The sequence below is a fragment of the Chrysoperla carnea genome, chromosome 4 (genome assembly GCF_905475395.1).
Source record: "Chrysoperla carnea chromosome 4, inChrCarn1.1, whole genome shotgun sequence".
NCBI lineage: Eukaryota > Metazoa > Arthropoda > Insecta > Neuroptera > Chrysopidae > Chrysoperla > Chrysoperla carnea.
In genome coordinates, this window is record NC_058340.1 from 70,059,171 (window position 1) to 70,120,668 (window position 61,498).

The following is a 61,498-nucleotide window of genomic DNA, read 5'->3' on the forward strand; positions in this document are numbered from 1 at the left end:
CGGCGAAACTTTTTGGAAAATATTGCAAAGTTTTTATTTAACTATCGGATACGAATTCTAGAAGGTCGTCCAATGGAGTCATGCGTATTAATTAAATAATCAACATGTTAAGGTCATGTCTTGATGAAACAGAAATGATTTTGATACTTCGAATATTTCGTTATTAATCAAACAGTTTAGCCCAGAAAAAATTGATACTATCACTCAAATAAGCGACAATTTTTTAATAATAGAAACTTCGATTTCGTGTTCTTTTAAACTAAATTAAGAGTGATTTTTTAAACATTCAATTAACTTAAGAGACAGTAAAAAAAATACTTTTTAAGATAATTCACAAGAAACAATAATGCAAATTAAGTTGACAGCCAACTTTAAGTTTGGTTCTACGAAAGATAAAGTAATAAAGAAGACAATTTTTATCCTTACTTACGAATAAAACAATAACAAGAGAGACATAATTAAATTCTTACTTCACCAAAATAATGATTGAAACAGATTCTCAATTTAAACAACGTCAAAACCATTTCTATCCCATATTTTGTAAATTAAACTGGATTACAGGGAACAAATTTAATAAAAAGCTTTTGAAGATTTTAAACTGATTAACATCAATAAGTATCTACCCGTAATTAACTTAAAATTCTGACAATCTTACAAAAGAATTTACTATATCTTGTACATACATGGTGTTGTAACGTTAAAAATATTATCTGGAAAAATTCATTGTATTTATCATGGAGACTAGAGAAGGCTGTCGCAAATAAGGTATCAGTAGTGTTCCTTTTATCATCGGGATAATGAAGGGAGTGCAATGCACTTAGACCATTAAGTCCATGGACTGAGCGTCAAACGATTTAAAGTGTACCAACATCTAAGGTAATTGCTAGGGGTCAAATTCATCATGGCGCCGGTGTGGAAATGACAAAACAAAGTGTTGTTGTCATACTTGCCATTGCCGTAGATTCGTAAGAAAAAAAGTGATACGTGATAAGTATTTGTTTAGTCAAAAATCGAAAAAGTTCAGTGAGATCACGATTTAAGATACGGCATACTAAAAGAGTACCAATTTTGTTACTTTTATCATTCTATAATGTTTTCTTTTCGAGACACATCAAACCAATCTGCACGAAAAATTGTGACCGCATGAGCAAATTATTGTTGATTTGCGAAATCTTAAGAAACACTGTATTCTAGAAATGCCTTGTTTTCGAGACTAGTAAAATCAGAGTGCTTTAAACGTGAATGGGTAAAATAAATATGAACAAGATATAGCGTAAATAAAAATTAAGTTAAATTTTCATTTTTAATGTTATTGTAATTTTTATGACGATCAGTGTACATTTTTAAGCTTAGTATTTGGCTTTCAACACAACATTTTAAAAATATAACAAGCTTTTTTCTTTTGAGGGGGGCGGAAGTGTCTAGCTTAAAAAAAAGGGAGGATCTAATTAACAACTGGAACATTATCAACTTTGACATCTTGCGTATGTTTCTTTAATCCTAAAATTCGCATTAACGCTTTTGGTGATGGATCTCTACCACGAAACCGACGAAATACTTGACTTGGATGACTCGCACCACCTAACGCTAAAAATGTATCACGAAAACGTTTACCAACCAATACAGTTTGTTTCTCATCGGTGTGCACTTCATGAAATGCACTATAAACATCAGCGGCCACTAATTGTGACCATATTTTACTATAATATGCGGCACCCCATTCCTCACTAAATATGGCAGAAAATTGACATACATGTGAATCTTTTTTATCCACTGGTAAAACATGATATGTTGGCCATAATTGTTTTACAACATCTAACCAAAAATCTTTGCTCGTATGTAATTTTAAATCTAAATCCGCTAAATATAATTCGTTACACAGTTCCATTCCAGATAAATGTGAACGCATTTGAATTAAATTCGTAATAATTTCCTGTGGAATTTGTTGTTTATTTTGATAATGACTCGTCAAGGATTTCATTGTATTTACGTCATACAACCAGTGAGATAAAACGTGACCGCAAACATCGACAGCATCCCATTCAACATTCGATAAACCAGCTACTTCTGAATAATTTGCTCTGGTTAAAAGATGTTGAAGGGCGTGTCCAAATTTGAAAAACAATGTTTTCACTTCGTTAAAAGTTAACAACGATGGACGATCTTCACATGGTGATTGAAAGTTAAAAATAAGTGCAGCTAAAGGTTTAATATCGGATAAATTCGATCGATTACGTATCCCAACCATGTAACCTATATCGTCATGTAATCGTAATTTTAACTGTTCCCGAGAATATGGATCAAAATAAAATCCAGCAATTGGATTTGCAGTGTTTTCGTTATCAAATATATCGAAATATTTGACATCTGAATGCCATGTTGGAATCTTGGTACGTTCTTTGATTGTGATATCAAATAATTTTGTACATAATTCGAATAAACCGTTTAAGACCGTCGGTAGAGGGAAATATTCTTTAATTTTATCCTCGTTAAAATTGAATAGAACTTTTTCTTGCTGTTGTTTCCAATATGGAATATCCCAATGTTGTAATTGACTGTTGAAACCACCATTTGCACTGGCGAATTCTTTTAAATCGGCAAATTCTTGTTGTTGAGTTGGTTTTGCACGATCCAATAATGTTTGTAATGTTTTATGGACTTCATCGACGGATTCTAACATTTTCGTTTCCATTGACATTTGTACATAATTTTCATAACCTATTTTGAAGAGTAAAATAAAAATGATTTTAATATTCGTAGCCCAGTAATATGATAAATCGAAGTTTACGTTAAATCGTACCAGATTTTCAAGAGCAACCAATGAAATTGTAGAGTTTATCAAAATAAATCAATAAATAAAATATAAAAAGATTGCTAGCACCTGTGAATCAAGGAGTCGTCTATTCCTTCCTTGATAACAACCTATCACCCGAACGTGAGACGTCTTCGGATAATAGGTGGTACTTAAAGCAAATGAAGCTATATGATTCTGTCGAGATCAGACTCAACGCAGAAAGCTCACAGTTACGTTAGTAAAAAATAAATCATTAAATTTGAAAAAGGTGAAATTTATGTAAAAATATACTTAAATATTCTGATTTCGAGTCATAAAAGCACATTTTTCTTTTAAAATATTAAAATTAAAAATCGTAATTTTTAAACTGTATATCACGTGATCTAAAACGCGGGTAAGCCCTGCTGTGATGTCATAGTGGTATGAGTCATAGACCATCAGTTAGTTCAGTGTAGACAGTTTTGTGGCTTTTTATTAACAAAATCAACATTTTGAAGTACTTTTCAAAAATAGTGGAATATCCTATTTCTCCTAGAATTGATGGATCCAATATTTTGAACCCAAACATTCTAAACCTGACTGCCTGCAGGTTTCTGCAAGTGAAAACAACATGCATGGACGTTTAATCGTCCTTCATCTAGACCTTACAAGTGTGACCACAAGAGATCCCTAAGTAATGGATGTGATAGTTCAATCGCCAGTGCCCTGGAGAACAACCTGTCACCCGGAGGCGAGACCTCACCGGATAAGAGATGCTTTTTTAAGCAGAAGAAGCTATAGAATTCTGTCGAGACCATAATTGTGTTAATTTTTTTATCTTTTCTCATTTATTAAAAATACTGCCATTCAACACTTTCCGAACAACGTATTTTACCAATTAACTCAGTCAATTGTTTGTTTTCGCTTGTTTTTTTTTTTTTTTTAATATGAGAATACTAACCTAACAATGATGCAATATGATTACGTAAAAATCGAATCTCCTCAACGTTTGTCGAATTTTGTAAACTTTTATCAGCAAAACCAGAACAACGTCGAGTATACGCTTGCCATACATTCCAACGTAATTCCCGATCTGGGCAATGTTCCATAAATCCATTGAAAATATGCGGTTGTAAAGTAACTTTCCACGGTCCCTCCTCGATACGACAACTATCCACAGCCATTAATTTCAATAACTCCGTTGGGAAATCTTTAACTATTTCATAATCTCGTATTACATAAGAAAATTGTTTTGTTGCCATATCTAATTTTCCTTTAAATATGCCACGCTCTTTATTTAATTTTTGTATGGTTTCCATATATTTGGAACGTTTCGTTCCACTTAAATTCAATCCATTTAATTTTCCCTCAACAGTGAATTTTTTCAATATACGTGATTGTTCTTCGGATAAATTTTTATTCTCGGTTCCAATATACGTTTTACACGCTTCAAAAATTGGTTTACTATTGAATTTCGTACTACGAGCTTTTCTTGCACGATCATGAATTGTTAAGTACGATTTTGTTGGCATTAATGATTGATTCCCTAAATATAAAGTTTTAGCTAAACCCCATGTTGTGTCTAAAGTGGTTCCAGCTACTTCAATTGGATCAATTACATTCTTAAATACTTCTGTGTCTGGTTTCGCTTCAACGGCCTTTTCAATTTCCCTAATTTTACTTTCAAAATCATTTGTTTGTTTAGCGATAGCTGCTACACACATTTCGATAGTTAAATTACTAAATTCTGGTAATCCATTGGAATGTAACAATGGATTTTTATCTGGTAAATCTTCACCGATTTCAGGGACTCTGTAATTTAAATTGTAATAAGTTTTTTTTAACTATACTGAATATTATCAGGGTGGCGATCGAATTGTTTTTGATTTTAATTTTTTGGTGGGCAAACTTTTTATCTCCGATTTCGATAGAACTCAGTATTTAAGGTAATTTTGACCCAATAAGTACAAAAATCGGGTGCATTTGACGACTGGTCGAGTAGTTTTTGAGATACTCTCTAAAATCGATCCAAATATTGCGATATCTCTGAAACTCTGCAGCCAATCGAGAAATTAACCGGATTTTTGTACTTTTTGGGTTAAAATTACCCCTTCCACCGAGTTTCATCAAATTCCCAAACAAAAATTTTTTTTGCGATTTTCTCGATTTTTTCAAAGGGGTACAAAAAAAAATTACAAAAAAATCGAAAAATTTTTTGAATCTCTAATTTCGATAAAACTCAGTATATAAGGTAATTTTCACCCAAAAAGTACAAAAATCGGGTGCATTTGATGACTGGTCGAATAGTATTTGAGATACGAGCTAAAATCGATCCAAATATTGCGATATCTCAGAAACTCTGCATCCAATCATTAAATTAACCGGATTTTTATACTTTTTGGATCAAAATTACCCCTTCCACCGAGTTGCATCAAAGTTTTTTTTAACTATACTGAATATTATCATGGTGACGATCGAATTGTTCTTGAATTTTCTAAAATTATAGCAATAATTTAGTTTTTTTTCATGTATTAGGTCAGTACTATCGAAAAAATAAGTTCTCAACCTTGCTCAAATTGTGAAAAAATGTCACCAGCTCCCCTATCAGAATTAGGAATCATATATTCTGAAATTCTTCTATTCGAAAAGTACAGAATTGCCGATTAAACGATGCAAAATAAATACATTTCAAGATATAGTTAAAGATTAGACTTTCTGAATTAGAATTCTATAGAATCAAAGTTTTTTTTAAATCAAATTCCCCGACTAATCCAAGTTTTTCAGATCGATCGCCACTCTATATTTTTAAAATAAAAACTTACAGCACAACGTAACTAGTTCGCACTTGGCTATTTAAAAACGGCTTCTTAAATAATATTCTTCTGCCATAATATGATAAAGCCATTTTGTCATGAACTGATTAACAGCTTCACAATTTCATTAAAATATGTATAAAATGTTTATTTTAAATAGATATCATTTATTTTTAAAATGAATTGATTAATTTTATTTGAACATAACCTATAAATTACTTTTATACAATCTCTGTCAAATAACTCTAAACTCGCGTTGATTCGATTTGTTGCTAACATCAGTGTACTTAAGCTAGAGGATTGCGCTCATGAAATATGGTACAAGGTGAACCAATAAAAAATATGTCCATATACAATCTGCATAACAATTTTTAGCTTTATAAATTCATTTAAATACCAAGGCAATCATAACTGAATCTTATTTATTTATTGTATATACATAGATACATTATGTATATACATACTATACATACATAAGGGCTGACTGACCGGCCCTGTTATAATATTTATCTGACTGACTGTCATAACTTTTATTTATATGCAATATGTGTAAGAATTTTCAGCTTTAATAAATTCATTAAATATCACGGAAATCATAACCATTTCGATAGCATATATCTGACCCCTGTTCTATCGTGCGCTTGACTGACCACCGTATGTATGTGTACACAACTACTATTACCATTCCCACAGATTATAATTTATTACATAAATAGATAGGCAACTCTACTGTACATGAAATGAGATAAACCTTTTGAATGTGATTTTTGTGATAAAAAATTTACTCAAAAACATAATTTAGTTCAACATGAACGTACGCATTCAGGAGAAAAACCATTTTCGTGTGATGTTTATGATAAAATATTTACCCACAAACAAAGTTAGACTAATCACAAAAGAATACATTCTAAAACACAATAAAATTTTTATTTAAGGTTTTCTTGTTTTTTATTTCATTAAAATAATAAAAGTAAAAATTTTTGAGCAGCTGAGTTCCCTTACTGGAGCCTCAATAGATAATTTTTAATAAAATAATATTTTTGAAACCAGAAAATCCCTATCAGTCTAGTTGGGCTACCTGAAAATATAGCTAATTTATGAGAAAACTCCTTACAAGATAATTTCAACGGCAAAGTGTAGAGAAAGTGATTACAAACACAGGGTAAAAGTTCAGGAGCTGAATGTTTACAGTAGCAGAAATGTTGGGGTTAAAAGGGGGTGAGCAATCAGTTTTTTGAGTTTTTCTCAGAAATTTCGAGGTTGTGTCAAAAAATGTTACATACAAAAGTTATAGATTTTTTAACTATCGAGAACTTTTCTATTTAACTTTTTCGATACAATAAATATTTACGCCTTAAATCTTAAAAAACCGATTGTTCACCCCTTTTAACCTTCACCTTTCTGCAACTGCAAACATTCAGCTACTGAATTTTTCACCCTGAATTTTTAAACACTTTCTCTACCCTTTCCCGTTGAAATTACCGTAAAATATACGCACACACTCAACATATTTCGCTTGAAGCATTTTTATCGATAAGTTATTTTTCGAGTTTCAAGCATATGTGAGCTTAAAAAGCATATATGACCCTGTATATGAATTTGTGGGTAAAAAAATTAATGCAACTTCTCTATTGAATGGAGTTGGGATAAAAACAATAATAAAATAAAATTTTCTAATATTTTTATTACGTCTCATCAAATACAATTTTTTTACCCTGAAATTGAACAACTGATGGTTTCTGTACAAGTTTCGCTTGCCATGATGGATGTAAATTTTGTACTTCATCTATTATTGAATGTTTTTGTACATTTACTGGTTTATTACTACTCTCTTTAGAAAATTTATTATTCGTCGTATCAATATTCATAAAACTAGATCGATTTGTTGAAATCTTATCGTAAAATTGTCTCTTCGTAACTTTTCCACCATTCTTTTGTAATTGTCTTCGTTGCTTACGATTTAAATTATCCGTGTACGTACGATTCTGTTGTTTGACAGTACTATCGTCTGGTGTCGTTTGAACGATACTTAAATATTCATCTTGACCGTTTGACATTAAAAAGAATGGATCAACAGTTTTTTCCATAATTTGTTTATTTTCTTTAGGTTTTTTATTAATTTTAATTTCATCTTTAAAAACATCCTCTTTGTCCCTTTGTTTTTTCTCCTTTTCTTTCTTTTTCTTTGATTTATTCGAAATTGTTTTATCATCTCTCTCATGTTGTCCATTAAATGATGTATTAAAACTTTCTTCTATTTCTGATTCTCCATTTTCTTTTACTTCATCACTAGAGACATTTTCTCTCTCATTTTGGATTTCCGTATTTTCTTTCTTCTTCTTTAATTGTTTTGAATTTATTTTTTCATCTCTTTCTTTTTTCTTTGATTTAACGATTTCTATTTTTCCTTTCTTTACCAATTTCTCTTTCTTCGATTTATTCGAAACCATTTCTTTATCTTCGTTTGACATTAAAAAGAATGAATCTAAAGTTTCCGAGTTATTTTCTTTTATTTCACCATTAGAGGCATTTTCTCTCTCATTTTGGGTTTCCGTATTTTCTTTCTTTTTCTTTGAATTTATTTTTTCATCTCCTTCTTTTTTCTTTGATTTAACTATTTCTTTTTTACCTTGTTTTGTCAATTTCTTTTTCTTTGATTTATTCGAAATCATTTCTTCGTCTATCTCTTTCTCTTCGTCTTTGTTTGACATTAAAAAGAATGGATCTAAAGTTTCCGAGTTATCATTTTCTTTTATTTCATCGCCAGAGGCATTTTCATCACTTTCTATATTCGTTTTTTCTTTTCTATTTAATTTGTTTGAAATATTTTTTTCTTTTTTCTTTGATTTAACACCTTCCTGAGCTTCCTCACTTTTTAATTTCTTTTTCTTCGATTTATTCGAAACCACTTCTTCATCTTTCTCTGTTAGTGTTTCTTTTTCTTCATCTATTTCTATCTTCCTTTTCTTTGAATTATTCAAAACTCCTTCATCTTCCTTCTTTTTCGAACTTTTCTCATTACTTTTATTGATTTTTTTATTTTTTTTATTACGATTTTTATTACTTTTCACAAATTCAATAATCAATGATTCAGGATATTTTTCACGAATTTCCTTAATTTTTTCAGACACTTTACTAAATGTCATAACTTTAGCTAAAACACGATCTTTGATTGTAGAATTAATATCGCTGAGAATAATATTCGCTGTACGCTTTTCTAATAAAATATCTTTAGAAATGAGATCATTGTCGAATTTCTTCAAAGCTAACAATTCTTCAACTAATCTTTCTGCTTTCTTTTCGAATTTTTGCTTTAAACTTTCATTACCTTTCTTATTTCGTAAATTTTTTACATTTTTTGTAAGTTTATGAAAAATGTGTACTTTAACTTGTCGTATAAGGTGTCTCATTAAAACAATCTGAAATAAAATTAATGCAACTGTTGAATGAAAATTGTAAGGAAAAACTTTTATTTTCTAATCTTACATCATTGTTCAGTGCTAGTTTCTGCGAAACCATCTTGTTCACTTTATTCCGACCCAATTCGGTCGGGTTTCTAGGTTTTTCTTTCACACTATCACAGTATCACATGCAAATCACACGTTTTTTTTTAACTTCAAATTTTTGACAGAAAAACATAACCACACTTAAATCATTTTAATCAAGTGTGTACCTAGGATTCAATAAAACACCTCATAAGGTTCAGAAGATTTGATCATGAAAATCAAATGAAGATTAAATGAAACAAATTTTGTTGTAGGTTCGTGTTATTTTATATGAAAAACTTGCAGATACCCGCCCGCTTTGCTGGGCAATTTCTTCTTTGAAAACAAAGATTATCACGTTATATAGCCCTTAATTATCCTCCCTTTTGTTCACAATTTTATGGATTTTAATTGCAAAAAATCTTATTTCTCTCCAATTGCGATAAAACTCAGTATATAAGGTAATTTTGACCCAAAAAGTACAAAAATCGGGTGCATTTAATGACATGGTCGAATAGTTTTTGAGATACGGACTAAAATCGATCAAAATATTGCGATATCTCTGAAACTCTGTATCCAATCGTTAAATTAACCGGATTTTTGTACTTTTTGGGTCAAAATTACCCCATCCACCGAGTTTCATCAAATTCCCAAACAAAAATTTTTTTTCTAATTTTCTCGATTTTTTCAAAGGGGTACCCCTTAAAAAAATTGCAAAAAATCGAAAAATTTTTGAATCTCCAATTTTGATAAGGTAATTTTGACCCAATATATCAGCAATCCAACGGAAAAACTGAAACATTGACTGCAAAATATGACTCTTCCTGACATCTAACGGCGGTGAAATAAAGTACATTATTGACTTGGCCAGACGCAAAAAATTTGGCAAACAAAAAATAGCTATTTTCGGAGATAATTGTTGATACTTGTGACATTATGGTGCTGAAATCTGAATTGGAAAACCCAATATAATGTTTATATTGGGTTCAGATGATGAATAACATGACCTAAATTATTTGAAATGACAGCTGTCAACATTTTGGATTTACTTGAGTTAGTTTGAATGCAACCATAAACTTGAAAAAGCTAAAAACAAAATTTTCTTTCTTTACCATTTTTCCTCATTTCAAATTAGAAAATCCAGCCCCTAGCCCGCCAAATCATATTTTGTAAATTTCTGTGCCACGAATACTTTTCATCCCTTTATAGATTAAACAGGATTTTAGATAGGATTCAAATAAATAACCTAGTGATTATTTTTTCGTATATTTTTAAGTCGATGAGTTATGAGAGGTTGTTGAATTGTTAGAAAGTTGTTATCTCTTAGTTTTTTTTTTTTTAATCAATTTAAAGATAAATTTTCAGAATAAAGATCATTTCTACACGTGATAAATAGAAGAAAATTATCGATTTCTTAAAATGGTTTATGGTAAAAATCTTTGCGTTGAAGCTGAACTTATTAAAGAAATATTTAATAACATGTCGTACGGAAATAAAATTAGTATAGAAAATGCAAAGGTACTAACAGAATAATTTTGTTTTTACAAATCAATTTTCTAAATTAACGGTTCTTATCCGATTTACAGAAATATTTATCTGATCAAACGCATAAATTTCATAATTTTGGTACTAAAAATGTGGAATATGAAAAAATTAATACAATTTTATATGAGGAAAGTATGTTTGTACAGAAATTCAACGAAGCAGATGCTGAAAATGTTTTAGCTAGATTAAAAGAACGGAAAAATATTGATATTGATCAAATTCAAAGATCTAGATTATTGAAAAAGTAATTTTAAGAAAGTTAATTTTAGTAAAAGATCGAACGATTTTAACAGATATCAGAACCAATTCCACACCCTGGCCACCGGTATAGGGTAGTCAGGGTGCGGAATTCCGCAAGCGTAGAGCTATTTTTTTGTTTATTTTAGTATTATTTTGAGTATTTAAAATCGAAGTGTCTATTTACACCATCTACGGACCAATCCTATCCTTCTAGTAATTGCTTGCCCGGGCCTGTTAGTCACTGATACACGGACTTACATCCACTGTCATTTAATTTTTCTACTAGTGTAGTCAGGGTGCGAGATTCCGCACCCTGTGTCTATTGACACCATCTACGGATCAATCCTATCCTTCTAGTAATTACTTGTCCGGGCCTGTTAGCCATGGATACCCGGATCTTTACATCCACGAACTTTCATTCACTGATCCACGGATTGGCCCTACTTTTAATGAGGTCGAGTTAACCCTGTGATTGCGTTCAGTTACTGATCCACCATGATCTGCGGGTAAATATTGAGTTGTTCGGGTCTCTAATTACATTGGTTCGTGGATGGTGTGTAAAAAGGCATATTGCATTCTGTCTTTTCATTTTTCTACTAAAATCGCCCGATCTATAAATGGATTTATATGAATTTTAGATATATTTGAATCCTTTTTTTAGATTATCCGCGGAAATAAAAAATAATTCCAATATAATTGCTGAATTAGCTTTAATAACTCAAGGTGTTTCAACTAATGTAACTAAAACAGTTGACATACCCATTGTTTGCGATTATTTGGAATATTATGGTTCGATTAGTTATTTAACAACTTATAATCATTTTCAATGGTCTCCATATGGTAATTGAAAGTTTAGCCAAAAAGAGAGCTCTTGAAGAAATTAATAAAAATTAATTATTTAATTTCAGATAATGTACTAATAATTGTACCAGACCATAATACGATTTCTTCATTAGCTATGACATTTGCACCAGCTTTTGCTGCAGGATGTCGAATTGTTATACTGGTTGAATCCCAATTAACACCGATTGGGTATTTATTCGGAGATATTTGTAAAAAATCTGGGTATATATAACTTTAATTTAAATTTTTTAATTTCCACCGACTAGTTTTAGAGAATTCTATGAAAACATATCATCCATCTACCGTTTTCCCATTAGACCAAAATTTTCAGAATTGGACTTAGTGCTACTTCATATAAAAAAATCAAGCTTTTTGTTTAAAATTGTTTTGGTGCTCGTACAGTTTCAAAGAACTTCCCCTATGAAAATTTTATTATTGAATAGCAGCTAGATTATTGATTATGAAAAGAATTTGATTTTCAGAATTCCAGATGAATATCTAGAAATTCTATGTTGCTCTGATCGATATGGAACTGGTCAAATTCATTTACAGAAAGATCAATTTTTTCAGAAAGTTATGTATGTTGGAGATGCTGAGGGTGGGAAAACATTGAAATATTCTTTAGGTGGATTTCCACAAAATTTAAGTTTATGTAAGTCTTCCAATATTTTTTTAATGAATTTCGGGAATAAAGGCGAGATGTTTCCGGTCAAGATATGTTATTTTAAACAGATGAAGCTATAAGATCCTGTCAAGGCTAGACGCAACATTCTAAACCTAACACTCTAGAGGTTTCTGCTGGTGAGAATAATATGTATGGAAGTTTCATCCTCCTTCACACAGGTCTTATAAGTGAGATCATCAGAGATTTCCATATTATGAAGGTGGTAGTTCAATCGATAGTGTTCTGTCAAGAGTCCCACCACCAGTAATCAAGATGGGCTTGTCGTAGCCATTCCTTAATTTGGTAAATTACGCATCATCTTGCTATGGGGATAACTCAAGTTAAAAGAGCATTTGAAACAATCCATTTCGTGAGTGGCCCCGTGCAATTTGTCTTAGTCTTGTCTAGAATATGTTATAGAAAGTATGAAATAAAATAAATAAAAATTATCATATTTCAGTGATAAAAAGTAAATCTTCGATGATAATTCATAACGATTCAGACATTTATTCCGCATGTGACGCTCTAATTGAAGGAGCTTGGAGTCATTATGGCTTGGTAAGAATAGTTTATTTAGATAAGGGCGTCGATACGTTAGCGATATGTAAATATGTATACCTCTTATTCTTTGCCTGACTGAGCAGATGTTTATACCCTCTACACTCACTACGTTAATGTCTTTTATCGACGTCCTTAAATTGTCCACTATTCTCGAAGACAATTCCCATATTAATTGATTAAAATTTTAGCTACCATGGAATTTACATAACGTTTACGTTCAAGAAAGTATCTACGAAAATTTTCTAAAAGTATTAAAAGCAAAAATGAATTCGATAAATATCGATATATTTTCGAATAACATTGGTTTGTGTAATAAATATTGTTCAGTAGAAAATTTGCAGCAATTAATAAAAAAATCGAAACAATTTGGTATCGATTATTATCAATCGGCAGCTACAGATGGTGAAAATTCAAAATTTTTACCAACTTTATTTTATGGTGCACAAATAATCGATGAAGATGATTTTACACCAGTTGTTACAATTTTACCCTATCGAAATATAACGGAGGCGGTTGCTTTGGCGAATAATACCAAATATGGTTTGGCTGCATCAATTTGGAGTGAAACTGAATCGATAATTAAGGAAATTTATCATCAATTACAGGTTAAAATTTCAATTTTTTCTCGGATTCTCGGCGGCTGTTTAACTTCTATTTCTAATTTTAGGCCAGTTTAATATGGGTTAACAGCTATGGAACTATAAACCCACAAGCAAGTTTATGTCCTTACAAAGAAAGTGGTCTTGGATATTTTGGTGGTGTAGAAGGTAGAAAAAAAACCGTTTTTAAGTGTTTTTGTAGTTCGAAGTAAATATTTTTATCATTTTTATTAAATTGTAGGACTCTTAAATTATATGCACTTAGACGGCAATACACTTAAACCGTATAACGTGTATGAAAGTCCCGGACATGTGGATAACGCCAAAAATGAGGCAGTTTGTGCAAAAGTAGCCGTATCTAAAAAATCTTTTCTAGTTTGGTCAAAATATTCAGCTTTGGAACGATGTAAGCTTTTACAAAAACTTGCTGATGAAATTGAAAAGAATGGAAAATTACCACAGTAAGTATTAATCAAGATTCGTAAACATGGGACAGTGTTGATGAATACACACGGAGAATTTAGCCTCATTGCCCTAAAATTTAACTGGAACTTGATTATTCGCAAAAAGGGGACATGTTGACTGTACACTGCTCACAGAGCTAAATAAAATTAATTGGTGGAAGTCTAAAGCCAGGAGCAGTAATTGGCAGTAATTTAAGGATAGTTGAAAAGAGATATTTTTTCCTCGAGGTCGGACACAATGAAATAGAAGTCTCAGGCCATACAAACCGTAGAGGAAACGGCTATGAAATATGACCTTAACTATAATAATAATACATAAGATGGGTACCGAAAATGGGTCCCTGATACGTACACTAAGAGGTTCTTTATGCCCTGGTGATCGTACATTCTTAATATATGATTTTATTTCGTGTATCGTGGTATTTATTTTAATAACTATATCTCAACTCGAAGTCAACAAAAGTTCAGCCATCTCTCTAATTCCGATTTTTAATTTTCTTTCAGAGAAGTAAAAAATTGGTGGATTCATATTCTTTACGAATATTCAACAAAAGGTTTACTAGACGAGACAATTACTTTCATAAATAAGACATCTTTGACCACAATTAAAGAATCACTTGGTGTAATTGTGATCGATGCCAATCGTGATATGGATTTAATTGCACAATTAGTTATATTTGCAATAGCAAATGGTAACGCTGTTATATTAATCGTAAAAACGGTTGATTATTTAACCGAGATAACAAAACTATTTAGCGCGTGCGGCTTTCCTTCAAATCTGTTAACAATTATTACAACTGAGAATTATCTGAAACCGTTAATTGAACATGAAGATGTTCAATCGTATTGGTATGAAACTAGTACAGATGATAAACAACGATTTAATCGAGCCCGTCATGTCGATTGGCGAACAACATATAATTTAAAAAATTCATTTATTTACGAGACCGATCATAAGTTTGATGATATTGCGTTAAATATGATTTCATCGAAGAAAAAAACTATTTTAAGTAATGTTGGTAATTCGATTCATTTGTAGATGTATGAATTAAATTTTTTATAAAGATTTTTTTATTCGCTAATAAACAGAATGTTAATAAAATATAATAAACTAGCTGTGAACTACCCGCTTTGCTGGGCAACATCCCCACTTGCACCCCTCCCTCCACATTTCCTTGCGTGGGATAACAGTTTTGTAATGTACACGTCATGCTCTTTTATTTGATACCCCACTTAGGTATATTTGTAAATATTCGATAATTCCTTCCCACTTTCTCGCTACACCTTTCTACCCTCCGAAGGTTAAAAGTAGATAAAAACAATAGATCTTTGAAGCTGGTTGTATATCGTGTCAATATTTGAGCTTAATCGATGCACAACTTTTTTAGTTTTTGAAGCATATCCCTTTCAACCCCTATTTCAACCCCTTACTCTACTATAATATGGATGTATTATACATAAAAACCTTCCTCTTGAATCACTCTATCTATTAAAAAAAACCGCATCAAAATCCGTTGCGTAGTTTCAAAGATTTAAGCGTACAAAGGGACATAGGGACAGAAAAAGCGACTTTGTTTTATACTATGTAGTGATGGGTCAAATGTTTTCAAATGTACCTCACTGTCAGAAAAAGTGCCACAGTTAAAACATTCTAAGCGTACGCATCATATGTTTTGTTATAATAGTAACACTTAGAATGTTTTAAAACGAGCATTTTTTGTGACATTGAGTATACCTATATTCCTTTGAAAAAAGTAAGAAAATCATAAACAATTGTTTGTTTAGGAAAAAAATAGGTATTTTATTAACCGGGTAGGTATTTTATTCACCGGATTTTTGTACTTTTTGGGTCAAAATTGCAAAAAGGGGTACCTCTTAAAAAAATTACAAAAAATCGAAAATTTTTTGCATCTCCAATTTTGATAAAGCTCAAGGTAATTTTGACCCAAAAATTGCAAAAATCGGGTGCATTTGATGAATAGTCGAATAGTTTTTGAGATACGGGCTAAAATCGATCCAAATATTGCGATATCTCTGAAACTCTGCATCCAATCGTTAAATTAACCGGATTTTTGTACTTTTTGGGTCAAAAATACTCCAATTACCGAGTTTCATCAAATTCCAAAACAAAGTCAAAAAGTTTATTAATATCGAAAGTCGATATCTTGAGAAATATGAGAAATGCATAGTAAAAGCTTAGATCATAAATTTTAAAGTAAAAGTAATTTCATAACCTCATTTTCAATAAAACCATAATGGCTGATGAATATGATTATCAATTATGGATAGTTCCATTGTTTTTAATTAAAATTGTATGCTAAAATTTGCATATCTATTCGCTAATTGAATATAAATTTATTTAGTCATTATTGTTAAAATCAATCTTGAGAATAAAAAGCTAAACGATGCTTAGGTTCTTACCACGTGACCTAATTTGACGCTCAAACTCAGCGTCAGGCTGTCAGGCATCACAATGAAATACACCATAAACGCCATCTAGAGAGAGAGAGAGCACAGTTAGTCTGGCAACATCGACTTGTTTTAATACATAAATCTGACAACAGCTGACTTGAATGTTCAACACACATAACGTCAAATAAAAAATAATTTTGTTTGTAATTTTTATCACTTTTTAACTAATGTAAGAAAAAATTTATATAAAACTTCGATTAAACTATTTAAAATGGTTCTAAATACGGACCATATCATTCAAGCTGATATTGTATTCCTAATTGAAAGTACAGGTATTAATGGGGCATATTTTCAAGATATTAAGTCAAATTACTTAATACCAGCTTTGGAGTAAGTTATAAATAAATGCATGTTAATCATTATAATTTGTTTATTAATTTCAAAATTTAATTAGATTTTTTAGTCAAGGAGCGATTGATGACCGTGATTATGGATCAGAAACAACTAATTCTGCGTACGGGATTGTATTATATAAAGCAGCCGATTGTTTACCGAGCCCATGTTGTGATACTTATGGCCCATATACAAATGCCTCACGTGTTTTGAACACAGTGGATAAAATTGAGTAAGATTCTTCAAATAATTCAACCTGAAAATTTCATATTAATATCATATGAACTTCAAAATTAAAAACGATAATTAACGAAAATAATATTTATTTAATTTTCTAGATTAGTTGGTGGTAAAGGGGAATCTCATGCAAATATTGCGGAAGGATTAGCCACAGCTTTATTATGTTTGGAAGAGTTAGGGCAAAAACGAGAACCAAATTCTCCATCACAAAGGTATTGCATTTTAGTTTGTAATTCGCCACCGTACTCAATGCCTGTGATGGAAACTCATCCCTTTAATGGAAAAACTGCTGATCAATTGTGTTCAATATTACAAGAGGTGAGGACTAAATGAAATTAGATAGAATTTACTACAATCATGTCGAGGAAATAAAATAGTCGATTCCTTGCTAGCTGATTTTTATTGATAGGCGATGGAAAATATCTGTCTGAGTGTACTCAACAAACTCATATTCACGTGAACTTGAGCTTTTTCGATTTACGCCCATGGTTAGGTTAGAGTGGCTGTCCTGGGGTGGGACACACTTAGACCATAGGGTCCGTTGTGATACCGTAAATGGGTTGACCCATCCCCGGCCACTACTCCATGAACCATTTGGAGCTGTTTAAGAACAGCAGGAGAGCTTTGACGTCGACTGACTTTAGGTCGGAGAGGTCGTCAAAGAGAGGCTGGCTCAAGTAAGTCCATCTCCTCATGACAAGAGCTGGGCAGTGACAGAGAAAATGAGACATTGTCTCCTCCTCGTCATCACTGTAACAGCTCTTGCAGTAGTCGTGATACACTGCCAGGCTTAAGCGTTCAACATGCTTGCCGCCCAGTCAGTGTCCTGTGATAGCCGCAACAACTTTGCGAATAAAGGCCCTTGGAAGTGATATGAGAACTTCGGAACGCCTGCGATTGTATTCAGACCATATCTGTCTTGTAGTACCACAATTATTATTCTCTTTATTTAACATTTTTAAAAAATTTGTCATTTTTTATTTAGGACGATCCTAAGCATTCAGAGCATCGATTTCTGGGTCAAATACCTTATTTCACTAACAATAAGAAGATCATAAAGCTACCTTTAATTTTAATTTCGAAATGATGATTTATTGAACGGATATTTGATCTGGTTTGAGGTACTATGAAAATAGTGTAACCTTGCTGGAAATGTTACAAAAATTAACTGATCGAAATTTATAATTACTAATTTCTGAAGAAGAATTTCTAATTTTTCTAAATTTGCTCAAGTCTAAATATATAAATTATTTTAATTTTCTAGAGAGGCATTCATCTGTCGATAATATCACCTAGAAAAATTCCTATATTGTTTAAATTGTACGAGAAAGCTGGAGGAGATTTAACTTCATATCAAACAAAAAATTATGCGAAAGATCCACGACATTTGGTACTTTTAAAAGGTTTCAGGTAAAAAACTAAAATAGTTCTTACTTTCAGGATTATTATAATCTTTAATAATTGTTTTAAATAAAAATAGTTTGAAAGAACATGAAATTAGTCCACCAACTGGGTCAATGGCAAATAACCAGAACAACCATATTACCTCAAACATTCCACCATCTTCAATGGCAAGTCCAATGTCAACTAGTGATACACCGTTAACAAATGTAGGACAACCACAAACAGTACAATCAAATCCTATGGGACAGAATGTAAATCCAAATGGTATTTTTCGACCAAATCAAAATCCAACAGGTTTGTTAAAACTAGCTCTTTCTTTATCCGAAATTATGACTTGATTAATCTTTTCATACAATTCTAGGAATTCAAATGCCAAATCAACCACCACCACACTCCTTACAAATGGGAGCAATGCCTGGTCCAGGTCCAGGCCGTCCAATGATGGCACTACCTGGATGCCCCCCACAATTTCCAAATCAACCAGGTCAGATGCCTGGACCACCAGGATACCATCAAACACCAACAGGTGTTATGGGTGCACGCCCACCGCCACGTTGGTCATTAATGCCACCTCAAGGGCCACCACGACCCACGGGACCATATCAACAAGGGCCACAGGGTGGCCAAAGTGCTTTAATTGCACAGTTAAAACAACCACCAAATGTGATTGGTGGTCAAGCGAATCAATTCGGTAATCGACTTGAAGCTAATGCACTTCGTTCGACACTAAATAATAATCAATATGTCGGTGGATGTGGTGTTCAACCTTCAATGAATCAACCCCCAAATCCACAACCTATGCAACAGCCTCCACAACAATCACAACAACAGCCAGTCAATTCTCCGGCTACATCGGTAGCAAGCGGTGTACCTGGGGCGCCTGGAGCGCCCTCTGTAAATCCTGTACAAAATCCCAATCAACAACCGCAAAATCCTGGTCAACAAGTTGGTACCGTACGTGAACGTCATACAATTTGGAAAGGTGTACTGGAATGGATTGAAAAGGCGAAACCAAATGATCAAGAGAAAATTAAACGACATGTTCCATGTCAAGTGTCCGCAAATTCCAAAGATGGGCAACCTGAATTGTATGTGTAATTATATTTTACTACTGAAAATAATCTTAGAAATAGGATCACGCTTAACATTTGACAGTCATTTCAGAACGACTGAAAAGAGACAAGGTCGCCTTTAACAATTTTTGTTTCTACGGAATTTTTCATTTTTAAAAACACCCTCGCCGATTTCAGAAAAAATGCCATTTTTTTAGTGTGTTTTATGAATTTTTCAAATATAATTTTTAAATTTTAGAACTGCAACAGCATGGCCTCAAAAACTTATAATGCAATTAATGCCAAAACAATTGATTGGTAATATTGGTGGCACCTATTTAAAAAATTCCAAATCTGTCCTATTCCATCCGGATAATTGTGAAGCCTTGGATTCACTAACAAAAGTTATGAGTTCTGGATTTGTAAGTTGAACATTGAATTGAATTTCCCTTCTAGACTGAAATGTGCAAATTATCTTTGAATTTTTCTATAGGCAGGTTGTGTACATTTTACAAGTTCTGGTCCAACAGCATGCGATATTAAAGTGCTGATATTGTTGTATACGGCAGAAAAACGTGCTTATTTAGGATTTATACCAAACGATCAAGGTGCATTTGTGGATCGATTGCGAAAAGTTATTCAACAACAGAAATCTAATCAAATGTTACGACAAGGACAGGTAATGATTTCCAATCACAATCGTAAAATATCTATCGTGCTTTTCTATCTAATGTCCACCGAGTATTATCAGTTTTAAATTCATCATCTGAGCCGAACAAAGTTCGAATTTTGTGTCATTTTCTCAAAGAAAGAAGTTTCACATTTGTTAAATCGTATACGTGATTATAACGGATGGGCCATTTAACGTTTGGAATTTGGAGTATAGGTACTGTAGGGCCAGCCATGTTGTGTTCCATGTTTAATTTCAAAGTATACTCTTTTCAATAAAGTAACAAGCATTTAAAGATATCCGAGCGTTTTCATTTTATAGCAAAATTGAATTTCCGTTTTTAAATAGCTCATCCTGTATCTTACAATTAGATTGTACTCATTCTAAAAGGCATACACAGTGACCAATTAACAAGTAGGCGGAATAGACAACTGCCTAGAGGTTTCGGGAAAGGTTAAAAAAGGGCATATTTGATGAAAACTAAAAAGGGGAGATAAATTTTTATGAGAACTATAAAAAAACTCGTTGTCATACCTACATATCGGATGGCTTTATTGTTCATAGACCAATTCTGTTAATAATTAAAATAGAAATTTCGCTAGGTGTATGTATACACGGTATAAATATTTGTTTGTAAAGGTTGGTACCAGTGGAAATCCAATGAATCCAAACGGTCCAAATCCAGCAATGAATCAACAACAAGGCACAAATCCAGGTTTAAGTGGTCCAGCCGGTAGTCCATCCACTGGTGGCGTAGTGCCAAATCAACCAAACATGATGGTACAACAAAATGTGAATTTAAATCAGGGTAATGCACCTGGTGCCCAACCCCAACAAGGACAACAATCGAACATGATGAATGTTGTACAAGGCAATAATAATGCTGGGCCCCGTATTAGTATGCCCGGTATGCCACCCGGTACGAATTCTCAAATACAAACAAATGCCGGTGCGGGAGCAGCTGGTATACGACCTGGGCAACCGCCCGGTCAACCTGGACAACCTGGTGGTAGTGGCATACCGCAATTAGGTGGTCCGCAACAGCAGCAGCAACAACAAACTGCGGCGCAGCAAGCGGCGCAGCGTGCTCAATTCGATCATTTGGCTAGACAACAAAATTTGGAGAAAATAATGCAGTTGAAGCAAACTTTGGAGCAAGCTCAACAGCAAGAGGCACAATATAAGAGTCAATTGGAGATAATGAATCATATGAAAACGCAACAATTGCAAGAGGCTTTACAAGTTGCACAACAGCAAGAAAACCAATATAAACAACAGATGGAGGTAAGTAATAGTAGTAGCCACCTGATTAATAAGGCTTCCAGGCTTTGATTATCATATCCGGGTCGTTTTCTATAGTTTTGTGGTCATTATCAAACCTACCTGTGTTCTGTACAAATTACAGGACAGAAATTCACTTTAGGTTAGGTTAGAGTGGCTGGGCCACTACTCCATGAACCATTTGGAGCTGTTTAAGAACAGCAGGAGTCGTCAAAGAGAGGCTGGCTCAAGTAAGTCCATCTCCTCATGACAAGAGCTGGGCAGTAACAGAGAAGATGAGACATTGTGTCTTCCTCGTCATCACTGTGACAGCTCCTGCAGTAGTCGTGATACACTGCCAGGCCTAAGCGTTCAGCATGCTTGCCGCCCAGTCAGTGTCCTGTGATAGCCGCAACAACTTTGCGAACAGAGGCCCTTGGAAGTGATATGAGAACTTCGGAACGTCTGCGATTGTACTCAGACCATATCTGTCTTGTAGTACCACAATTATTATTCTCTTTATTTAACATTTTTAAAAAATTTGTCATTTTTTATTTAGGACGATCCTAAGCATTCAGAGCATCGATTTCTGGGTCAAATACCTTATTTCACTAACAATAAGAAGATCATAAAGCTACCTTTAATTTTAATTTCTCCATCTAAGATTGGCCTTTTCAGAATATCCTCTTTCAGGAGTAACTTGCAGTTCGCAAATGGAACTCCCGGGTATTTATTGATGCTTGTGTCCGGCAGCATCGTGCTATTTCTGGCAAGCTCGTCGGCTTCACAATTTCCTGGAATGTCCATGTGTCCCGGTACCGATATCAGGTCTACATTCATTCGTTCCGCCAGGTCATATAAGAACGTACGGCAGTCCCGTGCTACCTTTGACAAATTCACTTTAAACGTTTTACTTTTCTATTTTTTTTTTAAATAAATATTTGAATAGGCCTTGCCAAGAGAAGGTATATTTTCCTTCCACGGCCAATATTCATCGACTTCAAAAAACCAATAACAATTGGATCAAGTACGCTAATACATTTATGGTAAATTTAATTTTTATATGGCCTTTTTTTGTCCTATAAAAAAATGACATCGTATCCAATGTTTTAGTTTTAAAACCCTAAAATAATCTTTTTCAAACTTATTAAGGAAGTACAAAGTTCTAGTCAATTATAGAACATCCCCTGTATATAACAAAAACGAAAAAAAAAAAAATAAAGACAAGCTCACTTACATCTAATTATTGTCGAAATTTCGAGGATCTTATAATTGATCACAAACACACAGAGCACTTAATGTTTATCAGTTATAAAAATCCCATTTTTATTAACAATAACTCACTTAATTCACTTAACATCAAATTAACGATAACAGTTAATATTTTAATTAAACTAATTCTATAATAACTATAGTGAAATTAAATTTTAATTACTTTAAAATTTCCAAAATTAATCATTATCATATATAAACTGACACCATTAAACTGCTAACAATTCGAATTCACGATTGCAACAGATGTTAATATAAGAATGAAGTTTTCAATTAAATTGCTCGATAAATTAACATTAATTATAATCTGCACTTAATTAAATGACCATTTAGGTAATTTTATATAAGTATATGATAAACTATTATCAAATAACTATAATGTTTAAATTAATTTCCTTAACTTTGGAAATATTTAACTAAATCACTCTTATATAAAAACTGACGCTATTAAATCGTTAACAATTTGAATTCTTGATATTAGCGTGAATGTGTCGCCCTCATGTGCATATAATATATAACTACTTTTAAAAAAGAAGTACTTAGTAAAAAAATTCAATCATTTTATTCCAATTTTAATCAATAACACAGGTCTGCGACTAAAAATCTGCATAGGATTTTTTTACATTTTCTTTTAGATTTTGACCTCCCAAAAACGGGAAAAATATTCAAAACATTCTATCACATAGGTTTTCATAGATATTAGTAACAACATAAACTAGTCTTAAAGTAGTATTATTGCACAATAAAAATAAATTAGCTTCGCTTCCAATGGGGTATTCTGTGCATATGGAAGAAAACTAACTATAATAATTTGGCCATTATCCTGGAAAGAATCAAATATCAGGACCATTAATGGATGGTTTGGATCAGCAGGCAGGCTATACTAAATACCCTTGCTTCTTATGCTTATGGGATAGTAGAGCCAGAGAACAGCATTGGACTAAATGTGATTGGCCACCACGAGAAACTTTAAAACCTGCTATCAAAACTACTTTGGTGTCGCCAGAAAAAGTTTTGCCACTTCTCCATATCAATTTGGGGTTGATGAAACAATTTGTAAAATCATTGCAAGTGGATGGAGACTGTTTTAAATGTCTATATACAAAATTCCCCAAGCGGTCAGAAGCAAAGTTGAAAGAGGGAGTTTTCACTGGCCGCGACATAAGAAGGCTTTTAACCGACACTCTCTTTATGAAAAGTATGAATGAGAAAGAAAAAGAAGCTTGGATATCGTTCAAGGATGTAGTGAAAAAGTTTTTAGGAAATACTAAGGATCCTGACTACAAAACCATTGTTCAACTAGCAGCATACGAAGCTCAAGGCTGCAAGATAAGCCTGTAGGTCCATTTTTTACACTCCCACATAGACTATTTTCCTGAAAACCTGGGAGCTTACAGTGAAGAATAGGGGATAGTTTTTTCCTTGTAGGTTTCTCCAAACTAAAGATATTTTCTTGAAACATAACTAAGAATACTATCCATTAAATTACCTTTCAAACAAAGAAAATAAAAATTGATTCATCCGTTTAGGAGCCACAATGCCACAGACACACACAAATACATACATATATATATATAGCGGTCAAACATATAACACTCCTCTTTTCGGGCGGGGCTAACAAAAGATGCATTATTTATGATACCCTACGGGCTGGCCTTAAAAAAATGAAAGCAGGCAATAAAATATGATAAATTTACTATTATTTGGTTATAAATTCAAGAAATTAAATTTTCAGCAAGAGCAACAGAAACAATTAAGAGTTCAATTACAACAAATGCAGCAACAACAGCAGCAGCAACAGCAACAACAACAAAGGGGACAAATGCCACCACAAATGCAACAGAATGTAGGTGCTGGTGTAGGTGGTTTAGCACCAGGTCAACGTATGATGCGACCTGGACCTGGTCAAGTTATATCAAATAATCCTGGCTTAAGACATCTTTTACAACAAGTAAGTATTAAAAGTGGACAAGTGGGAGTTTTGTTGAATATGTTAACAGCATTGAGTGGATTATTACCATTAACGATTTAAATGACCCATCTTCAGAAGTGGATTAACAAAATCTATCAATAAAGACCTTTTTTAGGTCTATATGGATAATCCGCCTCTGTTCATCCTGTAACTGAAATGAATGAGCTATAATTTATAAATTTGTTTGTGATTTTTTTAGCAACCACAATATAGGCCACAACCAATGGGTATACAACAGATGGGCCAAGGAGCTGGACCAAGAGGGCCACAAATGCCACAACAAAATAAACCAAATCAGTATGATGATGTATCTAATTTTGATTACTATGTGAATACTTAAGTTTATTCAATTGTTTAATTTTTTTATATTAAGTTATTATTAATTTTAAATATTTATCGTAAAAGAACGTAAAATGTTTTCCACATTTTTTATTTAATAAATGATTATTGATTAATGAGGTCATTCATAGAATGCATGATGTAAATAAAAATCGTGGTTTTGAAAAATGAAACTCTTGCCACATTTCAATGGTTTTTTTTCATATCAGAATACAAAAATTGGATTCATTAGGATTCACTCGGATTAATTGAACATTTTTCCATTATTTTCCTCAGTCTAACGACATAACCAGTTCCTTAGTTTCAAAATGTTTATTATACATTGAAATTCTTCTTAGTATTTTATGAATGGTTACATTAATCATAAAAAATTCAATTATATATGTATAAAAATAAATACATAATTTATGAAATATTATATGTTTTCGTCTAAAATTTTCCATAAATTCCTAAAAATAATGTTTATATTTCTGGTTAAAGGAATGAAGAATCGGGCTCTATAGCTTCATCTGTTTAAAATAGCATATATTACCAGGGAGACGTCTTGCCTTCGGATAACAGGTTGTTCTTAAGAGGGAACAGAAGACTTCTTGATCTGAGTGCTGGGGACCTATTTATGGTGGGACCTCTTTTATGTATTATTATTGATCTTGGAGAGACTGACATATATTTTCGAACTGTTTGTTAAAAACCGTTACGTAATTATTAAAAGAAAAAAAAAAAGTACTCTTCCAGCAACTCCAGATAACCATCATCAACTGCTGCAAAAGCGACAGTCCATACGCTTGTAAGACACCCTTTTTAATCGCAGTTCGATTAAGCACCAGTGCTGTAACCATCATTTATCTTTGAATAATTGCGTAATTCGATTTAATAAGATGTCGCCATATTGCTCCTTGAAATAGACGAATTGTGTCTACTTCCTGCCCTTCAAATATATCCGTTAAATTCGCAAATGATTTGACCAAAATTTGTTAGTGTGCGGGTTATATTAGGGTATTGAAATTAAAAATTCACGCATAAGATAGATCTAAAATATTTATTTTCAAATAATATTTTGTATAAATTAAATTTTATTTACATGTAAATTTTAAAACACCCAATTTTCTATTATAATGGTCGCTTCACACTACGTTTGTTGTTGTAATAACTGCATTTATCTGATAAATCGTCACAACAACAATCGTTGTCTGAAATCGATCTAATACTAATTTAAAAATATTCCATAAATAAAATACTAAAACATTTTAACAATTCGAGTAAATATTCGTTTTATGTTGTACATCATATTTAAGGTTTTCTTGATCAAAAAATCTATGGGCATTCCGTCTGAAATTGCAATATTGTTCTAGACCTTGAGATATTCAGAGATGTAAGTTTTCGAGAGCTTATATTTGAAGAAATATTCACTTGAGAAGTAAGCTGACTACTAAACGCTTTAATTTACTGTAATTTCAGCCAATTTAGAAAGATGGACGTTAGCAAGTCAAGCAATTTTAATTGAAATAAAAACACGATTATTTATTGTAACAATTTATTAATTATTCGAGGATAAAATTAGGAGAAAATCATGTACAACATAAAAATAATTAAAAATAATTGTGGAATAAACTTTTGATTAATTAATATACACAGATAATGAACAATGAATAATGTTTTCTTTAAATACAAATTCATGGATTTTCATTTTCATAAAGAGCTCTTTATGTTGGAACTGCATCACCCTGAAATAGAAGAAAACAATTCATTTATGAAAAACTTAGCGCGATTTCTTGCTCGAAAAATTATTGATAAAAACATTAACCCGGCAGCACAAAGCGTCAACCGTTCGGAAATCTTTAATCAATAACAACTTTCTAATTTGAAGTGTTAAATTATCGATTACCAGTTATGGAGTAGAGTGAGTGAGCTTTTCATTGAGCTTGAAAATCTAGGTCAAGTTTAATATCTGCCCAAAATGTGCGCCTACAATTAATTTATGAAAAACTTAGCGCGATTTCTTGCTCGCAAAATTATTGATAAAATCATTAACCCGGCAGCACTTGCGCGCGATTTCTTGCTCGCAAAATTATTGATAAAATCATTAACACGGCAGCACTTGCGTCAACCGTTCGGAAATCTTGAATTCAATAACAACTTTCTAATTTGATGTGTTAAATTATCGATTACCAGTTATGGAGGAGAGTGAACTTTTCATTGAGCTTGAAAATCTAGGTCAAGTTTAATATCTGCCCAAGATGTGCGCCTACATACCTAACATTTTTCGTTTGAAGCATTTCTATCAATAAAAGTTATTTTTCGAATTTCAAACATATGTAAACTTAAAACAGGGCACCCTGTATACTACTGTCTTAATAATGATACATCGTATGACACACCAACTAACACTATTCAGAAAACTACCCGTTAAAAAATTTTGTGGCCGTGAGAACCTTTGTTCAAAACGATTCAAAGAACATTTTGAGGGTGGTTAAAAAAAATTTCCCCGTCTTAAATCCGGCTGTACTTATTTTCTTCAGTTATTGCTAACCGAGAAAAGACTTATCTAAATCTATTTTAAGATAGATAGTGTTCAGATGTTAAGTTTCTTTGATATGCAATGAAAAATTTAAAAACTTAGGTATTGTCTTTGATCTACACTCGAATATTCAACTCCTTCTAGACTCTATCTCCGATTTTTGTTTTACTTCAAGTAACAAATTAAAATAATACAAGATTACTTACCCATTCTCTCATAACCATCAATATAGTATTATTTGTCATTTTGGGTCCAATTAAGGGATTCATTTGTGCCATATAACAACACACCCAGCTGAAACAACAAATAATTAACAATTCATACCATCTCAAATCTAAGAAAAAAAAACCATATACTTACAATCCCCAGCACGTAGCCGCCGTTAACATTAATACAACACGAATTATTCTGTAACAAAAACATATTTTTGTAATTTACACCAAAAAAAACATGAAGTATTTGTACTTACTCTCGATTAGGTCCTTTTGGTACAAGAATTGGTAATACAACACCAACAAAACCCCAGAAGGCTGTAAATATAAGGCATGGAAAAAATGCTGCTCCCATATTTTTTCTAATTTATTTTTTATTTTACAATTTTATTGCTCAGAAATCAATTGATTCAGATGAAGTTGTCCTTCGTATATCTGTCACATGAGAATTCATAGAGTATTCAATATCGGAATAAATACAGATAACGCACCCAATCGCTAATCATAGAGTGAGTATATGTATTGAGTGTCACGTATGGATTTACCATAGACCTTTTCAGCGATTTGTTTTTGTTTCGAACAGTTGTCAAAAAACTATCAACCTAAAGAAAATCTAATATATTTTGGGATCTGACATATGGGCGAAGCTAAAACAACATGGCTGACATAAAGTGACAAATTTTAAAAATAACATAGCAATACACACCCTTTGTGCAATTTTTCAAGAAGAGAATGATTAATATCAATGAAATTTGTTGTTGGGGACAAACAAAACCGAGTAATCGTAATTTTACTGAAGGTGAAAGACTTTAGAAAGTAGGTCTTGTGATTAAATATGGAAAAAATCAAGTCGAAAGTGAAGAGGATGTGCTCAGTTTAACGTCATACTGTTTACAAACAACTAATTTAAAAGAAAAACCTCATCAAATCGATATAAATAAATAAATACCTCTTCCAGTATTCTTGATGTCAAAACACAGTAATCTTTTTAGATTTAAACATAATTAGTTGATAAGACATAATAATTTTTTTTTTTTTTAATGAAGTTAGCACACTTTTTGACTTGGTAAGATATTTTTTAATCGCAGTGTTTTCTGCCATAATTTTAAGACATCAATTTTCTCAAAATTACCAAAATAATTTTCAATTTTCGTGTAATATTTGCCTACATGAGGCAAATTATGAAAACTCAGATCTGTATTCGTATTGGAACGACTTTAGCAATTTTTCACACAACACTTTACTCTTCTCGTGCTTTTAAATTGAGATAAATACTTTCCAAACGCCATAATTTAATTTTTTTATCAATTATTTATTATTGTTGTAATTATAACTTGCAAAAAGTAATCAACTCCAAACTTATCAATGCTCAACACTAAAAGCTGTAACTTGAAATTAGTTTCTACTTTAACAACCAGGTGCCATGCCTTCTTTTTTCAGATCCCAGTAACTTAATTGAACAGCGCCTTTTGACTCAAAAGGCGCTGTTCAATTAAGTTACTGGGATCTGACAAAAGGAGGCATGACACCTGGTTGTCAAAGTAGAAACTAATTTCAAGTGAAGATAGAAAACACGTGATATGTCTTTATTTGATTGACAGCTGTCCGAAACAAAAATCCCGAAAATGTTAAAGTTGATTCAGGCATATTAGTTAGGTGAGTTCACCCCAAATTGATGGCCCACAAACGATCCACAAATCAGCAACTGCTTTGTGTTTGATTTCAACATTTTTGTGAAGTAAATGCTAATCACCTCTGTTAGCAATAATATAATCTTGTAGGAACCATTTTTCTTGACAAAAAGCACACTCTAATATTTTCAGAGCAGAGTACATTCTGTACCTCTTAGATCATATGTTTTCAAATATTTTTTTAATCTATCATTGGTGACATTCTTTTCAAGTTAAAATATTGACATTCCATTGAATGACTAGTCTTGATTTTGGTTAGGTATAATCTTACAATTATAAATATTTATTTGAATGTATTTAATAACAAATAAAAGTTTATTTAATTATATGCCAACGTTGTATAAAAGTATATTAAAACTTGGTGTGTAAAGTGTTATAATTTTTATACCAACATATTTGTTGAAATTAATTCCATTAATTAATATGTTAAGAAAGTTTTATTCATTCCAAATATTATAAAAATTAATTTAATACAGGTATTGAAACAGTTGGAAAGAATTTCTATTGTACAAAAATATCTACGAACAGTATTAAAATGGCTGGCAGCAAAGTATTAAAACGGATGGATGTTATCAAATCACCAGAAGATTTACGAGAGTATCGTGGTTTAGAACTTGTAAATAAACTTAAAGTTTTAATTGTTAGTGATCCAACGACTGATAAATCAGCGGCTGCTTTAGATGTTAATATTGGTTAGTATATAAATTCCATTTTCGATTTTTAGAGATATCTCACAATCTGAAATTTTTATAGATAACTCAATTTTTGGCTAGGATGCTTAGTATTTCTGTTTAACAAAGCTATGATAGAGGAAATAGTAAATGTTGTAGAATAGAATCCAGTTGTAGTGTTATCATAATACGTCTTCAATTTTTTTCGGGGAATAAGTAACCATTTTCTAATTCATAGCTATCATGATTAACTATATTGTATTTGCGAACAGAGGCCCTTGGAAGTGATATGAGAACTTCGGAACGCCTGCGATTGTACTCAGACCATATCTGTCTTGTAGTACCACAAGTACGTTCTTCCCTCCATCTAAGATTGGCCTTTTTCAGAATATCCTCTTTCAGGAGTAACTTGCAGTTCGCAAATGGAACTCCCGGGTGTTTATTGATGCTTGAGTCCGGCAGCATCATGCCATTTCTGGCAAGCTTGTCGGCTCCACAATTTCCTGGAATGTCCCTGTGTCCCGAATATTTATGTTACTATTAAAACATTTATTTGGTAACATAAAATGTATTTATGGCTCTGTAGGAAATTTTTGCTTCATCTCAATAAAACGAAGGAATCATTTTAATAATACAATCTAAGTTGTTTTATTGTGTTTACACTACAGAGTAAAGTTCAAAAGTCATTTACTGACGCATATTGTATTAGTCTCCATTTTTATTACGTCATATTCTACGTCACAGCCCTCTTTTAAACATTTTCAAAGAAAAATTCGTCCACTGCTAGTCAGGGCTATACAAATTGGAGGGTATAGTGATGGATTTACGTCTAGGGCGGTATGATTTTAGAGGTTTTGTTATGAATGAATGTAAAATTTTCAGTAAGATATATATTCAATACGTATTGATAACTGGGAGTTGCAACTCGCCAACTGGCGATAATAATTCGTACTAATGAAAACCAGAAGTCCCGAATTCAATAGTTACAATTTCGAACACCAGATGGCAATATTTGTACTTCCCATTTTTTAAAGTCAATAAAATTACCCAAATACAAATTAGATAAATCTCGCCAATTGGCGATAAAATTTGTACTATTAAACTGGAAGTGGATCGCTTTTTCAGTAGTTCCAATTTAGACCACCTGATTACTTACCATTTATCAATAATGCCTGTCCCAAAAAGTATAAGATAGAGGAGAAGTATTTGGTATCTTTGTTTCTTAAATTTTTATTTCTTTATTTAGGTTTTATGAGTGATCCTGATAAATTACCTGGTCTTGCACATTTTTGTGAACATATGTTATTCTTGGGTACGGAAAAATACCCAATTGAAAATGAATATACAAAATTTTTAAGTCAACACGGTGGTTCCAGTAATGCTTGCACATATGCTGATCATACCAAATATTTCTTTGATGTTGTACCAGAAAAATTGGAACCTGCATTAGATCGGTATACATTTATCAAGTTTAAGGGATTTTACGATTCTTATGGTGGCAAAATCATGAACTTATGGTGAATTTTTGTAGAACTTGACGAAAAACACGAAAAATAAAGAGTTTCGCCGAGTTTTCTTAGATTTGCCAAATTTTTGTCGCTGTAAAAATCGTAGATTATATCCCGTTTATTTGTATATCTTATCTAAATTTATTTTGTATATTGGAAATTTTTTGTTCCAGATTTGCTCAATTTTTTATAGCACCTTTATTTACTGAAGATGTAACCGATAGAGAATTAAATGCAGTTAATTCTGAGCATGAGAAAAATATTCCAAACGATACATGGCGCTTAGATCAATTAGATAAGCATACAGGCGATCCAAAACATCCGTATAGTAAATTTGGAACTGGTAAGTAAATAATTTGCCAACAGATACTTCGTTTTATGCATTTTGCATGGGATGGAGTGGGAGGGACAATGAGACCCTTCTTCCACTTGCATAACAACCTTAAGAAAATTATTCTATGTTTTTTGGACATTTTACCATTATTTTAAATATTTCTAATTTGTTTTTTGGCAGGTAATAAAGATACTTTGGATACCATACCCAAAGAACAAGGTATTAATGTTCGTGATGAACTTTTGAAATTCCATGATAAATGGTACTCATCAAATATTATGGCTTTGTGTGTGCTTGGAAAAGGTGATTAACTTTTTAATATATAAAAAAAAAAAACAAAATAGAAGTGGCTAAAACGTAAGTATGATTCAAATAAATCACTGATGCTGATGTAGTGATTAGAAATCGTTCAATATGGGAAATTATCGAAATTTGGTGGGAAGATGGTAATTTATTTGCCTTTTAATCTTTCTGTATTCTTTAGCAGTACTGATATTAATTTTTTACAGTACATTTTTAAGGAACAAATCTGTTCAAAATTTAAAATAAACCCTAAATACAAATTTTCAAAATTTTTTTACATTTATAATTTGTAGAGCCTTTGGATGAAATTGAAGATATGGTTGTACGATTATTTTCTGATATTAAAAATAAAGATGTGACTTCTCCAAGATGGGATGATCATCCATTTACTGATGATTATCTAAAATTATTTGCAAAAATAGTGCCTATCAAAGATGTTCGTAATTTAAATATTACATTTCCAATACCGGATTTACATGAATACTATAAATCTGGGGTAAGAATCCCTTTTTTTTTGTAGTATATAAATTAGTTGTCCAATCATCTTAGGAATCTAACGGAATAAGCTGAACACTGATACAAATACACTCCTTGCTCCGTAGGACCTTTAAAAGCATACAAAACCTACTCAGCGCCTACACTATGAACAAATAAGCAATATGGCGGTGACTAGGTACCATGTGAGAGAGTGAGAGTATGTCTCCATCCTACTTCTACCTGCATTACAGCATACCTTGTCTAGTTCTACCATGATTTGTACTATCAAAATATGTTTGTACAAATATTCAACGTATTCCGTTAGATTCCGAGATTGATACCTTTTCTTGACTAAGATGATCAGGATTATAGGTTGAATTAGTCGAATTTTATTTATTTTTGTAGCCAGGAAATTATATCAGTCATTTAATTGGACATGAAGGACCTGGTAGTTTATTATCTGCTTTAAAGGCTCGTGGTTGGTCTAGTAATCTATTTGGTGGATTTTTACGTCCATCACCTAGAGGTTTTGGATTTTTTGGTGTATCAATGGATCTTACTGAAGAAGGAATGGATCATATTAACGATATTATCGTTACTGTATTCCAGGTTAGTTTTTACTGGGTTATTTCATATATTTTTCGGATCTCTTATCTCGAATATAAGATATTTCAATCTTCTTCGTGTTTTATCCTTGATTCCACGTCTGATAAATTGTGTGTGTGTGTTTTTTTTAGTACATCAATCTGTTGAAAAGTGATGAACCACAAAAATGGATATTTGAAGAACAAAAAAATATTATGGCTATGCATTTTCATTTTAAAGATAAAGAGGTTCCAATTAGTTTCGTGGCGAATCATGTCCATAATTTACAGGAATATCCTATGAATGAAGTATTATCCGGCGGCTATTTATTAGAAGAATGGAGACCAGAACTTATTACTCAAGTGCTGGAATATCTTAAACCAGAAAAGTCCAGGTAAGTTATTTCTTTCTGAAGTTTTCTCTAGAATAGAAGTTTTCTCTGCATCTTCGCTTGCTAGCCTCCTATATTTGAACTCTGTAGATTTTGTAGCCTACAGCAGAGGTGGATTATTCATAATTTTTTAATCCGTCTCTGTCCTGTGGATATATTGTGGCTAGCCTCCTACAGATGGTATTTACTTACACTTAGATCCAGAAGCACTGCACGCCCTGATCCTCTGTTGACCTCGATAGAAGATTGTAACTTCATTTATCTAGCTCCAGGAGACAGATTTACTCAAATCGAAAATCATTTACATTTTTAGGGTCGCAATTGTAGCACAAAAGTATGCAAACCGTCCAGAAAATGAACGTGAACCATGGTATGGAACTGAATATAGCTTAAGCAAAATTTCCGATGAGACAATACAAGTTAGTTTTCTTAAATATTCAAATTTTTGTGCACATATTAAAAAATTGTGGATATTTTGTATTTTAGAATTGGAATTCAGCTGGATTTTGTTCAGAATTGCATTTACCACCTGTCAATGAATTTATACCAACAGATTTTTCATTAAGACCTAAGGATGACGATGTATGTTACATTTTTATTATTTGGGTTTTTAGCTAAAATCTTATAAAAAAAATTGTTGTTTAGATAACTCAACATCCGGCAATAATTTATGATTCGTCTTTAATTCGATTATGGTTTAAACAAGATGATGAATATAAATTACCAAAAGCAACTGTTCGATATGATTTTGTTAGGTAAATAATTTAAATTATATAATAAAAGAGCCTTGTTACAAAATTAAAGCTTTTTAGGCTTTTTCTATTGCTATATGCTTCAAGATTATAAATAATTTATGTTCTTTTTTGTTTGTTTTTAGTCCTCTAGCTTACCTGGACCCATTAAATTATGATTTAACTCATCTTTTTGTCGTACTATTTCGTGATTCTTTAAATGAATACGCATATGCAGCTGAAATTGCTGGCTTAAAATGGGACTTAGCGAACACAAAATATGGTATGGTGGTAAGTAATCGTGATTTGTGATTTTAAAGTTGATAAATGATTGAAATGATTGAATTGATTTAAGATAATTTTAAAGCTTAATTTAAAATTTGTTTTTAGTTAGCTGTCAATGGATATAGTTCCAAACTACACATACTATTGGAACGGGTTATAGGAAAATTAGTTAATTTTGAAATTGATCCAAAACGATTCGACATAATGAAGGAAAATGTAAGTTTTACTCTTTTTAATCTCGTAAAATAGTTTAGTACGAGATTGGGCTAATATAGAAGGCCTAAGGCATAATTGTAATGACTGGATTTTTATTTATTTTCGTTTTTAGTACACTAGAGAATTGAAAAATTTCACAACTGCTCAACCTTATCAACATGCTGTCTACTATTTAGCTATGTTATTAACGGAAAGTGCATGGAATAAGGAAGAATTATTAGCGGCATTAGATCGTAAGATTTCTGTTACCTTAGTTAAAGCGAAACACTTAATCAATAATGTTAATTTATGTTTTTTTAGAAGTAACTGTTGAACGCTTAAAGGAATTTATACCAAGTTTGTTATCCAAATTACATATTGAAGGATTAATTCATGGCAACTTTAATAAGGCAGTATGTATGTTTTTCTTTTTAAGGTTTTTTTGAGGATGATATTCATAGAGTCTTCATGTATGTGGATTTTGGGACCCAAACACTGTAGTAAGTAAAGTTAACCGAATTGTTTTGGAATATTCGTTGGTACAAAGTATATTGGTTTTATAGAAAACAGTTGATTTATAATTTCCTTTCTACTACCTGCTCAACCCGTGCAGAATTCCGCAGTGCGATACCCGTGGCTAAAAACAGGCTAGGGAAATAATATGTAGTGATACAATAACTTTTTTTTATAGGCAATTTTATTACAGATATGATATACAAATTACATAATGAACAAAATTAAATCCTAATAAAATTTCTCTATCCTGTTTATTTTCAAGAGGTACATTTTTAGACCGTGAGTCTATTTTTCGCCCGAAGCCAGCATGATAAGCTGGAAAATGAGGAATAAATCATGGAATTTGATAAAGAAATAAGGATTATGTTTGGGTACCAAATTTTGTGGGAAAGACATTCAGGTTTTAGCTTAGTTTTGGATTCAGTTTTTTTATATATTTTTTCTGCCTTATAGGACGCGTTACAATTAGGAACAAAAGTTGAAGAACAAATAAATCAATCATTTGCTATTACTCCATTATTACCACGTCAATTGGTATTGAACAGGGAAATCGATTTAGATGATGGTAAGTATTGTGATTTCCTAGTTTTATGCGAATATTTAGAGTTCTGTAATCAAATATCTTGATTTGAAAATTTAAGGTTGTAATTATTTGTACGAAATTGAAAATAATATTCATCGAAGTTCGTGTACAAGTTTATATTATCAATGTGGAATGCAAAAAACTGAATCAAACATGTTGTTAGAATTATTTTTACAAATTATTTCCGAACCATGTTATGATATTTTACGTACAAAGGTTAGTTCTTGCTATAAAATCACACAATGTCAAATTTTGATCCTAGAGAGGGTGAAAATATCTATGCTAATGTAAGGGCAAGTAAAATAATGGGGGCTTTCTTTTGCTAGGTAAGGTCTTTAAGGTTGTTGTGACAGTGAAAGGAGGTCTTTTTATCCCTCTCACTCTATCCTATGAAAAATACATAGAACAAAGTATCTGTTGCCAACTTTAAATAGTCAAATTTTTTACTAAGTTTACCTTGTACCTTGTGAACATTTTTGTTTGTTTTGTTCTATCAAAATTTGGCATTGCTTGTATTCTTTTACCACGCGTATTTTTGGAGAAATATTGTATGTAATATTTTATTTTACAGGAACAATTGGGTTATATGGTTTTTAGTGGGTTAAGACGTTCAAATGGCGTACAAGGATTACGGATTATTGTTCAGTCCGATCGACATCCTAATTTTGTAGATAGTCGAATTGAGGAATTTTTAAAATCAATGCTGGTATTTATAAAAATGTCCCACAATATTTTTAGCTGGCATAAGTTCAACCATTGTATAATTAAATTAGATAATCATAAATATAATGGCGACGACATTCAGTTAACGACGAACCGAATTTCGTTTGTTAACTGCATGTTGCTCCTGAATGAAGATATCTTAAAAAGGAACAATCTTAGGTGAAGGAAGCAACACACTTGTGGTACTACAAAATAGATATACTCTGAGTACAATCGTATACGTTTCGAAGATCTTATATCGCTTCAAAAGGCCTCTATAAGCAAAATCGTTGCGGCTATTACAGGACACTGGCTATACGACAGGCACGCTGAACGACTTGACCTATCACTGCATCACGATTATTACAGGAGTTATCACAATGTAGAGGAGGAGGAAACAATATTCTATCTTCTCTGTCACTGTCTGTCTCTTGGCATGAGAGGTTTGATTCAATTAAGCCAACCTTTCGTTGATGTCAAAGCACTCCTACTGTTCTGAAACAACTCCAAATGGTTCATGGAGTAATTCCCCGTATTTTTAAATTTATGCCAGCACTTAATTTTACAGTTTTTCTTGAATGATACTGATTTTTGTTTAAATTTTAGGATTACATAACGAATATGCCGGACGAAGAATTTAAATTACATAAAGATGCGTTAGCAGCACAACGATTAGAAAAACCAAAACGATTATCTGGACTATCAGCACGTTTTTGGAACGAAATTTCTAATCAACAATATAATTTTGATCGTGCTCAAATTGAAGTGGCTTATTTATTAACAATAACCAAATTGGATATTATTAATTTCTTTGAAGTACGCAAACAAAATAGGCGCTCGATATTAGGGAGTATACTATTTATCCAATATATTTCCTCCAAACCAGTTTCGGAATCTTATGGCTATAACCGAAACCCTGAACCAATAATATCATAAATTATACTCCCTAATAACGTGTCTGAATAATTTTATTTTATTTTACTCTTTGAAAAAAAAAAACTTTTATTTTAGAACTTCTTTTTGGAGAATGCAAAACAACGGAATAAATTAGCCGTACATGTTCTATCAACGGCCGAAGGTGGTGCTGGTAAAATAGACAATAACGTGGATGCTAATGTTATCGAACAAGAGGCACGGAATAAAATCACAGATCCAAATGTATTTAAGAGTACACAATCAATGTTCCCGCTAGTACAACCGTATATAGAAATAGTTCGAAAGGGAAGTCGAAGTAAATTGTAATTTTTAGAATATTGATATTATTAAAAAATAAATAAAAAAATATGTATGCACATTGTGCGTGTGGCGTGAAATATACAGTTTTAGTACTTAACAACAAATTTGTGTTTTATTTAATTTTTTTTACCTTTTCCACTCATCTGAGAGGGCCGTCAATAGCAATTTTTTTTATAAGAAACATTTTTTATATTTAAATTTTTGTTCTATCTCTAACGGTTTACAAGATGGGTCCTACGGACCTAAGACCCAATTGACCTATATTGCTCATTTACGAACTCAATCTTACTCGATGATGCTGTCAATAGGAAATATTCATGAAACTTAAATCTGTGTTGTAAATTCATTTTTTTAAAGTGTACATTATACATTGAACTGTCACCAATTGACAGATCACGTACTTATACGTCATCAACAGAGAGCGCCAAAAAACTGCATTTAAATATTTCAATATTATAATGTATTTTAAATATTTTTTTACACTTAAATACTGCATTTTTAAACAGTATTTATATTTTTTACTTTGTTATAACGGTGTAAACAATGAATTAAAAATATAAAAAAAATACATTAATAATCCCTATTTTCGATATTAATTATATGGCCTATTATAGGTAAAGTTTAGGCTAGGCACTATACTTTTAAGATGCCTTGTATTCATTTATTGTAAATAAATTATTTTCAACTTAAAAATACTCTTAGATCATATATTTTAAAAAATACCAAACCCTGATGATAATTGCGTTATCAAATGTCAAAATGCTAGATAAAAACAATGTTTTTAGAAACCGAGATTCGAAGAATTATCATTTCCAAAAGAACATTTTGAAAATACTGCGGATAAATTAATTATAATTAATGAATATTAGAACAAAAAAAGCTAGCCCCTTTTTATTATAATATCATAAAATTGTAGAAAAAATATTTTTAGTTAGGTTATCATGGATGTCAAAAAATATACTTGCGTTAATTGTGGCGAAGCTACTTCTGAATTATATAAACAATATAGTCCGACCGTTTTAAAAGTTATGACATGTGTAAGTATTAAAAAAGCCTTTTCCTCTCCTTTGTGGAGGATGCAAACATGATGTCTTTTTTAGTTTTTACGCAAGCTAGATATTGCGGTAAACCATTCTAGGTTAGGTCCTAGGAATTGATAGTCTAAAGTTTAATTCAATAAAATCTGTTTACGTCTACATTTCTAGAACCTAGATACTATGAAATAGGTACAAATTTTGATGCGCTAACATCTGTATATTGTGAGAAAATGATGTCTTTTTTAGTTTTTACGCAAGCTAGATTGCGGTAAACCATTCTAGGCCCTATAGGAATTGATAGTCTAAATTTTAATTCAATAAAATCTGTTTACATCTACATTTCTAGAACGTAGGTGCTATGAAATACAATTTTAATTGGCGCTAACATCTGTATATTATTTTTCAGAGATCATGTCATCATGTCGCCGATAAATACATTGAATATGATTCAATAATTATAATAACTGATTTAATTTTATTGAATAAGCAAGCATATCGTCATACTCTTTATAATACTAAATTCGAGGTGAGTTTTAACCGTTTCAAGGAGCGTTTCGAAAACTTTCGTATTCACATCGCTAAGTGCCAATCCCGAGAGAAGCAATCAGTTTAATTCTCTCCTCTAAAAAGTAAGGAGTATTTTAGTAAATAGATTATTACTTTGGAAACTCGTATTTCAGTAAAATATGTTATTAAATTTGCACTTTAGCGAATTGTCTTAAAAATACTCCTAGAACTTGGTTGTTTTAAATCCACGAGCTTTCATTTACTGATCCACGGGCTGATTATGTCTTTAATAGGGTCGAGTAGGCATAGGTGTACATTGGTTTCTGGCTAACCAACCAGCCAACTAATATTTGGTTAACACTTGCGATTGCGTTCACTCACTGATCCATGGGGAACTGCGGGTTGATTTGGAGTTGTCCGGGTGTCTAATTACACCGGTCTGTGGATGTGGTGTCAGTAGCAGCACTGTTTCAGAAGTAGTGTATTTTTACCGTTTAATTGGATGTAAATACGAAAGTTTTTTTTAGAAAAACATCGTCAATAAATAATCAATTCGTATATTTTGTTTCTATTTTTGAAGAGCCATTGGAAACTGGCTGTATTGTTACTGTTGATGGAAACATATTCGGAATGGGTAAATACTTCGTCCGATTTGGTTTATATGCCTATTTTATATAATAAACCAGCAAATGAAGAATATCAGAAGGAAAAAAGATTTTATTTTATTTGCCTTACAGTAATCATTGGTAGGTATTCGTAATTAAGGATCTTTAATGTTTAGAAACGTAAGAGGTTTTTTTGGGAATGTAGGATGCAAATAAAATGTATTTGTGTGTCCTACATTCCCAAGAAAAACCAAATAATTATCAATTTTCAAGGCCAGGTTATCATAATTAAAATGTTTTTGATAGGTACTATCGTATTTGTATCGACGATATCGATAATGACACGATTAACTCAACGTTTATATAAACGTAAAAATGATTTTACATCATTTAAAGAAACCAATTTTTTTACGATTTGGAAAGCTGTTACATTATCAAGTTTTGGACGTTTCTTACATTTACCAGCATTAATATGGGGTGATTTTAAAGTGGCTGAAACACATTTTGTATTTGTATTAGGATATACAATACTTACACAATTGTTAGTACATTCAGGTTGGTGAAGCACAAATTTTATGTTGATATAGAAAATGGTTTAGGCGGCGATGTTAGCTATATTCCAGGAATTTAGTCTCAGAGGTTGGGGATTTGGTATCACGGTCTTCTTAATCATATCGGGCGCCGGGGTGCAAAAACGCTTGTAACGCTTGAAAATATTGAAGCTACGAACAAAATTTTGGAGGTATTCATAAAATCGCCTAATTAGACCATTTACGGATGTCCGTCCGTTTGTCAACACGATAACTCAAAAACGAAAAGAGATATCAAGCTTAGAAAATAGCGTGCTTAGGACGTAATAAGTAAGGTCGAGTTCGTAAATGTGCAACATAGGTCAATTCATTGGGTCACTATATGTGTTTGTTTGTTTATAGCAATTACTGTATCCACAGGAAATGAGAGGAAAGGTACCCTTATTACTTTGAGTGTAAGAGTGACCATCTTTCTTTACATTTTTTTGTTTTCACTGGTTTTTTTAGTCTTCCAAAATCAACCTAGTGCCTTTCTCCACAAATTTGTCTTTTTCATCTTTGTTTTTAGTCTTCGTAGTAGTAAATCAAACTGGCTCCCTTTTGTCTATAATGAATAGTATGATCTCTTTTCCCCAACACTCTACGCCCAGATGCCACGCAATCACGGAATAAAGACGGTCCTGGTTGGTACAAACAAAAAGCATTTCCGTATAACTTAAACTCCATTCACATTCAAATTTTCAACACTCTTACTTAATTTGACGGGACTGTAAAAGTTCAGGAAATTTGTTCCGTTGATGTTAACTTTGAGGCTTTGCTGCTCATCGAATTTTTTTTATTTTTTCTAGTTATTATTTGCTGTTCTCGAAAACAATCAACAATTATAATTTTAATAGCGTATGTATTTAAAATTTATTTTACACAATTATTTTCGTATGTACTCTTAAGTATAGATATTTGATAGTTATTATTTTGTTAAAATTTTTATTGTTATATTAAAAAAAATCGAAAATATTAAGTAAAAAGTATGTTTATTTCGAACATTATAAGGTCTAGGGTCAGGATCCATGATTAATATTTGATAGTCATTTCAAAAAATGCTTGAAGTATTTTCAAATAAACAAAAGGTACAGTATCAGTATAAAGACTTAAGTTTATTTTTACTCAAAAGATGTTAATGAAAATCCACGCTTGCTATCTAGCATGCTGAATAGAGAATCAGCTTTATTAATTCTGTGATATTCATAATAATAGTAAGAGGAGTACCGCAAATAAGTCCCTATAGCTATAGCACCTAGACCAGGGGGTCCAAAGGGGCCCGCTTCTTGAGAACAACCTGTTACCCGAAGCGAGACTCCGGGTAACAGATATTTTAAGCAGATTAAACTATAGGATTCTGTTGAGGCTAGACGCCGCGTATAAGCCAACAACTTCTTCGCCCAGATTTTTTCCAGAATTAATGAAAGGTTTCGTATCTAAAAATTTTAAATTTGTCGCCTTGCAGATTTCTACAAGTTATGAAGGTGGTAGTTCAATCGACAGTGTCTTGTCAAGAATCCCACCATCCTTCTCAACTGAGGCGAGTGACCTAGCTGTGGTAATGCATAGTTTTGCGTGTCGCATGTCCTGCGCGAAGTCCCATTAATCAAGATGGGCCTAACCATTTCTTGATTCAGTAAGATACGGAGAATGGGACAATCTCTCTCGTGCCAACGAATCCTTTGCGTCATTCCCTTTAACGCCAGAGTGATTCAGTACCCAGGTCAATCTGATTGTGTTATTCAGTGCCTGAAGGTTCAGTTCCTCGAAGAATTCATAGACTAGTATTCAAGCAACAATTTACAAAATAAAAATATAATTTATTTAAACAAAATATAAAGCTGCGTTTACACCATCAATATTTAACGTGTTTTTCCATTTGTATTATAATTTCTATTCATTACAATTCGTTCATGATCCAAACGAATATCATTTCGTAAAATTCGTTCACTTATATATTGCCTTATCGAATATTTCTTCTTATACACATTATTTGCTAATTTTTGTGCTTGATGATATGACGACATTGTTATAACCGTAAATATTTGTAATAAAAATAATTTTTGTATGGATAATTTACAAAAAGTTGACATAAAATATAAAATATTTCCAAAATAACCAAAAACATGATATCGATTTGCTGTTAACGATGTTAAATTATATTTAAAAAGTAAAATATTTCCACATAAAATACAAAGAAATATAAATATAGAAGTTGTTGGTAAAAGGAAATTTTTTAGAAATATTTTACACCATGTTTGCATATTATTCGCGTAAATTATCAGATATATTAATTGTATTACGGAATTGGAAAATATAAATGCAATTGTGATATTCATTAAATGTTGAATGTAGATTAAATAATCGAGATTCACGTATTCGTTGGTGTCGATTAAAATATGATGATGGAAGATTTTGGAAACTTCCATTTCATACTGTAGAATTATGAATGACATGAATATGGAGGTTAAAATTAAAGAGACATTCATGTAACATAAAATGTATTTAGATTGAGCTATGGATGTATTCTTCTCGAATGTTTCTCTTGTTGTGCGCAACGAACTAAATAAGGCAAATATTAGGAATAACATAAATATGACATAACGACATATTTGATTTTTAACGCTGTTTTCAAATAGTTTTATTGGTTGGATCTGTAAAAAAGAAAAAAAAAATCGTTGGTAAAACCAGGCCCTTAACGAGGGTACATAGCGCCAGTGGCAGGTATTTAAGACGTCATCAGAATCCAAAAAATTAAATTTTGCTCTATCACATCCAAAATTTATCCAATTTTAATAAATTAAGTATGTATAATCCTACTAAATTTGGGTCAAATTTGTTGTCAAAATTAACCTAGCTTTAATAGGTTTCAAGAATGTGGGGTGCTGGTCTCGGAATTAAGCATATAAGTGGTAGCTAGCAAAAAACTGGCATCACAGCTGAAAAGAATGACCCAAAATTAGTGTGTTTCAAAAAAAATTCCAATAAGATCGGATAAAAATTGCCTGTGCTATCAAAAAAATAGAATTTTTTAACTTGATGACGTCATCAAAATCCAAAAAATTAAATTTTGCTCTATCACATCCAAAATTTATCCAATTTTAATAAATCAAGTATGTAATCCTACTAAATTTGGGTCATACTTTCCAAATTTGTGATCCAAATCAACCTAGCTCTAATAGGTTTCCAGAATGTAGAACCCTACCCGGATTACAAATTAAATAAAACTTTCGAATACCTTTTTAGTTAATAAATAATCTCCACTAACAGATATTTCGACAGTTAATTTAACGTTCACAAAACAATTAACATGCGGATTATATGCGGTAAATTCGATAATTAAAATTCGTGTTAAATTATCAAACCAACTATAATCAAATACCAAAGTATTTAATATGTTTCTTGAATGTAACGGTGTTCGACCAAACGAAGCCATGTAACCTCCACCAGGAATTAAATGATGTCCTAATATAATAAATCATTTTTATAATTCAACTTCGCAGATCTTTCGAATGCGAGTCCAACTTTACCTAAAATATTCGTTGTTCTTGATACATTTGGTAAATTATACATGAATGGTAAATTCTGTTTTAATATCCTTTGATGGTTATCAATTGGTTTCCAATTTACTGCAAAGTTGTCGGTTTCCATCATACTCAATTCAAATTCATTTCGACATTCTCGAACACCTATTTTGGTGAAATTCTTTTTTGGTATAAAGCATTTGCTTTCGATTTTATTTCGATGTTGTCGTAGTCTATGGAATTTAATTTATGAAAAGTATTTGTAAGATAATAGGTCAGTGAGATGTGAACATAGTATGGAATCAACCATATAAGGAAGTGGGTGTGATTCGATTGTTTGGAGAGTACAGAAAGAAGAATCACTCTCCCTTCAGTTTTTTTTAGAAATATAGCATCTAGGACAGTTAAAGAAACTGGGAAATGATATCGCAGACCATTTGCTAGTTTTTAATAATTATTTAAATAGACTCCCTGCCAAATTGTACCAGTCGACTTCCGCCCTTTTCCCATACAAAAAACTCATCATTTCCCTTCTTTTTATCCCGCCCCTTTTGTCGTCGTCCTTTCTTTACCCAAAATTTTTTTGTATACTGAGTCCATGCGCCCTTTAATTACGCGCTGCCTGTATGCTTGTAGAATGGTTTATTCTCATAAACCTCCTAGTCTTATATTCATTACCGTGGTTCCTACTATTCTTATAGATCCCCTATTATAATTTCGCTGCTGTAGACCCCTTTTGACTTCGTATCGATCACTTTGGGAATGATTGAGTTAGAGGAACATTTTGGACTTGCTTCAGTACTAGAAGAGTTGATTTGACTCCCCATTCTTATGGCTTCCTGGTACAAGAATTGTATGCGGTTAAAACAGGTAAGTCGAAGGTTCACTCCATATTATGTCTGGAGCTAATTGATAATTTTACCGTATTACACCCAGAAGCTTGAAGTTTGTCATAACCATGTAAGATGGAGTCTGCCATTGTGTTGAGAATATGAGCGTGTTATTCAAATATGTCAATATACTGAAAATAATAAATCTTTATTAAATATTTTCCACAAGACTTGCTCATTCGAACAGTTTGAGAACATGCTCGAACAGTTTGAAGTTGTCTGAAAAACGGTTGGATGAATCAAGATGAGAAATATATTCCGCAAAAATAAACGCCACTTTTTCATTAAAAAAAATACATAATATTTGCGGGCATTTAACTTTGTTACCCTTAACTCTTGGACTCTACCAAGGTTCATTTTAAGGGTAAAAAAATGAATTTAAAGATCTTGGTCAGGGCGTCATATATTTTGTAAACATTTCCTTTGCAGGAATGCACTATATCGATTATGAGCGAGCTCATACTCCGACTCGCATTTGGACGATTTTCGAGTGGCTGTGCCGTGCCCATCACCTTTTTTGAGGGCTGGATCCGCGCCTGAAACAGGCCAGAGTTCAATGGTTAAAAACTTACTTGTTCCAAGAATATATTTCGCTAAAACCAATTGTCGATGTATATTTGCCTTCAATTATATCATCGATTGTTTTTTTATTATCGTACGAAAATGCAGTTGTGTAATATCTTGTAAGTAGGATTATAATTAGCAGCATACTTATGTGTATTATGAAATCATATTGTATTATTCGATACAAGTTAAATTGTTTTTCTTTCTCTTCTAAAATCTTTATAAGAGTCGAAGATTTTACTTAGAAAAGCCTTCAAATATAAACATATACCAAGATCGCTAAGCATATCGTTTTCTAAACACAACTTCAATCTATTTTTTCCGATTACTTTTCCGACTCTATGGATTATTTACGGTAATTAAGACCCAAAACTTAAAAAAAACCAACTAACTTTCCGATTTGATTAGTTTTTCGATATATTTTCGAGATTTCTTGTTCAGTAATTTGGTTGTGAAATGTAACTCTTTTTTTCTGTTATTAGCAATCTAGGTTTTGAATAGATCGATGTTATCTTATCTTACCGTTTGTAATTCTGTTGATATAGATTGAAACATATCTCTCTTTAAAAATTTCTTCTTTAATTTTTTTCCTGTCCATTTTTCGGAATTCTTTTGACTTACGTCTACATTAATGTTACAAAATCGTTCATTATGAACGTCCTATAATCAATTTGATCAATTTTCAGAATCAACAAAAATTGGAGTTTGAATATTTAAGACTTTTGTACAAACCTTACTGATAAATTTCCAAAAAATAAATCGAATTAAAACATACAATGGCTCTAATATTAAAATATCTAATAATAAAATTTCAAAATATATTAAAATAAAAACGTAACTACTTCGTGTATCGAAATCTTTTCCAAATATCGTCAATAATATAAGACATGTTGCACTAATAAGGACATAAATTGACCTGTAGAAATTATTTTTGTATTAGAATTAAAAGACTTACACTCCAATTTGACAAAAAGGGAAAATATTAAATGTCTTTACTTGTATAGATTTTTTGACAACATGCCCGAAACAAAAGGGAATCTGTGAAAAAGGTCTTTGTGTATAAGAAATATACTATTAAATGTCTCTTTGCGTGCTTGTGAACAGTAGCAGTACAATAGTAGCAATACTAGTATCTTTCTTATACACATTGTTTAATGTATATGTACTCTCTCACACTCATTGATGGTTTATTGATGTTCCCAAATCAGTTATCGCGTGTATGAACAGACGAATTAATGGAAAGCAAGGCATGTTTTTACGATCAATATTTCAAACAACTACAAATTCTAAGCGAGATTTCCCCGCAAATAACTTCCCAAGAAAACTTTTCAAATTTTACATTTACAAAATAAAATTGTTTTCTTAACTGATCGAAATTTTTACTTACCATCCAATTATTCTACCCACGTATCCAAATTCATATAAAGGTGCACTAAGTTTTGGATCATAATTATTAAACATTGAGTAATTATAACGTTCGATAGGATCTATATTCGAATTTCTAAAAAATGCGAAACAAAGTGTTTTATGTCTTCGAATATATAGGGCATGAAGCATATAGGAAGGAGAACGATCGCTATAGAAAATATTGTCCCCGAAATATGGATAAAATAAGTGAGGCGCTGCGATCAATACGTAGTATCAATAAAAGCGGGCTGTTGTGCGCTAATTTCAAATGATATATCAATTTGTACATTATGCTAACAACAACAGCTAACTTCACAGATACTACTTCTTGATGACAGCGCGGCTGATGGCTTAAAAATGAACTATAAATTCTACAAATTTTTAGGGACAGGTACGCTAATGCTTTAGTACATAGCGATCTTTCTCCTGTTCTATAACCTTCATGATATAGGGTGTATGCCGAAATATACACCAGTATACTGACCAGTGTTGCACATAACCTATAAAATATATTATGACATATTGCCATCATTATAATTAAATATGCTATAATATATTTTATAGGTTATGTGTCACACTGGGCAGTATATTGGTGTATATTTTGGAATACACCCATTTTGACGTCATGAACAAAAGAATATGGCGGACATAGGATGTCAAAACATTTATGATGTCATAAAAAATTCAATATGGTGGCATATTTTAAAACACAAATAAAATGTATTGTCAAAATCATTATTTTTTCTGGTACTTGGGTTATTTTTTGCAAAAACTGAACTTACTTTAAAAGATAACAAACCATTTGAACAATACTAAATGATAAAATTAACGATTTACTGCCAATTAAAAGTGCATTAGTTAAAGATATTGCTTTTACATTAAATTTTACACGATTTTGTAATAAAATTGTTATAGACATTGCCAGTAATAACATTGTAAATATTGTAAAAACTTTAATTTTCCGAGAAAATGCATGCGTATGTTCTCTTATAAACATTCCAAACCATAAATGATGTACAGTAAAATCTTCACTTAATTCTTTAAGTAATGATGTTTTTTTAGTCACATGTTGTTTATGTGTTAAAAATAATTTTGTATGACCATCAAAATGAATCAAACTAAACCATTTTTCTACAATAAATGTCCATTCTAACATTGCCAGATAATCGCGTACAATTATTTTTTCACATTTCCTAGAAATATTTTTTAGTTAAAAACGTATTATTTTTCGATTGGAAAATGTTTTTTTTTTACTCATACCAAGATGGTGAATATCCTCTGAAATCTGTCCATAGTTTGATGGCTTTTATGTGACCTAAAGGTTTCTCAGTCATGATAACAAACCAATCAATTGATCCTTTACGAAAAATTCTTTTATTATTGTTGATTCCAAATAAAACATGATGCTAAATAATTTAGAAATTATAAATATCAGAAAATATGTAATGACTTGCTCATTTAGGTAAAATTAAGCCGATTATTTCTATCATATTGTGAAGATATTTTTATCATATTAACCTTTTGGGTTGGCAAAGCTACTTCGCTTGGTATATAATAGGTTTTGGAGGTACAAATTTCCAATTCTTATATTTTGACTATAACGTACGTTGAACTTGAATGTTATGCAACGAACGTACCACGAGGAGTAAGGTTATTGAAGACGTTAATAATAACGATTTTTTTTGATTATATTAAGACCGGGAGAGCGCGAACGCAGTCCCGACTACCAAAAATTACACGTCCGAGTTATCCACATTAGGGATAATCGCAAGGGTCAGCCTAACCGTAGTGCAATGGAAAGCCTCGCCCTGGGGGAACCGCCTTGTTGATCACGGTAACCCCTACGCCAGGTAAGTATGATTGGGTTAACAAAGTTTTATTACTTATATCACCGACTTCATCAAACTGCTTGTGAGAGGAACAATAATTTTATACAATTTCTGACATTAAATACCATAAATAGATGCTATCTTTCTTTATACAGCCTGTAAGTGTGCACCCATGTTAGTGTTGAACAGAGTGAAACAGCTTTACTAGATTTGGTGGATCTTAAATCATCTATTTTATATTTCTTTCTCTGTTATTTGGTCTTTCCTTCTCTACTTGGGTCAACCTATTTTGACAACTTCACAAAGTTAAAATTTACTGTTGTGTACTTTCTTGATATTTTTAAGTGTGAGTCCCTGAGTTCCTAGTTTGTCGAGACTATTTTTCGATTTTTTTTACTGAATAATGTAATCATAATTTACTTTGCTATCATAAGAAGTACCATATAATTTTATTCCCACATGTGATGTAGTTCCAGAATCACTATCGAGAGCTGTTACCACCACAATAATATAAATGTATGTATCTTGGGATTCATTGGATAAAACAAATATAGGTTTTATCTAAATTTACACAAAATTTATGTCAAAACAGTAAATTCCATAATGAAATTAAATGATCTTTTAAAGTTCCTAACGATTTTGTTTACCTGTTTGGGGTCTTGTGAATCCAATTTGTATGCAATTATGAAAAATAATAGAAATATTAACGAAGTTATGGCTGTGGCATATGGAATGATATTACGTTTATCTGATTGATAAGTAAAATCTAATTTTATTACACCATAAATATTTGTTTCCAATGAGAAAAATCTAGCTGAAAATAAATTTCCTTCTAAACTATTACATTCACAGTGAAATTTTCGTGTCGTTTGATTCAAATGAAATTTCTACAAAAACAAAAAATACAATTTAGAAAATTTTCCGAGAAAAGATTTTCGATATTAATCAAGTTAGTATCGTTTCCGATTGCTTTATACCTGGCATCCTGAATTATATTCTGATGAAATTGGATTCCATACCAAACAATCCACAGAGTAAACAACGAATTTATATGGTATTTTCGATGTTTCCTTATTCTAATATCGAAAATATTAAGTCTTAATATTAAAAAGGTTTTTTTGTAATAATCGAATTATCTTCACATACCAAGGGTATAATTGAAATAAATAACTTCCTTTCGGTTAATACATTTTCTGGTAATTCATAATTATATGTGGAATTATTTTCATCTAATACGATTGCAGAGGAAATAAAATCACTTAATTCTGGGTTTTTATCCAATTGCATTACTACCTAAATATTTGTAAGAAAAGAATAGTGTTTTGGATTAAATTTCCCTTGTTAAGAGAGTGTAGTGTCCCCACTAAATTAAATTCTAGAACGCTATTATTATGGTATAAGAAGACGGTATAAGGTCGATCTTCACTCATCTGACAACCAGGTGAGGTAGGTATATTTAGTATGAAATTTTGAAAAATTTAAACATTTCTATCATAGATTTTCTGTCGACAACAGTGTCCTGGGCTTTAGAATTTATTGAGGTGCCTCGTATATATTTTTAACTTCCCGCTAAGAAAATAGGGAAGTTATTGTTTTCACCCCGTTTTGCCAAAATCGAGTTTTCATCAGATCTCGACGTTTTAAGGTATCAGGAATCTTCCCTGACTACTTCCGCGAGGGTGTCTGTATGGCTGTATGTATGTATGAGTGTGTGTGTATGTAAACCTCTCATAACTTTTGAACGGCTTGTCCGATTTGATCGCGGTTGGTGTCATTCGAAAGGGTTTGACCAAACTTAGATTTTGAGGCCTATTTGGACCGATTCGAACCGATAGATTTTGAGAAATCTCAAAAAAACTGCAAAAAAAAGTTTTTTTTTAAGTGATTTTTTTTTTAATAACTTTTAAACGGCTGTATCGACCAATTCCAAAAACTAATCAGCTCTCAACATCAAAAAATCACGTCGATCATCACCAGTCCGGTCAAAATCGGTTGATTCGTTCGTGAGTTATCGTTGACGAAAAAAACCCAAAAAAGCGAGTGGTATGACATAGATAAAATTTTTTACACGTTATGAGTCAATACTTAGCGGGAAGTTACAGGGATGACCGGCAGGGTCATCCGTTTTCCAAATTTTTTTTGATTAATATTAGACCGGGAGAGCGCGAACGCAGTCCCGACTACCAAAAATTACGCGCCCGAGTTATCCACATTAGGGATAATCGCAAGGGTCAGCCTAACCGTAGTGCAATGGAAAAGCCTCGCCCTGGGGGAACCGCCTTGTTGATCACGGTAACCCCTACGCCAGGTAAGTATGATTTGGTTAACAAAGTTTTACTACTTATATCACAGACTTCATCAAACTACTTGTGAGAGGAAGAACAACTTTTTTAAAATATACGGTACACGAATACATCGTCCATCTCTGTTTATATTATTTAAAGACACATAACTTCCTTGTCGTACATGATTTTTTCAATAATATCATTGTGGACACGGAATTTCATAATAAAAATTTAATACCTGTAATGAATCGTTCAATAATGATTGACTAAAATCAATAATTAAATATTTCGATGTGTTTTCATTGATTAAAATGACATGTGAATATAAATATCGATCGTCATATACATTTAATGCAATATCAGACGTTGTAAATATATCAATTTTTGATATATCATATTCAAAAATAAAATTTCCATTCACAGTATTTTCGGAATTCCGTGTATGCTCGGTTAATTTTAATCGTGTTTTATTATTTTTCTCTTTTGATTCGTCCGAAGAATAGTAATAATCAACGGTAGCTAATATACCAACACTTAAACTATCTTCGACTGTTATGAACCACCAAAATGGATTACTTTCGAAAGCAATTATCTAAAATATAATCAAATTTTCTATAAATTAAAAGGTTTAAAGGGTATTTTTTGTTTATTAAGTTAGAATTTTTCACCCTGTGTATTAAATTGGTCGCTTCCAGTTTTATTCATTTTAGTCGTAGAAACGGAACACGGTTTTCGGCAATCGACAATTTTCTACGACTATTTAGAATTTTAGGTACAATAATTTTGTTTAGTCTATACTTTAATTTTGTTATCGAATATGTTTCTATTGACTCAATTTGTACAATATATAAAGTCACCCGTTTGAAATCTTCGATTTTTTTACCCCCTCGATAATTTAGAAAGAGTTTAACATAGCAATATTCAGTCCCTAAACCCTATGTACTTTAACTGTAGTTGTTATGGAGTCCGGTTTATTCTGAGTATCATGTCACAAAGGCCCAAAAAAAATTTAACAGATTATCGACATCGTCTCTCATTTGAGACGATGTCGATACCAATCATGTCGATGGTTGGTCTGGATTCATTTCAATAACGTTGATATCTTATATGACCTGATATTAACATTTTTTAATCTAGCTTTTAATATTTAGAGTCATTTTGATATATTTTTCATATTAAGATCGGGAGAGCGCGAACGCATTCACGAATACCAAATATTACACGTCCGAGTAACTCTCATTATGGATAATCGGAAGGATAAGCCTAACCGTGGTGCAATCAATGGAAGAGCTTCAACCTGGGGAACCACTTTGTTGATCATGGTAATCCGTACGCCAAGTATGATTTAGTGTTAGACCGTCTAAAACAAGAGATATAGTTATATATAATTAATAATCATATCTCTTATTCTAGGCGATGTACACAACAAAGTTTCACTACTTACATCACAAATTTCATCGTACTGCTTGTGAGAGGAACAATGATTGTATACAATATTTTTAAAAGCGATATCATACCATTATTTCAGCTATATTTGTTTAGATTATTTACATACACATATAACATACTTTATTTGTGATGTATGTTAATGAATAAACACAAGCTTGTTCTTAATGTTTATTTACGCCCTTTTTACATTTATTGTCTGTAAGTTTCTTGAAGAAGGATTCAAAAAATTTACACAAACTTTGGAACAAAAAAACTAAAAGAATATTCGAAAGAATGATTCGATTAATTTTCCTCGACCAATTTTAGCAAAATTCGGTGAAATGTAGTGACGACCACTTATCGATAAGTATTAAACATGTTTTTAAGAACCTTAACAATAATTTCATTATTAACGTCCAAAGTACCAGTATAATTAAAAATAATGGTTGTATCGAATAATGTTACATTCTCTGGTGATTTCATTTGAAACATTTTAATCGATTCACGTTTAATATACGCTGATAATTGTAATTCACTGTCAATATCATACTCATAACCGATAAATATTGGTGGCGTATATAACTTTTGGCCATTTTCTATTGTAAACGGTTCCATTAAGTCAATAATTATATCCAATAATTTTAAGATTGTTAAAATTACGTTGTGTGTTGTACTTTGATACTACAAAATAAGAAAAATTTTAATTAAATATCAAGGATTTTCATTTTTATGTCCAGGGAATCATCTACCATTAATCGTAAATCGTCTATTTGTCTTTTATATATCGAGAATGTCTCATACGACGGTTCATTTTCATTCAAATTTTTATCGGATACTATTCGAATTTCATCTTTGGTATTTTGTTGAATAAATGAAGTCGTATAATCTTCATTTGTAGGAGGTATTTTGAGAAATTGTGTTGCTGGTCGTAAAATTGTTGTAATCACTTCCAAAATCGGTCTAGATTGAAAAAGAGTTTATTAGAATATTGTTTTTCGAAACTTGTTATTTTTTGGTGTATTTTAATAAAAAAAGAGTGTCTTAATGGAGAGCTAAAAATGATTTAACAGAATTAAAAGAAAATGCTTCGAACGATTTGCAGAAAGCTAAGATGGCTGTTTCTTTAGCTCGATCTTTCGCATTATTAAAAGGCGGGACCTTCAATGGATCCTTGCGATTCGTGCATTTAAAAATGATCCAAAAATTGCAGTAAATACATGAATTAAAACTTACTCAATTAACTCAAAAACATGATACATTTTGTCTTCATAGAATTTTGGTATAATTTCACTTAAATGTTGGGTTATTTTCATAATAACTTGTGTAGTTTTATTAACAATATCTGGTAAAATTGGTAATGGCTGTGAATAAATTATTTCACGTACTAACAAAATAATAGCATTTATATCATCGGGAATATCGTATTGTATCTGAAAATTTTTTTCAATTAGTGAGCGTCTAATAAGTAAGCGGGAAGCCTGTGACAGGGTTTCGAAAATTCGCATATGGAATCAATGCTATTTATACAATAGATTCACATTATGGATGATTACGTGTGCCAGGATTAATCCAGGCAAGTATAATGTAAAATGTATATATTTTTTAATGACTAATAGTTATGATCTAGGATATATTTTTTGATTTAATTAAGACCGGGAGAGCGCGAACGCAGTCCCGACTACCAAAAATTACGCGCCCGAGTTATCCACATTAGGGATAATCGCAAGGGTCAGCCTAACCGTAGTGCAATGGAAAAGCCTCGCCCTGGGGGAACCGCCTTGTTGATCACGGTAACCCCTACGCCAGGTAAGTATGATTTTGTTAGCAAAGTTTTACTACTTATATCACAGACTTCATCATGTTGTTTGCGCGAGGAACAATAATTTTATACAATTTCTAACAGAACACATCATAGCAATATAATAGCTGTCTCTGTTTAGCATACATGCATATACTACGTATATTATTTGATGTGTTTATTATGTACCCATGTTAGTGTTGAACAAAGTCAAACTTATGCGTATTTCTATGTACTACACATATTGTCATTGCACTCATACTAAAACTGAAATCAGCAGATCTGTTCCTAAATCAAAGTCGTCAAGCTGCCATTTTGTCAGGGTTTGTCCCTGAGATATCGGAATATTTGGATAGATTTTAGTCCGTATCTCAAAAACTATTCGACCAGTCAACAAATGCACCCGATTTTTGTACTCTTTGGGTTAAAATTACCTTATATACTGAGTTTTATCGAAATTGAAAATGCGTACTCCTTTGAAAAATTCGAGAAAATTGGAAAAAAAAAATTTTGTTTTGGAATTTAATAAAACTTAGTGGATGGGGTAATTTTGACCCAAAAAGTATACAAATTAGGTTAATTTAATGAAGGGACCCATAGAAAGTTACACTGTCAGCGAGTATCATGAGCAAAACGTCATTTTCAAAAAATTTAGAATTCTCCACCGAAAATTTAAAATCCATAATATTGTGTACAAAAGGTAGGATAAGTGAGAGCTATAACGTGATAGTCTTTGTTTTAAATAGGAGAAATTGCCCTGCAAAGCGGGCGGGTATCTACTAGTTTAATATAAGATTGATAACGACAAAATCATGATAGGCACCTTAATGTCAATGATTTACGATACGGACGCATTGTCTCACTCCATTCAAACTTTTAGATTACTGGAAATGAGATTTCCTTTAAGAGAAAAACAACCATATGATACTTACATCTAATAATGAATGTAAACTATTTTGTAAAAACCATTGTTTTTTATCGTTTATATATAAATTATGTTCAAGATTTGCTGATAAACCAACATGTAATGTTTCCACTAACATAAAATGTATTTTTTGACAGATTTGTATAATTTGATTATGTCTTACATCGAAATCAATTGATGTATACTTTTCTAAGTGTCCATTGAATAAATCAATTATGTAATGTATATGTGCTAAGGGATATTTATGACGTATCAATGGTGGCCATATCTATATATTATCAAAGATTACTCTTATTAAAATTTTGTATTTAATACTAGAAAATAGAAAAATCGCACGCAAATTATCCATATTTAGCATAAAATAGTCAGTGGTTTTGGTATACATAAATTTTTTGGAGAAGGATAAATTGTCGGGGAATACCTACTTTTGCAAATACTTTTATCATATTTTTTTTAAGACTTTACTGAGTATCGTATAAAAATTCGGGATAAATTAGACTAAATTTCATAAAGGCGAGAATCTCTACATTTTGTTCAAATTTATTCTTTCAATTCAAATCTAGCAAAACAAGATACTTGTTTCAAAGTAATCCCAGACTTTAAGGTATTTTCAGCACTTGACAAATTTGTCCTCTTTTTTCACAGACTCAGAAAAATGATAACTGTGAGATCCCGAAAAAGCAGAATTTTTCATTTTCAAAAGCATGAAATACACGAATTTGGTGATAACTGTCAATTTATTTTTGATTAAAATTAGACCGGGAGAGCGCGAACGCAGTCCCGACTACCAAAAATTATACGCCCGAGTTATCCACATTAGGGATAATCGCAAGGGTCAGCTTAACCGTAGTGCAATGGAAAAGCCTCTCCTTGGGGGAACCGCCTTGTTGATCACGGTAACCCCTACGCCAGGTAAGTATGATTTAAAATACAAAGTTTTACTACTTATATCACAGACTTCATCAAACTGCTTGTGAGAGGAACAACAAGTTTTTTACAATAACTATCTATACGGCACTAGAATGCATCGTCTATCTCTGTTTAAATTATTTAAAGACACATAACTTCTTTGTCGTACATGATCTTTTTGTGGTATTAGTTGCTATAATTGAAAGTTTTTACCTGATAATGAAAGTGTGGATTTTCTTTTGCATAGTATACACTTTTAAAAGCATCATTTTGTATTTTATAATTAATAACTGAACGACTACTTGAAGCTGCCAATAAAACATCAGTTACATAATTTACTTGCCCATAAGCAACAACTACACCTAAACATAAAAATGACTTTACGTTTCTCAAAACTTTTTTCCAATATTGGCTTTTTTAACAGTCCAATTATTGAAGAGGATTTCGTTACCAAAAAAGCTTAAAACTTGAGGAATATTGATAAAAGTTTTTTATGTAAATGGTAACACTTTGGTTACACTTTCGTTTTGGTATCGAAACATCTTAAGAGGATTTTATTCGGAGAAGAAATATCGTAAAAGTACCTAATTGAACTATTATCGTAATTATTTACCTAATTTCGAATGAATTTCATTAATTTGTTGATAAAATGTATAAGAAATTGGATATTTAAGATTTTCATTTGTATAGCATAACGAAAAATCATCAATTGTTGCAATACCATATAAACGCATTGCTGGCAGATAACATAATGTTGATTCATGTTTATAAGAATTCATAGTTGATGGATCATCCCAAAAATCAATATCAAAATTTGCTTCACTTATATTTAAAGCTAAAATCAATCAATGGCAATAATTTCGAATAAAATATAGTACAAAAACAAGTGAAAACAAACAATTGACTGAGTTAATTGTTGAAATACCATGTATAGACAGTGTTGATTACTCTGTCAAATTACTATACTATACAAATTGTGCATAATTTGCGCTCTCACGGGTAAACAGTGATGTTTACGAAAAAATGTTTCAAACAAAAGTTGTTTAATTTTTTATAAGGAACATTTTTTACATTTAAACTTTTGTTCTATCTCTAACGGTTTACAAGATGGGTCCTACGGAATCAAGACGCAATTGACCTATGTTGCTCATATACGAACTCGACCTCAGTGTTTACGTCCTCAGCACACTATACAAATTTTAGCTTGATAACTCTTCGTTTTTGAGTTATCGTGATAACAAATGGACAGACGACAGACATACAGATAGACAACCGGAATTGGACTAATTTGGTGATTTTATGAACACCTATACCAAAATTTTGTTCATAGCATCAATATTTTTAAGCGATACAAACTTGGGACTAAACTTAGTATACCTCGATATATTTCATATCCATGGTATAAAAAGGGTGGGAATAACAAAACCAATTATGTATTATAAATATAATCGGAGAACTGGAATTGTGTTACGAACAATTCCTTGTAAAAAAATGAGTCTAGAAGGATCAATTCTATTGTTCCATACACTTACTATCTGCTTTGATATGTAATTTATGTACATTAAGAAATGTTTTTGGTTTAATTATTAAATGATTTAATGAATAATTTGTATTCCATAAAAAGATATTTGTATCATTATATTCATATGTTTCATTATTTATATACCATTTCCAAGTTGGTAATATATCAAAATCCCAACATTCTGTTTGGATACGTAAATGAATTATATCAAAACGATCTGCTTGAAATAAACGTTGAAGCTTGAATTCATCATTATCATATTTACTGGTTCCACCTTCACCACAATTTTTTATACATCTAACAAGAAAAACAAATAATTTTTTAAAGCCAAGCTTTTATTGTAATAGAAAGTAGAAAATAATTTTTCTTATGAGTCATTCATACATGACTATTATTAATTGTTATTTTCTAGAAACTGATAATTCTAGAATTTTGATAAGCTTTGAAATATTGAAGGACACTAAATATATTTCTAATACCATGATAGCTCGAACGCAGTCCTGACTTCCAAAATTGACGCAATATGCGGCAGAAGAGCACCTTTATCCTGCATCCCTTTCCAATAGAGTTCTACGTCTCTAAATCAAATGTTCTTGCCGACGACATATTCTATAATATTTTTTGATTAGAATAAGACCGGGAAAGCGCGAACGCAGTCCCGACTACCAAAAATTATACGCCCGAGTTATCCACATTAGGGATAATCGCAAGGGTCAGCTTAACCGTAGTGCAATGGAAAAGCCTCTCCTTGGGGGAACCGCCTTGTTGATCACGGTAACCCCTACGCCAGGTAAGTATGATTTGGTTAACCAAGTTTTACTGGTTATATCACAGGCTTCATCGTACTACTTGTGAGAGGACCAAAAATTTTAAACAATGTGTTTAAGATCTTCTCTCTCTTTCTTATATCTTCGTTTGACGATAGGTAACAAAACAAAAAAATAATAGATGTACTTACATAATAAAACCAACTGGCATTTCAGTATTATTATGATTTCTCATTTCCAAAAATAACGGACGTGAACAATATTGAACATCATTTAATATTCGACATGTTTTAAACATAAATAAACCATATTGATATTGATTCGAATCGGATTTTCCACTTATTGATATTTCACAACTATTAGCTGTTTCAAAGAAATAGTCAAGAATATTTATTTTATTCAAGGAGTTTGCCGTAATAAACCCACCCTGATAACAAGTATATTTCAAATGACAAAATGTAGGTCCTCACATTTTGCAAACTCAAATCCCTACAGTTCCTACTTTTTTAAAGTAGGTGGCTTTTTTATAGTAAAAGCTAGTTTCTGGATTCTCAGAAATTATTTTCTTCATTAATAATCCAACAAAACGAGATAAATTAGATAATTAAATGCGACGATAAAGACAGTGATGGTTTAAGATTTAGATATTTTTAATTTTAATAAAATATGAGTTTGTAAATTACTTTTATGTGTTTTTTCAACATCGGATTCTTCATATTTCCATAATTTCTTAGTCCAAATACATTCTAGATTTGGATCAGGTACCATAAATTTATCAAATAAAAATGGAACACCTTTAATTTTTACTTCACAATTGAATCTATAATCACTTCGATAACCACCTTGAATATAACCGAGGGGTTCTTTAAACGTATGATAACCTATCCATCCCTTTAAAAAGAAGTATAATCTATACAAAAGTAACATCAGCTATGTAATGTACATTGCATAAAAATTATAAAAAAGAAAAAAAAATTAAGATCAATTTAAAAAGAAAAACTTACGAAGCCATATCCTTTATTAGAATTTTCTTTTAACGTCTTTGTTGTATTAGTATTATTATTTATTTTTATATCATCATAATAATCAGAATAAAGATCTTCATTGGATTTGTTTTTCATTTGGTTTGATCGATTTATTTGATCTGCATTGAATTGTGTATTGTGTAATATTTCTTCTTCAATTTGTTTACGAATTATAAAACCATTTTCAGAATTATTTTTATAATTGATTAAATCATTTAATTTGAATATAGTATTTGGAATAGTTTGAGTTACAAGAGGAAGTTTATCAAAACTAATAGGATCTTAAAAAAACATTATATTGAATTTAATCTTATATGCAACTTTCATATCAAATATGTAAAAATATAATATGCATTTATTAAGTAATTTTGAATTTTAATTGAAGTTTTAATTTCTAGTCTTTGATTTTGAAAATAATTTTTGCTAAATTGTTTATTTATAGATTTAATTAGAAGTTTAAAACACAATTCAAACTTGGATTTACTCTAATAAATTAGACCAGTCCCGACTACCATAAATAACGCTTCTATAACGGAATTATTATACAGGCGCCTTTGTTCTGCTCCCCTTACCATTCGAGTTCTACGTCCTTTTTGCCGACGACATATTCCATAATATTTTTTGATTAGATTAAAACCGGGAGAGCGCGAACGCAGTCCCGACTACCAAAAATTATACGCCCGAGTTATCCACATTAGGGATAATCGCAAGGGTCAGCCTAACCGAAGTGCAATGGAAAAGCCTCTCCTTGGGGGAACCGCCTTGTTGATCACGGTAACCTCTACGCCAGGTAAGTATGATTTGATCAACAAAGTTTTACTACTTATATCACAGAATTCATCAAACTGCTTGTGAGAGGAACAACCATTTATTTTAAATACTATACGGTACACGAATACATCATCTATCACTGTCTATCTTATATAAAGAGAAATACACCTCCCCTGCCGAAATATCCATGAATATTACTTTGTACTTTGATCAAAACAAACGCAGGAATTATGAATAACCTTCTTTCGGTTAAAAAATAAGTTAATTAATTAGTCTATTCGGTTCATCGTTACAGGGAAATTTTACGGACTATGGTCGAAAATTTGGCTCTTGGTACGTTGTGATTTACACTTTATCACTCTTGTTTGAAACCCCTATCTTCGTGATTCATCATAATTGTAATAATCTTGTCAAACAAATTATATTAATTATATAAAATTAATAATAATAAGCTGGGCAGATGTTCTTAATTTTTATTTAAAACAAACTCAGGAAGAAGTATAATTTTTGTGCTTGGATAAACTTGAGAACAATACTCTACTATTTAGATGTTTCCTTCGTTAACAAAAGGGGGTATATTTTTGGTATTATAATAAACTTTTGTAACTGAATCAGTTACCAGAACAAGCCTCTAGAACCAAATTCGACCTGGTGTTTTTTCTAAACTTTCCATTAACATTTTTGGTCACATTTTTTCGAGTTATTCAACTTTGAAGTTGCAATATTTCAGAATGTCAAAATGATTTTTTCTACAATATACATTAATGCAATGTGTATTGCCTATATACACCATGCATTTGTGATTTTGGACTTGTAGAAAATTTAAAACAACTGTTTAGAATATATCGAATTACTCTCTCTTGATTATTTTAAAACGATGAAAAACAAGAATAATCCTTATTTAGTAGCATGAATTTATATAAATAATAAACACTTGTGTAAAATATTTCAAAACGTTTCTTAGTATAAAAGTAAAAATTAAATAAATAAAAAGTTAAAATTACCATACAATGCATATTGTTTATAATCAGTTTTTGTTATAAAATTACTTGAATCCTTACAACCAGGTGGTAAAGATATAAAAGACGTTAATTTATATTCCTTATGCAAAAGTAATGGTGGAAAAAAATTACTTTTCATGCTAGACAGAGGAATCAAAAAATTATTAGACTATAAACATAAATGATTTAAAATAAA

The 61,498-nt window shown here is 31.6% G+C and overlaps 8 protein-coding genes and 7 non-coding genes across 15 annotated transcripts; 4 read left to right on the forward strand and 11 right to left on the reverse strand.

The window, feature by feature from the left end:
- Window positions 1-305: 305 nt before the first annotated feature.
- LOC123299297 (probable cytosolic oligopeptidase A) lies at window positions 306-5,743 on the reverse strand. The gene is made up of 3 exons (XM_044881654.1): window positions 5,596-5,743; window positions 3,735-4,585; window positions 306-2,718 (listed from the first exon to the last, which is right to left on the reverse strand). Exons 1-3 carry the CDS (start codon window positions 5,676-5,678, stop codon window positions 1,445-1,447), a joined length of 2,208 nt encoding a protein of 735 aa, XP_044737589.1. The 5' UTR covers window positions 5,679-5,743; the 3' UTR covers window positions 306-1,444.
- A 1,534-nt stretch (window positions 5,744-7,277) lies between these two features.
- Window positions 7,278-9,212, reverse strand: LOC123298903 (serum response factor-binding protein 1-like; the record flags this gene model as incomplete). The annotated part of the gene is made up of 2 exons (XM_044881002.1): window positions 9,073-9,212; window positions 7,278-9,005 (listed from the first exon to the last, which is right to left on the reverse strand). Coding segments are annotated over exons 1-2 (1,761 nt in total), but the record flags the coding sequence as incomplete, so codon positions are not given.
- Window positions 9,213-10,427: 1,215 nt separating this feature from the next.
- On the forward strand, window positions 10,428-15,026 carry LOC123298904 (betaine aldehyde dehydrogenase-like). Its single transcript, XM_044881003.1, has 10 exons — window positions 10,428-10,589; window positions 10,658-10,860; window positions 11,518-11,696; window positions 11,765-11,921; window positions 12,182-12,351; window positions 12,824-12,921; window positions 13,113-13,529; window positions 13,592-13,691; window positions 13,765-13,984; window positions 14,492-15,026. Exons 1-10 carry the CDS (start codon window positions 10,491-10,493, stop codon window positions 15,024-15,026), a joined length of 2,178 nt encoding a protein of 725 aa, XP_044736938.1. The 5' UTR covers window positions 10,428-10,490.
- Window positions 15,027-16,546: 1,520 nt separating this feature from the next.
- Window positions 16,547-25,007, forward strand: LOC123299293 (mediator of RNA polymerase II transcription subunit 25-like). Its single transcript, XM_044881648.1, has 11 exons — window positions 16,547-16,789; window positions 16,854-17,024; window positions 17,131-17,350; window positions 18,297-18,442; window positions 18,513-18,730; window positions 18,798-19,524; window positions 19,748-19,910; window positions 19,982-20,167; window positions 20,798-21,442; window positions 24,426-24,641; window positions 24,862-25,007. The coding sequence occupies exons 1-11, from the start codon at window positions 16,671-16,673 to the stop codon at window positions 25,000-25,002; spliced, it is 2,952 nt and encodes a 983-aa protein (XP_044737583.1). The 5' UTR covers window positions 16,547-16,670; the 3' UTR covers window positions 25,003-25,007.
- A 1,511-nt stretch (window positions 25,008-26,518) lies between these two features.
- On the reverse strand, window positions 26,519-28,186 carry LOC123299353 (V-type proton ATPase subunit e 2-like). The gene is made up of 4 exons (XM_044881731.1): window positions 27,989-28,186; window positions 27,880-27,927; window positions 27,726-27,813; window positions 26,519-26,725 (listed from the first exon to the last, which is right to left on the reverse strand). The coding sequence occupies exons 1-4, from the start codon at window positions 28,084-28,086 to the stop codon at window positions 26,705-26,707; spliced, it is 255 nt and encodes an 84-aa protein (XP_044737666.1). The 5' UTR covers window positions 28,087-28,186; the 3' UTR covers window positions 26,519-26,704.
- Window positions 28,187-29,718: 1,532 nt separating this feature from the next.
- LOC123299291 (insulin-degrading enzyme) lies at window positions 29,719-38,043 on the forward strand. Its single transcript, XM_044881646.1, has 20 exons — window positions 29,719-29,783; window positions 29,899-30,114; window positions 31,340-31,547; window positions 31,775-31,944; window positions 32,116-32,238; window positions 32,532-32,734; window positions 33,121-33,324; window positions 33,453-33,694; window positions 34,005-34,110; window positions 34,178-34,273; window positions 34,337-34,446; window positions 34,569-34,713; window positions 34,813-34,923; window positions 35,036-35,156; window positions 35,224-35,315; window positions 35,872-35,983; window positions 36,060-36,217; window positions 36,573-36,707; window positions 37,310-37,519; window positions 37,715-38,043. The coding sequence occupies exons 1-20, from the start codon at window positions 29,750-29,752 to the stop codon at window positions 37,943-37,945; spliced, it is 3,027 nt and encodes a 1,008-aa protein (XP_044737581.1). The 5' UTR covers window positions 29,719-29,749; the 3' UTR covers window positions 37,946-38,043.
- Window positions 38,044-38,690: 647 nt separating this feature from the next.
- Window positions 38,691-43,106, forward strand: LOC123298905 (protein ARV1). Its single transcript, XM_044881004.1, has 6 exons — window positions 38,691-38,976; window positions 39,383-39,502; window positions 40,064-40,229; window positions 40,395-40,643; window positions 41,467-41,551; window positions 43,013-43,106. Exons 1-6 carry the CDS (start codon window positions 38,881-38,883, stop codon window positions 43,104-43,106), a joined length of 810 nt encoding a protein of 269 aa, XP_044736939.1. The 5' UTR covers window positions 38,691-38,880.
- A 768-nt stretch (window positions 43,107-43,874) lies between these two features.
- Window positions 43,875-44,233, reverse strand: LOC123298906 (polycystic kidney disease protein 1-like 2). Its single transcript, XM_044881005.1, has 2 exons — window positions 44,188-44,233; window positions 43,875-44,122 (listed from the first exon to the last, which is right to left on the reverse strand). Exons 1-2 carry the CDS (start codon window positions 44,228-44,230, stop codon window positions 43,875-43,877), a joined length of 291 nt encoding a protein of 96 aa, XP_044736940.1. The 5' UTR covers window positions 44,231-44,233.
- A 4,506-nt stretch (window positions 44,234-48,739) lies between these two features.
- LOC123299414 lies at window positions 48,740-48,900 on the reverse strand. Its single transcript, XR_006535347.1, has one exon. It is a non-coding gene; the product is annotated as a U1 spliceosomal RNA (small nuclear RNA).
- Window positions 48,901-51,025: 2,125 nt separating this feature from the next.
- Window positions 51,026-51,187, reverse strand: LOC123299409. The gene has a single exon (XR_006535342.1). It is a non-coding gene; the product is annotated as a U1 spliceosomal RNA (small nuclear RNA).
- A 1,149-nt stretch (window positions 51,188-52,336) lies between these two features.
- On the reverse strand, window positions 52,337-52,502 carry LOC123299378. Its single transcript, XR_006535318.1, has one exon. It is a non-coding gene; the product is annotated as a U1 spliceosomal RNA (small nuclear RNA).
- A 1,734-nt stretch (window positions 52,503-54,236) lies between these two features.
- LOC123299410 lies at window positions 54,237-54,398 on the reverse strand. The gene has a single exon (XR_006535343.1). It is a non-coding gene; the product is annotated as a U1 spliceosomal RNA (small nuclear RNA).
- A 1,667-nt stretch (window positions 54,399-56,065) lies between these two features.
- Window positions 56,066-56,227, reverse strand: LOC123299406. Its single transcript, XR_006535340.1, has one exon. It is a non-coding gene; the product is annotated as a U1 spliceosomal RNA (small nuclear RNA).
- Window positions 56,228-58,374: 2,147 nt separating this feature from the next.
- LOC123299405 lies at window positions 58,375-58,536 on the reverse strand. The gene has a single exon (XR_006535339.1). It is a non-coding gene; the product is annotated as a U1 spliceosomal RNA (small nuclear RNA).
- Window positions 58,537-60,166: 1,630 nt separating this feature from the next.
- On the reverse strand, window positions 60,167-60,328 carry LOC123299413. The gene has a single exon (XR_006535346.1). It is a non-coding gene; the product is annotated as a U1 spliceosomal RNA (small nuclear RNA).
- Between the last annotated feature and the right edge of the window lie 1,170 nt (window positions 60,329-61,498).

Excerpts from the sequence above, each read along its gene's own strand:
- LOC123299297 (XM_044881654.1), bottom strand. The coding sequence starts at position 5,678 with ATGGCTTTATCATATTATGGCAGAAGAATATTATTTAAGAAGCCGTTT. Across the intron at positions 4,586-5,595 it reads CGAACTAGTTACGTTGTGCT|AGTCCCTGAAATCGGTGAAG; the intron begins GTAAGTTTTTAT and ends TTTAAATTACAG. Across the intron at positions 2,719-3,734 it reads TCATATTGCATCATTGTTAG|GTTATGAAAATTATGTACAA; the intron begins GTTAGTATTCTC and ends TCTTCAAAATAG.
- LOC123298904 (XM_044881003.1), top strand. The coding sequence starts at position 10,491 with ATGGTTTATGGTAAAAATCTTTGCGTTGAAGCTGAACTTATTAAAGAA. Across the intron at positions 11,922-12,181 it reads GATATTTGTAAAAAATCTGG|AATTCCAGATGAATATCTAG; the intron begins GTATATATAACT and ends TTTGATTTTCAG. Across the intron at positions 13,530-13,591 it reads AAATTTATCATCAATTACAG|GCCAGTTTAATATGGGTTAA; the intron begins GTTAAAATTTCA and ends TTCTAATTTTAG.
- LOC123299293 (XM_044881648.1), top strand. The coding sequence starts at position 16,671 with ATGGTTCTAAATACGGACCATATCATTCAAGCTGATATTGTATTCCTA. Across the intron at positions 19,525-19,747 it reads AAAGATGGGCAACCTGAATT|AACTGCAACAGCATGGCCTC; the intron begins GTATGTGTAATT and ends TTTAAATTTTAG. Across the intron at positions 20,168-20,797 it reads AAATGTTACGACAAGGACAG|GTTGGTACCAGTGGAAATCC; the intron begins GTAATGATTTCC and ends TTGTTTGTAAAG.
- LOC123299353 (XM_044881731.1), bottom strand. The coding sequence starts at position 28,086 with ATGGGAGCAGCATTTTTTCCATGCCTTATATTTACAGCCTTCTGGGGT. Across the intron at positions 27,928-27,988 it reads CCAAAAGGACCTAATCGAGA|AATAATTCGTGTTGTATTAA; the intron begins GTAAGTACAAAT and ends TTTTTGTTACAG. Across the intron at positions 26,726-27,725 it reads TGATGGTTATGAGAGAATGG|GGTGATGCAGTTCCAACATA; the intron begins GTAAGTAATCTT and ends CTTCTATTTCAG.
- LOC123299291 (XM_044881646.1), top strand. The coding sequence starts at position 29,750 with ATGCCAACGTTGTATAAAAGTATATTAAAACTTG. Across the intron at positions 34,274-34,336 it reads TAAGACCTAAGGATGACGAT|ATAACTCAACATCCGGCAAT; the intron begins GTATGTTACATT and ends ATTGTTGTTTAG. Across the intron at positions 34,924-35,035 it reads TCGACATAATGAAGGAAAAT|TACACTAGAGAATTGAAAAA; the intron begins GTAAGTTTTACT and ends TTTCGTTTTTAG.
- LOC123298905 (XM_044881004.1), top strand. The coding sequence starts at position 38,881 with ATGGATGTCAAAAAATATACTTGCGTTAATTGTGGCGAAGCTACTTCT. Across the intron at positions 38,977-39,382 it reads TTTTAAAAGTTATGACATGT|AGATCATGTCATCATGTCGC; the intron begins GTAAGTATTAAA and ends ATTATTTTTCAG. Across the intron at positions 40,644-41,466 it reads ACAATTGTTAGTACATTCAG|TTATTATTTGCTGTTCTCGA; the intron begins GTTGGTGAAGCA and ends TATTTTTTCTAG.
- LOC123298906 (XM_044881005.1), bottom strand. The coding sequence starts at position 44,230 with ATGTATAATTTACCAAATGTATCAAGAACAACGAATATTTTAG. Across the intron at positions 44,123-44,187 it reads AAGAACAACGAATATTTTAG|GACATCATTTAATTCCTGGT; the intron begins GTAAAGTTGGAC and ends TTATTATATTAG.